Raw genomic sequence first — 72,089 nt, forward strand, 5'->3', positions numbered from 1 at the left:
ATTATATCATTATATGATATCTCAAAAAAGGGGTGACAGATTCCCTTTAAGGGTGCTTTGGGAGTTCCATGACTTGGCTCTGAGTAGGCATCCTGGAATCTCAGCCATGTGTAAAGCCGTCTCTAGGCTGTTTTGGTTGCCCCCGTTGGCTTCTGACATCACTGGATTTGTGTCCTCCAGTGAAACTTGTGCCCGTGCAAAAACCTCCCATAACCAGCCAGGGAATTGGTGGCACTGCCAATTCCAGATAAACCGGGGACTCATCTGTCCATAGATTTTATCACCGTTCTTCCCCCCTCTAATGGCAAAACCGTGATCTGGGTAGTTGTTGATAGGATCAGTAAACAGGCACATTTTGTACCATTGGTGGGTCTTCCTAATGCTGAGACTCTATCAAAACTATTCATTAAGTATGTGGTCCGATTGCATGGTGTGCCTGTCAGTGTGGTATCTAATAGAGGGGTGCAATTTGTGTCAAAATTCTGAAGGAATTTTTGTAAAAGACTGGGTATCAGTCTGACCTTTCCGTTGGCCTATCATCCTGAGACCAACGGTCAGACTGAAAGGACCAGCTAGTCTTTGGAGAAGATATTGTGGTGTTTTGCCACGTCTAGTCAAGATGATTGGTGCTCTTCGGTACCCATGGCAGAATTTGCTTTCAATAATCGTGTCAATCAGTCCACTGGTACTTCCCCGTTCTTTTGCAACTATGGGTTTCACCCTCACTTTGGTGAGTTTTCCAAGCTGTATTCAGGGAGTCCAGGTGCTGATTTGGCCTTTCAGCAGCTGGGGGAGGTCTGGAGGGAGGTTCAGAGAAACATTGGGGAGGCTCAGGGCAAGTATAAATTTTTTGCGGATAAACGACGTTCGGTGGGGCCAACTTTCCAGATGGGGATAAAGTATGGTTATCCACCAAGAATGTAAGGCTGAGGATTCCTTCTGCTAAGTTGCGTCCCAAGTTTATTGGTTTATTGTTTTTTATGAAATTTTAGAGGTGATTAATCCTGTGGCCTTTCGCCTGCCTTCATCATTGCGGATCCCCAATGTTTTCCATAAGGCGCTTCTGAAGCTATCTGTGTTTTCCTCAGGTGAGTCTCCCTCGCACCTGCCACCTGTTGTGGTGGATGGCCAGACCAAGTATGAGGTGGAATGGGTTGTCGATTCTCATATGCTCCGTATGCCTCTTTTCAGTATTTGGTCCATTGGAAGGTTTACGGTCCTGAGGACCGGTCATGAGTGCCGGTACGTTCGGTCCATGCAGATCGGTTGGTCTATGCCTTTCACGCTCGTTATCCAGGTAAACCTGGGTGTCCGGTGGCCCCCCATTGAGAGAGGGGTACTGTCATGATCGATTCCGGGGTTTGTTTCTTCTTAATCTCTCCCCGGACTGGTCATGCGGGAGTTAACCTTCTCTACCTCATTTTGGGTTCTGTGTGACTATTTCAGTCTGCTGTGTCCTGCAGACCAATGTCAGTGATAGTTCGTGCTCTCAGGCTAGAGCAGCTGACCCCTTCATACTGTGTTTTGTCCTTTGCCCGTGTATTCTGATCTCATTACTTCCCTTTCCTGCCACCCTGCTTGCCTTAGTGTTCGCTCCCTGTACTTGGACCTCTTGGTATGTCACCCGGCTTGTCTTCTGACCTGTTTGACTGTCTCACGTCTCTATTATCTCCACTCTCATCTGGTTCTGACTTCTGGCTTGTATTTGACTACTTGTATTGCTGTGACCTCTGGTACTTCGTTCCCTCTTGGTTTTTGACTTGGCTCGTCTGACCTTTCTTTCGCCTCCAGGTGGTGCCTGTGCTTCTGCTCAGTGGTGCTGCGCTGTTTGTGCAATCTCTCTTCCCTCACCAGCACCCCCTGGTGGAGGTTGCGTTGTATTGCACTGCAGCACTATTATAGCTGATTATCCAGGATATTTACTGAACCTGGACCTCAGTAGAGGTCTAAGAGCATGTGCAGACGTTCAGTAAACATTGCCAGTTGGACACTGCATACAAGAAATACTATGCTCACTATGCGTGCAGAGACGCCCCTGGCTCACTAGCGGAGACGGACATATGGTATGTATTTCCGATCACAGCATGTCAATTTCTCTTGCAGAGACGCTAGTCTCCACAAGAGAAATTTCACCCATACAATGTATTGGAGGCTGTGAATCGCACGGTTCCACCAACGGAAACCTTCAAGAAGAACCTGAAGACCCACCTGTTCCGACAAGCCTACAGCCTGCAATGATCCTCGGTCTACTGAACCACAGCATGACCTGCTCTACCCTCTCCTACTGTATCCTCACCCATCCCTGTAGACTGTGAGCCCTCGCGGGCAGGGTCCCCTCTCCTTATGTACTTGTGTGTCCCCTGTCATACACGTGTTTACTATACTTGTCTATATTTCCCCTTTTCACATGTAAATCGCCATGGAATAAATGGCGCTATATAAATGCATAATAATAATAATAAAAACACATGCAAATTCACCTGTGTTCAATAGACATCATCGCTTTTGACCTAACGAACATGCTGCGTCCAGAGCGCTGCCAGTTCGGGATCGTTGGTACATACCCTAACACTGACTGTACCATTATACGTCCAGAAATTGGACTACAAATAATTTTTTGTGAAAATTTAAGATGGATACCAAACTGGCTTTTTTCTTAACCATCCTTCCAAATAGAGTTGAGCGAAACGGGTCGGTCAAATTAATAAGTCACCGACTCGCTAAAGTCGGGTTTCATGAAACGAAACCCGACCATAGTGTGAGGTCGGCCATGAGGTCGGCGACCAGAGCGCCAAAGTTGTGCCAAAATGATGCTTCCAGCGCCCTTTTTCATGCAATGATGGAGGACGCACACTGTGGGCAACGCGATGACATGGGCAGCGGTCACCACCATCTTTGACAAGGGCATGCAAGTGATTGGCTTGCTTTGTGTGGCATCACAGGGGCTATAAAAGGGCGTGCATGCCGACCGCCATCTTACTTCTGCCGATCTTAGCATATGGAGAGGTTGCTGCTGCTGATTCTGAATAAGGGAGAGCGTTAGGCAGGGAAGAAGAAAATAAATGCTTCTACTGGTAGCGATTTTCACTGTACAGCACAACAGATTGTGTGTGGTGACAGGGGAGGATATATTTTTGTGCATCAGCTCTGTTGGTTATTAGGCTGCCTTATAAGGCCTGATAGCTGCATTGCTGTTTGCACACTGCTGTGCAAACTGCTTTTATAAAAGCAAAAATACTTTTCTTCCTCTTTTCTGCACAGTTACCAAGAGTTTATTTTTCCACACTTTTGTGTGCAGCAGTCCTGCTTATTAGAATGCCTGCTGCCATACTTGGACTGAGAGCTTCATTGTCAGCCTCCTAAAATCTCTAGGGAGATTCAAATTGTCCCCAATACTATATACACCTTCTACCTTGTTTTACAGTACCATATAGCTGGTGGTATTTGGGTACATTTTCCCAAAAATGAGGAAGTATGGTGGAAGAGGCCGTGGAAGTGGGAGGGGGTTGCCAGCTGGTACTGGTGGTGGTGGTGCATCTGCTGGTAGTGGCAAAAGCACAATAGCACCTAAGGCAGGAGGTGTTAAGCCTGCATCATCGTCTGGCTCCACAAGGCCTCGAAGGCTCCATTTTCTGGGAGTAGGTAAATCGCTTTTAAAGCCGGAGCTTCAGGAACAAGTTTTGGCTTACATTGCTGACACAACCTCCAGCTCTATCGCCTCCTCTTCTAAAGTTTAAAAAAATAAAAGCACTGATTCATCAGTGGAGGCTCCTGGTCAGGAACAACACCTTTCCTTGTGTCCTTCACCCCTACCAAAAGTGAAGGATGGGGCAGGCCACACTACAGATTACTTCATGGAGCTCTTTTCACATACCATGCCTGGTTTGTCAAGTCAAATCGTGAATTCCCCAGTCCAAGATGAATCTGACATGGAGTGCACTGATGCACAGCCACTGCTAAATTTTTCTGCTGGTACATTCAGTCAGAGCACTACATTGTCCTCGCAGTGTACTGAGCCAGAATCTGACCCAGATGAAACTCAGGTGCCCCTTCCCACATACTGTACCACCTTACACGGTGACAAAGAGAAAGGTCCAGATGAAAGTGCAGGTTCCTTGCGCAGGTGGGGGGGCATACTCATGGGCGACGGCACTGGCACAGGGCCCCTCATAGTACGCAAAAGTGTCTCTGCCGGTGGGAGGGGCCCACCCAGGAGGGCCCACCCCCTCCAACCATCAGACACACCGCCGCACTATGAGAGGTCCTGTGCCACTGCCTTTGCCAACGAGTGGGCCCCCCTGCTTGCTCAGGATCACAGCACTTACAAAGTTGAAATACTTACCTCTCCCTGCTCCACCGCCGTGACGTCTTCCGCGTTTCCTGACAGTGACATTCTGGTCAGAGAGTGCGATGACATCATGTCTGTACGCCCTCTGCCTAAACAGTCCAATTCCAGAGATATGGAAGATGGGGACGACGAGGAGTCCAGAGTACAGGGATTCCCTAGCGAGGAGAGAATTTTTGGGGAGCACTATACTCTGGAGAATGATATATGGGGCCCACCATACACTGGAGCATTCCAAAGGTGGACATCAGACACTGGAGCAGCATTTACAGGGCCCATTATACATTGGAGAATTAGAAATGGGGTCCATTTTGTATGGAGCTTTATTTGGGCCCATAAGACACTGGAGCATCATCCATGGGGCCCATTACAGTCATATGTAAAAGTTTGGGCACACCTATTAATGTTAACCTTTTTTCTTTATAACAATTTTGGTTTTTGCAACAGGTATTTCAGTTTCATATATCTAATAACTGATGGACTCAGTTATATTTCTGGATTCAAATGAGGTTTATTGTACTAACAGAAAATGTGCAATCTGCATTTAAACAAAATTTGACCGGTGCAAAAGTATGGACACCCTTATCATTTTCTTGATTTGAACACTCCTAACTACTTTTTACTGACTTCCTGAAGCACTAAATTGGTTTTGTAACCTCATTGAGCTTTGAACTTCATAGCCAGGTGTATCAAATCATGAGAAAAGGTATTTAAGGTGGCCACTTGCAAGTAGTTCTCCTATTTGATTCTCCTATGAAGAGTGGCATCATGGGCTCCTCAAAACAACTCTCAAATGATCTGAAAACAAAGATTATTCAACATAGCTTTTCAGGGGGAGGATACAAAAAGTTGTCTCAGAGATTTAACCTGTCAGTTTCCACTGTGAGGAACATAGTAAGGAAATGGAAGAACACAGGTACAGTTCTTGTTAAGCCCAGAAGTGGCAGGCCAAGAAAAATATCAGAAAGGCAGAGAAGAAGAATGGTGAGAACAGTCAAGGACAATCCACAGACCACCTCCAAAGACCTGCAGCATCATCTTGCTGCAGATGGTGTCACTGTGCATCGGTCAACAATACAGCGCATGCATAACGCCTTTTTGTATGACCAAACAACTCAATCTTTGTTTCATCAGTCCACAGGACCTTCTTCCAAAATGTAACTGGCTTGTCCAAATGTGCTTTTGCATACCTCAGGCGACTCTGTTTGTGGCGTGCTTGCAGAAACGGCTTCTTTCGCATCACTCTCCCATACAGCTTCTCCTTGTGCAAAGTGCGCTGTATTGTTGAGCGATGCACAGTGACACCATCTGCGGCAAGATGATGCTGCAGGTCTTAGGAGGTGGTCTGTGGATTGTCCTTGACTGTTCTCACCATTCTTCTTCTCTGCCTTTCTGATATTTTTCTTGGCCTGCCACTTCTGGGCTTAACAAGAACTGTACCTGTGTTCTTCCATTTCCTTACTATGTTCCTCACAGTGGAAACTGACAGGTTAAATCTCTGAGACAACTTTTTGTATCCTTCCCCTGAAAAGCTATGTTGAATAATCTTTGTTTTCAGATCATTTGAGAGTTGTTTTGAGGAGCCCATGATGCCACTCTTCATAGGAGAATCAAATAGGAGAACTACTTGCAAGTGGCCACTTTAAATACCTTTTCTCATGATTTGATACACCTGGCTATGAAGTTCAAAGCTCAATGAGGTTACAAAACCAATTTAGTGCTTCAGGAAGTCAGTAAAAAGTAGTTAGGAGTGTTCAAATCAAGAAAATGATAAGGGTGCCCATACTTTTGCACCGTTCAAATTTTGTTTAAATGCAGATTGCACATTTTCTGTTAGTACGATAAACCTCATTTGAATCCAGAAATATAACTGAGTCCATCAGTTATTAGATATATGAAACTGAAATACCTGTTGCAAAAACCAAAATTGTTATAAAGAAAAAAGGTTAACATTAATAGGGGTGCCCAACCTTTTACATATGACTGTATATACTGGAGCATTGTAAATCCGGCAGATTATATATGGAGCATTATTTGGACCAATCGAACACTAGAGCATCATCCGTGAGGCCCATCATATGCTGGAGCTTTCCAAATGGGGGACATCAGACACTGGAGCAGCATTTACAGTGCCCATTATACACTGGAGAATTAGAAATGGGGCCCATTATATATGGAGCATTATTTGGGCCCATAAGACAATGGAGCTTCATCCTTGTGGACCAACATATACTGTAGCATTATGTGGAGCTCATCATATACTGTGTTGAACATTATATGGGACCAATGATTCTGTATGGAGAAATATATGGGCCTCATTACTCTGTATGGCGCACTATGCGGTGGTCATGATACTGTATGGAGCAATATACTGTCCGTTTTTGGAGCTATTGGAGAATTTAAAATGGATATCAGACATGTGATGTAAGAAGTGAAGTATTTTTCATTGTACTATACCGCTATTTCTCTACCGTATCAGAGGATCATGAATTGTGGCATGTGTTAAAGGAGCCCAGTGACACTCTTTGGCCCGGGGCCCACGAAAATCTGGAGCCAGCCCTACCCCCCCCACAACTTTAGCCAAATAACCCCCAGTTTTCTATGCCTAACTATTTTTATAAAGTAAATTAAGGTTGACAAGCTTAAGTAATAAGAATTGATGTTTTTGGCATTAAAATGGGCACTGTAGGTGTGTTTCTTGTCCTCCACTCACTGCCGACTTTTCTTCCCCATTGACTTGCATTGGGTTTCGTGTTTCAGTCGGCCTTTGACTTTTCACGATAATCGGCCGATTGCGTTCGACCCGACTTTTGCGAAAGTCGGGTTTCATGAAACCCGACTAGACCCGAAAAAAGGCAAAGTAGCTCATCTCTAATGACGAGTGTTTCTGGTTCAAGAAATAAACCACATAGCTGCATATGGACACGAAATCATTAAAACAAAAACTTCCTTTGGCAAAGGGACTAATAAAAACATATATTACATCCAAGAAAAATCCCAGAATGATATAAATTCACAATAGGAGAAAATAGTTTGAAAAATATAAGCGGATTATAAATACCAAAAAAAAAAAAAAAAATTTAATATTGTAAGATCAAATCTTGTCTCTTATTTAAACCTTTCTGTGTTCTTGTTTCCAGAGAAAATATCCAGAAAGATTCTCTGTTTAAAAGATTGCGTTTATGATCACCATCTCTATAGGGGCGATAAGCTTTCTCAATAGCACGAAATTTTAATCCGCTTACATCTCCCTTGTGAATTCTGGCAAAATGTTTAGAAGCCGCTGATGAGAAAAACGCTTGGGAATTTGCAGCATCTGATATATGTTGTCTGATCCTAGTTTTTAGCACACAAGTGGTCCAGCCAACATACTGCAATTTACACAAAACATGTTCTACAAGATAAATCACATAATTATCATTACAATTAATGAAATCACAAACAAATGTAGTAAATATAAGAATTGTATACAGATTAGAATTTATCAGTCTTATTAGCATGGTGACACGCAATACATCGTTTTGCCCCACATCCAAAAAAAACCTTACATATTTAACCACTTTTTTTTTCCCTTTATTTGTGTTCTCTCTAAAAAGACTGGGTGATAATGGGGACCCCAAAGTGGGGGCTTTTTTAGCTACAAATCTAACATCATTACCCAGAATTTCTTTTAACCACTTAATCCCATGTGACGTACTATCCCGTCCATGTGCCCTGGGACTTAATTTCCAGGGACGGGATAGTACGTCACAGCGATCAGTGGCGCCCACGTGGTGATCGCCGCTGATCGCGGCCGGGTGACAGCTAATTATCACAGCTGACACCCGGCACAATGTGTCAGGGGCGGTCACGGACCGCCCCCGACATGTTAACCCCTTGCACACCGCAATCAAACACGATCGTGGTGTACCGTGGGTTAAAGTGAAGCATCGGCAGGGAGGGGACTCCTTCCGTGCTTCCTGAGCCCCCAACAGCAGCGCAATGTGCAGCGCTGCTGCGGGGGTCTCTTTCCCTACAGGTCCCCGGGTTCCAAGATGGCGATGGGGACCTTCAGGGGCCTGTAGGGAGCTGACTTCCTCAGTGCCTGCAAAGTGCAGGCAAGGAGGAAGCCTGCAGCACTGCCTGTGACAGATCGCTGATCTGTCACAGTGATCTGTGATGTGACAGATCAGCGATCTGTCACAGGACAGTGATGTCCCCCCTGCGACAACCTAATAAAGTTAAAAAAAAAAGTGTAAAAATAATTTTTAAAAAATCGCTAAATAAATTGGAAAAAAAAATATTCCCCAATAAATTCATTTCTTGGAAATAAAAAAAGAAAAAAACAATAAAAGTACACATATTTGGTATTGCCACGTCCGTAACGACCTGCCCTATAAAACTGTCCCATTAGTTAACCCCTTTAGAGAACCCCTTAAAAAATAAAAATAAAAAACGAAGCAAAAAATAATGATTTATTATCATACCGCTGAACAAAAAGTGCAATAATGCGCGATCAAAAAGATGCATATAAATATCCATGGTACCGCTGTAAACGTCATCTTGTTCCGCAAAAAATGAGCCACCACACAGCATCATCAGCAAAAAAAAATAAAAAAGTTATAGCTCGCAGAATAAAGCGATGCAAAGATAAATATTTTTCATATAAAATAGTTTTCATTGCATAAAACCGCCAAAACATAAAAAAAGACATAAATGAGGTATCACTGTAACCGTACTGACCCGAAGAATAAAACCACTTTATCAATTTAACCGCACACGGAATGGGGTAAAAGCACCCCCCAAAAGAAATTCATGAAACGCTGGTTTTTGTTCATTCTGCGTTGCAAAAATCGTAATAAAAAGCGATCAAAAAATGTCACGTCCCCGAAAATGTTACAAATAAAAATGTCAACTCATCCCGCAAAAAATAAGACCTCATATGACTCGGTGGGTCAAAATATGGAAAAATTATAGCTCTCAATATGTGGTGATGCAGAAACTATTTTTACAATAAAAAGCGTCTTTTAGCGTGTGACAGCTGCCAAACATAAAAACCTGCCATAAATAGTAAATCAAACCCCCCCATTATCACCCCCTTCGTTAGGGAAAAATAATAAAATTAAAAAAATGTATTTATTTACATTTTCCCATTAGGGTTAGGGTTAGGGCTAGGGCTAGGGATAGGGTTAGGGCTAGGGCTAGGGCTAGAGTTCGGGTTGAGATTAGGGTTAGGGGTGTGTTGGGGTTAGGGTTGAGTTAGAATTGGGGGTTTCCACTGTTTGGGCACATCAGGTGCTCTCCAAACGCAACATGGCGTCAGATCTCAATTCCAGCCAATTCTGCCTTGAAAAAGTCAAATGGTGCTCCTTCCCTTCCAAGCTCTGCCATGCGCCCAAACAGTGTTTTTCCCCCACATATGGGGTATCACCCTACTCACGACAAATTGCAAGACAACTTTTGGGGTCCAATTTCTCCTGGTACCCTTAGGAAAATAAAAAATTAGGGGCAAAAATATCATTTTTGTGAAAAAAATGATTTTTTTGTTTTCACGCCCGGGCGTTATAAACTTCTGTGAATCACTTGTGGGTTCAAAGTGCTCACCGCACATCTAGATAAGTTCCGTGGGGGGTCTAGTTTCCAAAATGGGGTCACTTGTGGGGGGTTTCCACTGTTTAGGTGCATCAGGGGCTCTCCAAAAGCAATATGACACCCGCAGACCATTCCATCAAAGTCTGCATTCCAAAACGTCACTACTTCCCTTCCAAGCCCAGACGTGTGCCCATACAGTAGTTTTCTCCCACATATGAGGTATCAGCGTACTCAGGACAAATTGGACAACAACGTTTGGGGTCCAATTTCTCCTGTTACCCTTGGGAAAATAAAAAAATTGGTGACTAAAAGATCATGTTTGTGGAAAAAAAACGATTTTTTTATTTTCACGCCCAGGCATTATAAACTTCTGTGAAGCACTGGGGGGTTCAAAGTTCTCACCACACATCTAGATAAGTTCCTTAGGGGGTCTAGTGCTTCCTTTCCAAGCTCTGCCATGTGCCCAAATGGTGGTTTACCCCCACATGTGGGGTATCAGCGTACTCAGGACAAATTGCACAATAACTTTTATGGTCCTGTTACCCTTGGGAAAATAAAAATTGGGGGTGAAAAGATCATTTTTGTGGAAAAAATATAATTTTTTAATTGTACCGCTGTACGTTATAAACTTCTGTGAAGCCCTTGTGGGTTCAAAGTTCTCACCACATATCTAGAAAAAAAAATTTGGGTTCCAAAATTATGCTGATGTGAAGTAAACATGTGGGAAATGTTACTTATCAAGTTTTTTGTGTGCTGTATCTCTGTGATTTAAGGGCATAACAATTCAAAGTTGGAAAATTGCAAAATTTTCAAAATTTTTGCCAAATTTCTGTTTTTTTCACAAATAAATGCAAGTTATTTGAATGAAATTTTACCACTAACATGAAGTACAATATGTCACGAGAAATCAAGTTCAGAATCACCAGGATCCATGGAAGCGTTTCAGAGTTATTACCTCATAAATGGACAGTGCTCAGAATTGTAAAAATTGGCCCGGTCATGAACGTGCAAACCACCCTTGGTGCTTAAGGGGTTAATTTCATATCTTGATTCAATGTTGGAAGATATTTTTTAATAATACTCACAATATCATTATACTGGGGACTATATTCTGTTGAAAAAGTTATGCCTGAAAAATGGTTTTTATTTTCGTTTTTAAATTTATATAGTAAAGTCTTATGGTCAATATTATCTACTGTATTCTAGCTTTAGCCTTTTTCAAACACCAATCAGGGTATTCTCTGCTAGATAATCTATTGAGAGTATTATTACATTCTTTTTCTTTTCTTGTTTCAATACTGCAGCATACGTGCGTCCCTTTCCAGAGGGAAATGTCATCCGCTCAATGCCGACTTCTATTTCCCATTGACTTGCATTGGGGTCGGGTTTCGGACGAAAGTCCGACTTTTTTTTGCCCTAGTCGGACCAGTTTCATCCGACTCAAATTTTGATTCATGAAACCCGATCTGACCAAAGTCGCTCAACTCTACCAGCGATCCCACCAACGATCCGACATGGATGGAATCGCTGGGACATCGTTAGGCTGATCGCTGGTGAGCTGTCACATAGCTCCTCCAGCGATCAGGACCAGCGAGCAAGCTGGTTTCTAATGTAAACATTGGGTATCCAGGACCCGCGGCTCTTGGATAACTGATGTTTACCTTGGAAACTGGCGTACACGCTCGTTTCCAAGGTAAGCATCGGGTATCTAAGAGCCGCGCGGCTCCAGGATACCTGCTGTTTACCTTGGAAACCAGCGTGCATGCTGGTTTCTAAGGTAAATAGCGGGTATCCAGGAGCCGTGGCTCCTGTATACCCGATGTTTACATTAGAAACCAGCGTCCAACATCGCTGACCGCTGGTCTCTCGCTGCCACACGCAGCGATGCGTGCTGGCCAGCGGGAGACCAGCGATCAAAAAATGTCCCAGGCTGATAGAGCACGATCAGCGATACCCAGCAGGGGGGCCGGTCGCTGATCCCCATCACACACAGCGATCTCGCTGGCAAGATCGCTGTGTGTGACAGGGCCTTAAGACCCTTCCTGGCGCCTTGAAAGGAGATAAACAAGGCATTGTCCTTTTTCCAGGAGTCAGTAACTGCTAGGTACTCTGAAAGACATCTCCTAACATCTAGGGTGTGGAGCTTCATTTCCTTCTGGTTGATTGGATTAGGGAGGAAGGATGGAAGAACTCGTTCCTGTGTTTTATGAAAAGTGGAAGCTACTTTAGGTAAGTATGCTGGATCAGGCCTAAGTATTACTCTATCGGCCTGGAATTGTGTGTACGGAGGGAGCCTAGACAGAGCCTGGATGTCACTCACCCTTCAGGCTGATGTCAGTGCCACCAAGAAGACTACCTTGAGAGAGAGATTTTTGACCGAGCTGATGAGATGGGCTCAAACGGGACCTTCGTCATGTCCGTGAGAACTAGGTTTAAATCCCACGGCATAAACCTATCTCTAATTATAGGCCTGAACCTAGCTGCTGCCTTTATAAACCTACTGACCCAGTAGTTACCGGCGATGTTACAGCTAAAAAGGGCTCCCCGGGCTGACACCTACACTCTAAGGGTACTGGTGGAAAGACCCATGTCTAGACCCTTCTGAAGAAACTCTAGGATCTGGGCTATTGGAATTGCCTCTCCAGCTACAACACCAGAATTCTGTAAGAATTTCTTTCAGATCCTGGCATAGATTCTGGTTTTCATTTTTCTGCTTTTAAGGAGGGTATTTATTAAGTTTGGAGAAAATCCCCTATCCTTCAGTAATGACCGTTCAAAATCCATGCCGTCAGATGAAGGCCAACCACTTGAGGATGGTAGACTGTGCCCTGGGATAGGAGATCTGGAACGTCTGGCAGGACCCACGGATCGGACACAGACATGGCCCTGAGGCTTGAGAACCATGCCCTCCTGGGCCAAAAGGGAGAGACTACTATCACCCTTGCTTTGTCTTTCTTGATTTTCCCCCCACTAGGGATATTAAAGACAAGGGAGGGAAGGTGTAGGCTAGACCGAAGTCCCATTTTGTCAGGAAGGCATCTACTGCCAGCGGGTTTTCTCTGGGATTTAGCAAACAGAACTGTTTCACCTTTCTGTACTTTTTGGTGGTGAAGAGATCTACATCTGGCTGACCCCACCTCTGTACAATCAGGTTGAAAATGGTAGTTTTTAGAGACCATTCTCCTTGCCTTAGAGGGTTGCGGTTTAGAAAATCTGCTGGTGCATTTTCTTTCCCTCTTCTATGCAGAGCTGTTAAAGATAGAAAATGTTCTTCTGCCAGTAAGAACAGGCGCTCTGCTACTTCCATCAGAGGTCTGGAACGAGTGACGCCCTGGTGGTTGATATAAGCCACTGTGACCTGATTGTCGGAGAGAACTAATATGTGATGATCAGGAGCCTTTTAACCGCCTGTTCTACTGCCGTTGACTCCTTCAGGTTAGACGACATCTCTACCTGATGATGTTCCCATAGGCCCTGTACTATAACTTCACCCATATGAGCCCCCCAACCAGTAGAGCTTGCATAAGTTGTGATCACTCGGGTTATATTATACTCCCAGGGCACCCCTCTGGATAAGCTATTCCCGTCAAGCCACCACTCCAAAGATTTTACAGTGGTCCGGGATAAAGTCAGTCGGCCTTCTAAGCAACCCCCAAGGATTCTATCCTGTAACAAGACCTCGCCCTGTAGAGTCCTTGTATGAAACTATGCCCACCCGACTGCAGGGATGCAGGACAAAAGAGATCCCAACAGGGACATCGCTTTCCTGAGGGACATGGTGGGGTTGTTAGAGGCGTTTAGAATTTGATAACGCAGGCGAATCAACTTGTCGAGCGTTAGACAGCATTCTTGATTTTGTGAGTCTTGATTCGGCCTAAAAACTGCTGCACTCTCATGGGCTGTAACCGCGGCTTTGTGGTATTTAGCAGCTACCCTAACAGTTCCAGGGCAGACATCGCTCTTTGTAACTGCTCGAAACAATAGTCCGCTGTTTTGCCTACAATAAGGAAGTCATCAAGGTAGGGAATTACCAGGATATCAGATTCCCGTAGGTGGGCCATGACTTCCACTATGATTTTAGTGAATACATGAGGGGCAGCCGCAAGGCCAAAGGGAAGTGCGCTATATTGGAAATGATGAACTGAACCTTTTAGATGAACTGCTACTCTAAGGAAACGCTGATGAATAGGTACATGGTAATAGGCATCTTTTAGATCTAACACCACCATGAAGCAGTTTTCAATTAATAGCTTTATTGCCGAACTGATTGTTTCCATTTTGAACGGACGTATTATGAGGAATTTATTGAGGGCCTTTAAATTGATTATCGTCCTGAAGCAGGGTTCCCCAACTCCAGTCCTCAAGGCCCACCAAAAGATCATGTTTTCAGGATTTCCTTTGCATTGCACAGGTGAAGCAAGTATCACCTGAGCAATACTAAGCAAATCCTGAAAACATGATCTGTTGGTGGGCCTTGAGGCCTGGAGTTGGGGAACCCTGTTCTGAAAGAACCTCTGGTTTACGCACCAAAAACAGAGGGGAGTGGAAACCTCTACCTCTCTCTGTCTCCGGCACTTCCCCCAGGACTTTTTTGTTACATAGTTCATGTACTTCTGACTCCAGGGCAGCCTGCTTTGATGAAGAATATCTGATGGGAGTGATTCTAAATTTATTCTGAGGTACACAGGAAAATTCTAATCGCAGTCCTGAAACTATTAGACTCAGAATCCATTTGCTGTTGGAGATCAGGGACCAGGCCGGGTAGAAGGCCACTAGTCTACCACCTACCGGTACCACTAGTCATTGGGAGGATTTCTTAGTTTCTCGGGATGAGCCTCAGAACATGAATCATGTACATTTTCTTATTCTTTCATCCCACTTTACTCGGTCCATGGACGACATCCTACGATTAAACCTTTTACTGCTGAAAGGACGCTTGTAGGAAGGGGTTGGCACACTGGGAAATTTCTTCTTATAGTCCCCAGCTTTTCCTAAAAGTTCATCCGGGACTGGGCCAAACAGGTATTCGCTCTCACATGGGAAGGAGCAGAGGCAGGATCTGGCTTGAATATCCCCTGGCCAACATTTCAACCACAGCGCCCTTTGTGCTGCATTTGATAGTCCTGAGGCCCTGGCAGCCATTCTTAGTGAATCTGCTGAAGCATCAGCCAAAAAAGCTGCAGCATTTTGAATTATTGGCAATGTCTTTAAGCTGGATTCTCGTGGAGCTCTGTCTCCTAACTGGGATTTTAGCTGGCTTAGCCAGACCATCATGGATCTGGCAGTGCAAGTAGCAGCTACCGCCGATTTCAGAGCGCCAGCTGACATTTCCCATGTGCCCTTAATGAATTAATCTGCTATTTTTATCCAGCGGATCCTTCAAGGAACCCATGTCCTCAAAGGGTATGGGAGATTTTTTAGAGGCCTTAGCTACAGCAGTGTCGAGCTTCGGGGCCTTATCCCATCTATCTACCAAGGGATCCTCAAAGGGGTATCTTCGTTTGAATGCTGGGGCCAAAGAACCCCTTTTTTCCATCTTTTTCCACTCCCTATCTATCAGACTCTGAATCCTACTATTTAGTGGGACGGATCTGCATTTCCTTGCGTCTAAACCACCAAGCATCAAGTCCTGTACTGAACGTTCCGGTCTCGTGTCTTCTATCCCCATGGTGGACCTGACCGCTTTGACTAATTTGTCCATGCGGTCTAGGGGAAAGCAAAAACGGGTACAATCCTCCTGTGATGAAGATGAGGAAGAAGAAGAAGACTTCAATCCTCCTAGGGACAGTCGAGGAATCTGAGTCTGAGAAACTTGCTACAGTTCCATCTTTCTCATAGAAGACTCCCCCTGTGACAGGGACTTCAAGGAATCTTTCGCCTCCAATCTAACTATTTCCCTCAGGGTTGTGGTGAAGTCAGAGGTTTCTTCCATTACCTGTAGGAGGGGGGGAGTGTAAGGTACTGCATAACCCTAACTAAGGGCTACCGCCCACTTTTGAACCCTACCGTCTGTCGCACACAAGGCTGACACAACTTTTTAGTGTAGACGTCTGGCAGGGGGCAACAGTAGAGGGCACATTCCCTATGTCTCGACTTTCCAGAACACTTCTTCCCCTGGCAGACAGAAAAACATAAGGGGAAGACTGTATCACCGGGCATACTTTCACGAAGATCTCTTACCCAAACAGCAGTAGTTGGTACCAGATCACGTGGGGGCAAGCTGATGCTGCTGATTCCTTTGCTCTGGGGAAACCTTTGTGGCTGGACTGGCCACTCGTTTGTCGCTAGGCCTTCAGCTGGGGGTTTGTGCGAGATCTTTCTGCAGCATTCCCATACTCCTCCTCCTGCTGCTACACGGTAGTCTCAGTCACATCCATTATGGCAATGGATCACAAGTCTCCCTGCAGCATGACAGGCCCTTTTTATGCCTCAGGTCAGCAGGTCTGTAGCCAGGGGTCCCCCCATCCCAGATCCAACCCACCCCCCACCCCATACCCCCTGCTCCCAGCGCTCCCCGTCCCAGCCACCATACCCGTTGTTCGGGCGGTCGCAATCCGGTGGTATTGTTATGGAAATATATATGTATATGTATTTCATTTAGATCTCACTTGCCTGCTATAGGCTATATGCTATATACTTATGTACTCATATATACTCTATATACTCATATGCACACAGATACATATTCACAGCTTGAACTTTGAAATCAGTTATTGGAAATTACCTGCTACCCCCCCATGAGCCAGTCTGGGGAGCTGATGTTATCTCATGATAGCATTGTCTTGTGACATTTGTCCCAGACATACAGAAGAGGAAGTTAGGCCAGATGGTCCAAGCCGATATTGGAGTCTTGCTGACATTGTTAGACAAGGGGCAGTAAATCATCTGTTTCTTAAGTCACCTCAGGTCGGACACTCATATATGTTCATGTATTTAAACTGACCAATTAGGTAAGAAGTTCAGCCTTTATATTAATGAGTAACCACTCTTTGTACAAACTAATAAAACCAAGTATATTCAATAAACTTCCAGAGTTCTGCTGGAATGGATTGCTGCTAAGCAGGTGTGGCGTCTTTCCTTCTTTGAGTGCTCAATAAGACTCTGTCTAATTAGGACAGGCCACAGCATGCACAAGGGTATATCTACCTAATCAATAAAAAATCCATGACAGTATTGTAAAGAAAAAAGCCGGCAGGCATCCGACTTCTGGTTTTTGCGCCCCAAGTCCCGCCCTCCCGCCGCGTCATATCCGTGTCTCCCAGGAAGGCCGCAGGGATGTGCTGTGGGAGCCATAGAGATGCCGACACCAGGGGACTGGAGAAGGAGACGGACGGGGGATACTTACCTCCGGCGCTGGCTCCTAGGAGACGGAGATCCTCCAGACACCGCTCCACCTGCACTGCACACTGCCGTGGAATCCTCCCCGGGCCCACCGTGGCGCTTCAAGGGGCCACGCACCAGTCGAGCTAGGAGACTCCCAGGTACCTGGGTCGACCGGCCGGCCTGGGATCCTAAAGAATCTTCATTTATAGGGATCCTGTCCTCCAGGAACAGGAAACCAACTAATGCGTGGGAGAGGTACCGCCCTTATGTATCTGTAGGTTTCCTGTTCCTGAAGGGCAGATCCCCTCTCTCGGTGGTGCTGTCATGGATACTTCGAATAAAAACGCAACAACAAAAACACTCATTTTTGCTGCATTTTTGGTTCATTTTTAAGTGACAGCAATGGTTAAAAACCGCAGGCCAAAAAAACAGGGAGAATTGACATGCTGCAGATTATTTTCTGCACCAAATTTGCAAGTCAAAAATACTCAATGTGTGCATGACACTTCAGGTTTCTCATTCACTTTGCTGGCATCAGATTTTGCTACAGGTTTTGTCAAAAATCCGCACAGAAAAAATGCAACAAAAAACAAAAACCAAATCTGCAAGGATTGCACACAACATTCAATTTTTAAGAATTTTTTTGATGGTTATATACCTACGAAATGTACCCAAGAAGATGTAATACCATATGGATGATCAATATAAAAGACATACATTTTTAAACAAGTTTTTTAAGGGTTAAATACCAACGGAAAGTGCTCCAGACCACGTTATAGTCTATTGGTGAGAAGCGATATAAAACCGATAAAATTTGGAACAAGTTTTTTGAGGCTTATATACCGCTGAAATCTACACAAGAATATGTAAACGTTTATGTATGAGTAACACAACACTGATAAATTTTTAAACAAGTTTTTCGAGGCTTATATAGCCACAAAATGTACCCAAGAAGATGTAATACCCTATGGATGAGCAATATAATACCAATAAATTTTGAACATTTTTTGAGGGTTATATACCAAGGAAATGCATTCCAGACCATGGAAAAGGCTATGGGTGATCAATATAATAACTATAAAAATTTTGCGGCTTGTATACCAAAGAAATGTACCCCAAAACCCATAATACTGTACAGCTGTGAAATTTAACACAGGAAAATTTTTAAACTTTTTTTGAGTCTTATATATCACAAAAATGTACCCCAGAAAACAGAAAAGTGTGTTGGTAAGAAATGTGAACAAAGAAGCAAAATTTTCAAACGCTTTTTTGTACTGTTATATACTACCAAAATGTAACAGAAAGCATGTAATACTCTATGGATGAGTAATCTAATCCTGAAATATTTTTCTATGCTTTTTTGTAAGTTTTGCATAGCACCATAATGCAACAATAACCGTGTTAAACTGTATGGATGAGTCATTGAATCCATAAAAATATGTTAACAAAATATTTTGAAAGTGTAGTTGATGTACTTATACAGTCATAAAGGTTTTGCAGAAAGTGCAAAACCATACAGAAATTATGAGAAGGATCACCCATAGACCCCTGAAAGGTATCAACTGGTGGACCTCATTAAAATATTGAATATTACAAACACTTTATGTGCTGCTGTCATCTGCTGACATGAAAAAGTGTGGGCTAATCCAGGCTTTGAATGTGAGCCTGTCTGCATTCTCTGTTATTGGGCAAAAGCACCTGTTTGATATGACCCCCCAGCGGCACTAAAATCCCGCTCAGACAAGATGCTAGCAGCAGGACAGCACAACACCGCCAAAGCATAGATGCACAGCTCATGCCAGGTGTCCAGCTTTCAGACACAATAGTTGAAAGTCGTGGAGGAATTAAGGAGAACACTAGTTTGGTTCGCCAGGTATTGCTTGACCATCTTTTAAAAAAAATGTCACTCCTTTGTCAAAAATACCCTGTCACAAGGCCCTGGGCACTGGGCTAGTGTCATGAAATTGGCACAATGCATTTGTCAGTGCACCCCTGCCTCTGCAATGTGTGTCCTTGGCCTCTCTTCCTTGATTGGGCAAGGAAAATTTCCCCCTGCTGATAACATTGTCTGATGGGATTTTTTAACATATATTTTCCACAATGGACTTCTTGTATAGCACCATTTTAGAAAACCTCTCTACCTCTCTACCTCAGGAAGAAGCTATGAAAAGTTCTCTTTGTAGCCTGTGTTTAGCAGGGTGAACAACCAGTACTCTTTTTTTGGCCAAGACAAATGTAATGCGAGGGTCACAGGAAAGGCAGCATTACATAAAGTCAGCCATATGTGCCAAGCACCATACATTAAAAACTTTTTTTTTCAGTTTTAGAGATTATAGAAATGTTCCCAAACAATGTAACACTGTATGGCTGAAAATGTAAGCCAACAAGATTTTTAAAAGCTTTTACTCAGTTTTAGAAATCACATAAATATTCTAAGACCATGTAACACTGTATGGCTGAGAAAAAGAAGCTTACAGAATTTTTAAAAGCTTTTTTTCAATTTTAGTGATCATAGAAATCTTCTCAGATGTTGTAAAGTTGTATGGCTGAGAAATGGAAGCTTACAAAGTTTTAAAATGCTTTTTCACAGTTTTAGAGATCACACTACAGAATAGAGTATGGCTGAGAAACGTAACCCATGAAAATTTTTCTACGATTTTTGGGTGTGTTATATAACACAAGAAAGGACCTCAAAGCACTTGATGGATCAAAATATATTCAATTTTTTCAGCTAGCGCAAAAAAAGGCTGCAGTTATACATTTGCCAATGGACTGCACAGGCCTAATCCCTGGATTCTGTCACTCTTCGTGCTCCGGCAACTCTCTCTTGCTAGGCTAAATGCAGATTGTATGTGATTCATACAGCAAAGCAAACAATTAGCCCTTAGAAGGGCTGTTAGTATGATGTGTCAGCTTCAGCACCAGTGTCAACACTATAGGCCTCTGATTCATTATACTGTGTCGAGCCACGCGGCACCTGTCCTTTTATAATCCCTGATGATATCAAATGGCCAGCCAATCCCAGCAATGCAACAACTAAGATGCCTATGGCAATACAGTGACTCACAGGCAATCCCCGCTTATTGGCTATGTAAAAGGCACTAAAGATGCAGGACGGGGATTCGAACTTGAACTCGAGCACCGCCCATTGCTCGCCGAGTAACAAGCACTGTGATACTCATGCTATGGCTCCCTCACAGAACATGATTGGGTTGATACCAAATTATTTGTGCAATTTTACATCCACAGAGTATCTGTAGTTAGTTATCCAAGGTATTTGAAGCAAACTACCAGTTCTTTCAAAAACTGTGTGCAAGTATACCTATAAGAATCAATGCTGTTTTGAAGGTAATGGGTGGGTCACACCATAAAATGATTTGATTTAGGCTTCTTATTTCTTCATTCACTTTACATTTTTCTAATTGATAAAATAAACTATTAACATTTTTATTCGTAAAAGCATTCCTGCTTTGCAACATTTTTTCCATACCTGCCTACAAATTTTGAACAGTACTGTGTATATATAATATTACTGTAAAGATACATTCCTTACTACTGCCTAGTGCTAGCACACATAGCATATCATGAGTGAAAATATAAATGAATAGTGGCTTGTCTATGCATAAAGCTGAACATTTTATTAGTGTCTCGGATCAGGACCTTTCTTGGGCAGGCTGCCATATTATAATAGATGTCAGACTCTGGTTTTGGCTCCAGATTTGGTAGAATAAATGTGTACTGTAAATAAATGATTAGCTCTTGATTGTTTTAACTGCTGAAGTTGGCTCTACAAGCCGCAACGGCCCTGGAATATGTTAGCTCAGTCTACTTTGGCATAGCGTATTTGATATGTTTTTTCTTCAGTACTAATTATAAATAATAATGTCGATTTTGTAAAGAATAAAGCAGTCATTTGCATCCCTTTTGAATGTCAGCTTGTCTTATTTCAGCCACAGCTGGTAATATACTGAAGATGAATAATAGTAATAATAATTTTTATTTATATAGCACCAACATGTTCCACAGCGCTTTACAGTTTAACAGTTTCAAACATAAGTCATAAGTAACAAGGTTAACAATACAATAATTAAAGCAAAATAAGATGACAATGCTCGTGAGAGCTTACAATCTACAATGAGGTGGGGGAGATACAAAGTACAGGTGTGTATTTACAATGGTGGTCCAGCCATCTTGAGGGAATGGGGGATAGATAGAGATACAGTGCCTTGCAAAAGTATTTGGCCCTCTGGAACTTTTCAACCTTTTCCCACATATTATGCTTCAAACATAAAGATACCAAATGTAAATTTTTGGTGAAGAATCAACAACAAGTAGTTGAATGAAATTTATAGGTTATTTTAAATTTTTGTGGAAATTCAAAAACTGAAAAGTGGGGCGTGCAATATTATTCGGCCCCTTTACTTTCAGTGCAGCAAACTCACTCCAGAAGTTCATTGTCGATCTCTGAATGATCCAATGTTGTCCTAAATGACTAATGATCAGAGATGAGTGACTTTGCCTTTTTTAGGGTCGAGTCAGGTTTCATGAAACCCGACTTTCGCAAAAGTCGGATCGAACGAAATTGGCCAACTATAAGGAAAATTCGGAGGCCAACTGAAACACGAAAACCAGTGCAAGTCAATGGGGAAGCAAAGTCGGCAAGGGAGTGGAAGACAGTAAACACATCTACAGTGCCCATTTCAATGCCAAAAACATCAATTCTTATTACTGCAGCTTCTCAACCTTAATTTACTTCATAATAATAGTTACGCATTGAAAACTGGGGGTTATTTGGCTAAAGTTGCGGGGGGGGGTAGGGCTGGCTCCAGGTTTTCATGTGCCCTGGGCGAAAGAGTGTCAGTGCGCCCCTTTAACACATGCCACAACTCATGATGCAACAAAAAAAGAGAAGTCAGCGCTGCTTGTGGTTAGAACGCATAACATGAGGTGCATATGCACATATTGACCTCTAACTGTATTCAAAATGAGACATTTGGCAAAATATTGATCAATAAATTGAGCCACCCCGCCGCGCCAAGGCAATCTCATGTGGGGGGTCCTACTCTACATTTTTATTATTCACTGTGCCATTACGGCCTCCTAGATATTTAAAAAGCAAGACCATATCAATTGCAATCCGTACCTGAGGCATATCTGCATCACTCCCGTGCTGCCAGATGAAGCAAGTGCAGATAAAGGCCAACCAAGTCTGAACATAGACATCTCAGGTTTGACCTCCACACATTGCCTGACCAGCAAACACAGATGAAGGGCGATGCAGGCTCAGACACAGATGCACAAATTAAACAAAGCCTGGGACAGGGCGGGGCTGCTGTGTGTGTGCACAGCAGCCTAGATCCATCACAATGAACACAGCAAAAATGGCGAACGTAACCCAGCGCGCATGGCAACAGTGGTGGTCAGCCACAAACTAATATGCAACAAAAAAAGAGAAGCCAGCGCTGCTTGTGGTTAGAACACATTGCTGGTCAGGCAATGTGTGGAGGTCAAACCTGAGATGTCTATGTTCAGACCTGGTTGGCCTTTATCTGCACTTGCTTCATCTGGCTGCACGGGAGTGATGCAGATATGCTTCAGGTACGGATTGCATTTGATATGGTCTTGCTTTTAAAACATTTAGGAGGTCGTAATGGCACAGTGAATATTAAAAATGTAGAGTAGGACCCCCCACATGAGATTGCCTTGGCGCGGCTGGGTGGCTCAATTTATTGATCAATATTTTGCCAAATGTCTCATTTTGAATACAGTTAGATGTTAATATGTGCATATGCACCTCATGTTATGCGTTCTAACCACAAGCAGCGCTGGCTTCTCTCTCTTTTTTTGTTGCATATTGGTTTGTGGTTGACCACCACTGTTGCCGTGCGCGCTGGGTTATGTTTGCCATTTTTGCTGTGTTCATTGTGATGGATCTAGGCTGCTGTGCACACACAGCAGCCCCGCCCTGCCCCAGGCTTTATTTAATTTGTGCACCTGTGTCTGAGCCTGCATCGCCCTTCATCTGTGTTTGCTGGTCAGGCAATGTGTGGAGGTCAAACCTGAGATGTCTATGTTCAGACCTGGTTGGCCTTTATCTGCACTTGCTTCATCTGGCTGCACAGGAGTGATGCAGATATTCTTCAGGTACGGATTGCATTTGATATGGTCTTGCTTTTAAAATATTTAGGAGGCTGTAATGGCACAGTGAATAATAAAAATGTAGAGTAGGACCCCCCACATGAGATTGCCTTGGCGCGGCGGGGTGGCTCAATTTATTGATCAATATTTTGCCAAATGTCTCATTTTGAATACAGTTAGATGTTAATATGTGCATATGCACCTCATGTTATGCGCTCTAACCACAAGCAGCGCTGGCTTCTTTCTTTTTTTGTTACAGCTCATGATGCTCCGATACGGCACAGAAATATAGGTATAGTACAATGACAAATACTTCACTGCTTACATGACATGACTGATCTATTTTAAATTGTACAATAGCTCAAAAAAAGGACAGTATATTACTCCATACAGTATTATGGCCACCACATTGTGCTCCATGCAGAATAATGAGCCCCATTTATTTCTCCATACAGAATAATTGTTCACATATAATGTTCCATACAGTATATGAAGAGCTCCACATAATGCTAACGTATATGATGGTCCCTATGGACGATGCTCGAGTGTGTTATGGGCCCAAATTATGCGCCATATATAATGGGCCCCATTTCTAATGCTCCAGTGGATAATGTGCCCCATAGATGCTGCTCCAGTGTCTGATCTGCCCCATTTGGAATGCTCCAGTATTTGATGGGCCTCATGGATGATGCTCCAGTGTATGATGGGCCCTAATAATGCTCCATATATAATGGGCTCCATTTCAAAGGCTCCAGTGTATAATGAGCCCCGTAAATGTTGCTCCAGTGTCTGATGTCCCCCCTTTGGAATGCTCCAGTATATGATGGGCCTCATGGATGATGCTCCAGTGTATGATGGGCCCTAATAATGCTCAGTGTATAATGGGCTTCATTTCAAAGGCTCCAGTGTATAATGAGCCCCGTAAATGCTGCTCCAGTGTCTGATGTCCCCCATTTGGAATGCTCCAGTATATGATGGGCCTCATGGATGATGCTCCAGTGTATGATGGGCCCTAGTAATGCTCCATATATAATGGGCTCCATTTCTAATGCTCCAGTGTATAATGGGCCCCGTAAATGCTGCTCCAGTGTCTGATGTCCCCAATCTGGAATGCTCCAGTATATGATGGGCCTCATGGATGATGCTCCAGTGCATGATGGGCCCTAATAATGCTCCATATATAATGGGCCCCATTTCTAATGCTCCAGTGTATAATGAGCCCCGTAAATGCTGCTCCATTGTCTGATCTGCCCCATTTGGAATGCTCCAGTATATGATAGGCCTCATTTTTAATTAACCCAGGCATGGTATGTGAAAAGAGATCCATGGAGTAATCTAAAGTGTGGGTTGCCGTATCCTTCACTTTTGGTGTGAGTGAAGGACACAAGGAAAGGGGTTGCTCCTGACCAGAAGCCTACACTGACGACTCAGTGCTTGCATTTTTTTAAACTTCAGAAGAGGAGGCGATAGAGCTGGAGGCTGTTTCAGCAATGTAAGCCAAAAACAGTTCCTGATGCTCCGACTTTAAAAGCAGTCTACCTACTCCCAGAAAAGGGAGCCTTACAGGCCTTCCGGAGCTACACCATGACGCAGGCTCAACACCTCCTGCCTTAGCTGCTATTGTGTTTTTGGCACTACCAGCAGATGCACCACCACCAACATCAGTACCAGGTGGCCCCCCATGCCCACGTCCATGTCCTCTTCCACCATACTTACTCATGTTTTGGAAAATGGACCCAAAATACCAGCAGATATATGGTACTGTATCAGAAGCATAAAGCTCTATACAGTCTAGGGATAACAGTAAATCTCTGTATATATTTCATGAGTCATACACAGACGCTCACAGGCTCAGTATGAATTACACAATAAAATAAAAAGTATAAAAAGGGTACAGTATCACCAGATACAAGGTATATATAGTATAGTGTCAACATTATGAATCTCCGTATATATTTCAGGAGACAGACACAAACGCTCTCAGGCCCAGTATGGATTACACAAGAATATGAAAAGCTGTAAATGGGTAATGTAACACAAGCGTACAGCTGTATACAGTGTTGGGGTAATCTTAAAGCTCCAAATATATTTCCGGAGTAACAGACAGACGTTCACAGGCTCATTATGGATTACACCAGAATCTAAATAGCAAAAAAGGTTACGGTATCAGAAGCATACAGCTGTATACAGTGTTGGCCAAATTTGAAATCTCGGTATATATTTCCGGAGTCACCCTCAGACGCTCACTCAGTCTGGGTTTGACCATAATAAAAAACGTTGCAAAAAAGGTACTGGATAACAAGATAGCAAGTATATATATTATAGGGTACAATTGAAATCTCCATATAGATAGTCCCATAGTCACTCTCAGACACTTACTCAGTATGGATTTGACCGTAATACTAAATGTAGAACAAAGATACTGTATAACAAGATGCAAGCTGTATCGAGTATAGGGTAAAAATTGGTATCTCTGATTCACCGTATATATAGAAGGAGTAAACCACACACGCTCACTCACTATGGATGATACCATAATAAAAAATTTTGAACAAAGGTACTGTATCAGCATATACCAGGTGTATCCAGTCAAGGAGTAATTGTAAATTTCCATCTATACTTCCGGAGTCAAACACAGACACTCACAGGCTCACTATGTATTACACCAGAATTTAAAAATTTGAAAAAGGGAAAGGTATTCGAAGCGTACAACAGTATATAGTGTTGTGGTACTTTTAAATCTTCGTATATATTTCAATGTCAGTAAGCCAGTCCAGACTCTCCGCAACTGTAAACTACATGGATACAAGTACAGATGGAAAGTCGAGTGTTAGCAGACATTTGGGAATTACTCATCGCGGGAAAACCTCCCGGTGGATGTTGCAGAGACGATGCAGACCCTCAATTACTGTGTCTGTGGAGACAGCGAAAACTGTTCTTTGTGAAGAAAGGATTGCTTTATCGCAGTAGCGGGGATCACATCACCGTTACTCGTCTCCATCAAATTGTGATCACAGGGAGAGATGTAGACATGGTCCTCACTGCCTATCATGATGTGTCTGGTCATTTTGGAGTGCAAAAGACAGAAGCCACAGGCCGTAGGCGATTCTATTGGATTGGCATGAGAGGAGACATTGAAAAATCGTGGCAGGAATGTCACATGTCTGTGACTATCACAATTGTGAAAGGTGATCATAAAGCACCACTGCATCCACTTGTAAGTTGATGTCCATTACAAATGGTAGCCATTGATCATCTGAAGGTAGAGGCCAGCAGGACAGGACATAGCTACATCTTAGCCATCATTGATCAATACACCAAATTTCTAGTAGCCGTCCCTGTGAAGGATTTAACTGGCCAGATTACACAGCGGTGGAGCAGGGAGAGGTAAGTATTGCAACTTGCAAGTGCTGTAGCCATGACCAAGCAGGGAGGCATACTCGTGGGTGACGGTACTGGCACAGGGCCCTTCATAGTATGCTGGTGTCTGACGGCGATTGGGCCCCCCCACCATCAGAGACACTGTATTGTACTATGAGGGGCCCTGTGCCAGAGCCGTCGGCCATCAGTGGGCCCATCCACCTGTTCAGAGTAACGGCACTTGCCCGGGTGCGCCAGGTGTTGACCCCAGCCCTTGGGGGGGGTGAGCAGCCCAGTTAGAGAGGTTTAAAAAATGGCATATGTTGATGTGTAGGCAGGACATTCAGCTGCTGCAAATGGCGGAATTGGGCAAGTCCGAGGAAGAGGAGGACAAAAGCGAGGCAGTTTTCTGGCAACCTATGTGTTATCAGGGCAAGGTGGGACAAAATCCTTTGAAACCCATGCATGGTTCATTTTAATGAAGGTAAGATCATCAACATTTTGGGTCGACAGATGGGTCTTTTTTCTGTCAGAATTGATCCAGCAGCACTGAAGACTCTTTCAGATAACACACTAGCAGGAGGGCAAGCGAGCTCCTGTAAGGCATAGTGTGCCAATTCAGGCCAGGTGTCCAGTTTAGAGGCCCAATAGTCAAAGGGGAATGACCTGTGAGGGAGAACATCAATATGGGAGGAGAAGTAGTTTGTAACCATAGTTGACAACTGCTGTCTCCTGTCACTTGTATTCAATGCAGTATTAGCAGTCGTGTGAGCGGTACTTGAGAAATCATTCCACAACATGGTCATTAAACCCCTGTCTCCAACGCCACTTCGGCTGTGTGCACCACGAACACCTCTTCCATTGTGCCCACTACGGCTCGTGGGAGAACCAGCACTGCTGCTGTGTGCTGGAAAAGCCTCAAACAAACGGTTTACCAGAGTTGCTTGTTTGTTAGCAAATATCTCTAGGTTCTCCTGTGGCATGATGTTGTGTAATTTGCCTTTGTAGCGTGGATTGAGGATGCTGGCCAGCCAGTAGTCTTCATCCTTCATCATTTTGGCAATGCCGGGGTCCCTTTTTAGGATCCAGAAGGCATAATCGCACATGTGGGCCAATGTTCCAGATGTCAATAATGCACTGCCACTGCTGGGTGGAGGAGCACTTTCTGGCAAATCCACATCCCTACAGTCACACACAAACACTGTACCTGACCTTGGAACGCCAACATTTTCTCTTGCCCCCTGAGAAGCATCCTCCTGCCCAAAATAATCATCCCCCTCCTCCTCCTCTTCCTCTTCTTCCTCCACCTCGTCCAGGACAGTTCCCTGACCAGACAATGACTTCCCTCCTCCTCCTCCTGTTCCTCCTCTGCTGCAGACGCCAGATCCTTAATGTACGTCAAACTTTGCATGAGCAGACGCATAAGTGGGATGCTCATGCTTATGATGGCGTCGTCTGCGTTTACCAGCCATGTGCATTCCTCAAAACACAGAAGGACTTTACAGAGGTCTTTCAGCTTTGACCACTGCACACCTGACAATTCCATGTCTTCCCTCAAACTGCCTCCCCATGTATCCTCCAACAAATCCAAGAAAAGAAAGGAAGGTCCAGCTCCAGAAATTAAAATCCAGGATTTTTATTGAATCATATTTAAAATAAATTCATGGCTGCTTATGATCAAGTGACGCCAACAAAATTACCGCATGGGGATATTCTCCAGGTCTCTGTACGCGTTTCGAGCACAAGTGCTCTTAGACTCATAAGCAGCCATGAATTTATTTTAAATATGATTCAATAAAAATCCTGGATTTTAATTTCTGGAGCTGGACCATCCTTTCTTTTCTTGGATTTACCATACGTTCTGGCAGAGGCGTGTCCATGCTCAGAGCCTTCCAACAGTTCCCATGAACTTATAAGAGGTGAGCTGAAATTTATCTTTCTCAGTATTTATCCTCCAACAAATGTATTACAGCCTGCCTCTGTCCGCACAGCCTCTCAACCATGTGCAGGGTGGAGTTCCACCTTGTTGCAACGTCTATGATTAGGCGGTGCTTGAGGAGGTGGAGCAATCGCTGCAGCTTCTGCATACGAGTGGAGTTGACGTTTGAGCGACGGATGTGCAAGCACAGTCTTCGCACCTTATGGAGCAGGGATGTTAACTCTGGATAATTATTAAGGAGGAACTGCACCACCAGGTTCAAAGTGTGAGCCAGGCAAGGTATGTGTGTGAGTTTTGCACGGGCTATGGCTGCCGCAAAATTATGGCGGTTATCACTGACTACCTTGCCTGGATCAAGATGTAGCGTGCCCAGCCATGGCTCAGTTTGTCGCTGCAAGTAGTCGGCCAGAACCTCCGCGGTGTGTCTGTTGTCGCCCAAAGACATCATCTTTAACACAGCCTGCTGACGCTTACCAATAGCTGTTTGATAGTGGGACACCTCGTGTGCAACACTGCCAGCTGCTGATGGAGTGCTCATACGACTGCGCTCTGTGGACGAGCTTTCGCTTATGGAGGAGGAGGGTCGAAAGCCTACAGCCAACTGTTTCCTATACCGTGGGCTAGGCAGCCCTGTTCCACCACCCCTGTCCCCTGTGGAGCCAGCATCCACCACATTATCCCAGTGCGCAATGATAGACACGTAACGGCCATGGCCATGCCTACTGGACCATGCATCTGTTGTGAGGTGCACCTTTCCACTCACTGATTGCTTGAGTGCATGGACAATGCGGTCTTTCACATGCAGGTGGAGGGCTGGGATGGCTTTTCGAGAAAAGAAGTGCTGACTGGTTAGGTCACAGCGTGGGACTGCGTAGGCCATGAGCTCGCGGAAAGCTTCGCTTTCAACCAAACGGTACGGCATCATCTCTAATGAGATTAGTTTGGCAATGTAGGCGTTCAAACACAGTTTACGCGGATGAGAGGATGAGTACTTTCTTGTCCTACTCAGAATGTCTGAGCTGGACTGGAGAGCTGCATATGGGGGAAGTAGCAGTGGACCGGATGGAGTGAGAGGGGGTTGGTGATGGTATTGGTGGTGATGGCCTAGATTCAGTGTTGTGTTGCAAAACCATTGTGATTCCCTGAGTGCTTTGGCCTTGCGATGACACTTCAACATTTAGTGCTGGTGGTGTGCTTAACGGTGGCGCTGGTCTTACAGTGGGGCAAGCGATGGAGCGTTGCTGGCTACCTTCAGTTGGAGCAGGTGCACATGTGCTACCTGAGGTTTTGTAGTTCGTCCACGCTTGCAAGTGCATGTTGATTAAATGTCTAAGCATGCAACTGGTATTCAAACTTCTGAGTTGTTTACCTCGGCTAAAGGTCCTTCCGCACTTCTTACAGGTAACCTTTGCCTCATCAGTAAGATTTTGGACAAAGAAGTGCCACACTGCACTCTTCCTACTATGGTATATATTTTCTGGCCCTGCACGCTGTGCTAAGTTGACCGTGTGGCCAAGCTGTCCTGCAACTCTTTTAGTTTTTGTTCCACATTTTTGGACAGCTATGGGCCTGCCAGATAACCGCTGCTGCGATGTCAATGCTGCGGATCCTTCTCCTTATCTGAACTATTGCCAGCGCCACCCTCCTCCCCCAATGGATGCCAATACGGGTCAAGAACTGGGTCATCCATCACCTCCTCTTCAAAGTCATCTGCACCTTCCTCTTGACCTTCCTCTGTGTCACCATGTAAGGTGGTATAATATGTGGGAAGGGGCACCTGAGTTTCATCAGGGTCAGATTCTGGCTCAGTAGACTGCGAGGGCAATGCAGTGCTCTGGGTCAATGTACTAGCAAAATCATCTAGCAGTGGCTGTGCATCAGTGCACTCCATGTCAGATTCATCTTGGACTGGGGAATTCAGGATTTGACTGGATAACCCAGCATGGTATGTGAAAAGAGCTCCATAGAGTTATCTGAAGTGTGGGCTGCCGCATCCTTAACTTTTGGTGGGGGTGAAGGACACAAGGAAAGGTGTTTTTCCTGATCAGAACCCTCCACTGACGACTCCATGCTGTCAGGAACACCGCACTGGACTTGCTCACTGAGCCAGTGCGCATGTCCTGAGTACAAACCTGTGCCCAAAGATACCTGTGGAGCGGGGCAGCAGTGGTGACAATGTGTGCTCCAGGCTCACAGGACCTGTGTCTCTGAAGGTAGAAAGCAGTGAAGGACCTACGATCATGTGACTGCAGGGGGCGGGGCTTAGCATCCTGTTGCTGGAGATAAGTGCAGGATTCTACTACAGGGATCCTCAAATCAGACAAACGGGGGTCATACACAGAGAGGGCAGCGCGGTACCAGAGGGACAAGCAGAGAATAGTCAGAACGTAAGCAATGCGTCATACACGGAGATAGCAGCAAAGTACAAGAGGGGCAATCAGAGACTAGTCAGGACATAGGCAATGAGTCAGAAACCAGAGAAACAGATAAACAGTATAGAATCAAGAGACAAACTCACAACAGGGGACAGAACCGGGTCAGAACCATATAAGCAAGCTAGAAGACAATCAGAAGGCACAGGCACACAGGGGACATCACACTCGGCCAAAGGCAAAAGTATAACTGACAGGGATTGGAGTCTCCCAGGGCTATAAGAAGCCCTCCTTGAGCCAAAGAGTGGCTACAATAATTAACCCCCGGCGTGCAGGTCAAGCCTGCACTGAGCCCAAGACATTAACCCCTGATGTGCAGGTCCAAACCTGCACTGGGATGATGACAGTACCCCCCTCTCAACAGGGGGGCCTCTGGACCCCCAGGCTTCCCTGGGTATTTGGCATGGAAATCCCAAACCAGGCAGTCTTCATGTACAGAGTGAGCAGGAACCCATGAGCGATCCTCCGGTCCATATCCCTTCCAGTGGACCAGGTACTGCAAGGAGCGGCACAACCGCCGAGAGTCCACAATATGTCCGACCTCATACTCCAAGTGACCCTCCACCAACACTGGAGGAACAACAAGCTCGGAGTCCTCCTTGACAGACCCCATGGGTTTCAACAGCGATTTATGTAACACATTGGATATTTTTAAGGAGGCAGGTAGACGCAGCCTATATGCCACTGGGTTGACTATTTCCACAATCTCATACGGACCAATGAACTTTGGTCCCAATTTAGCTGATGGTACCTTCAAGTTGATGTTACGTGTGGAAAGCCAAACCTTCTCACCTACCTGAAACATGTGTCCCGAGGCTCTCTTTTTGTCAGCAAAATATTTATACCTCCCCTGGGCCCGAGAGATATTACGCCGAACTTCAGTCCAGAGGTTTTTTAACCGTTGAACGGATCCCTCCACCCCTGGACAACCAGAATCCACCCGTGAAAACTCCCCAAAATGAGGATTAAACCCATAATTGACCAGGAATGGGGACATGTTGGTGGATTGATTCACCCGGTTGTTAAAAGCAAACTCCACCAACTGTAACGCATCACACCAATCCTCCTGTCTGGTGGAGGTCAGACACCTGAGAATCTGTTCCAGGGATTGATTGGTGTGTTCCCTCTGACCATTACGCTCCGGGTGATATGCTGAGGAGAAGGAGAGTGAGATGCCCAATTTCTTACAGAATGCCCTCCAAAATTTGGCCACAAACTGCGCACCTCTGTCAGACACAACATTCAGGGGTACCCCATGCAATCGGACCACATGCAGCACAAACAACCTTGACAATGTTGCTGCTGAGGGTATTGCTGCCAAGGGAATGAAATGGGCTTGTTTCGAAAACCTGTCCACCACCACCCAGATCACGGTATTGCCCCTGGATGGTGGAAGACCGGTAATAAAGTCCATGGAGAGATGAGTCCATGGCCTATCAGGAACCGGTAACGGTATGAGTTCCCCAGCTGGCCGGTTATGCGAGCTTTTGGAACGGGCACAAACTTCACAAGCAGAAATGAATTTCTTGACATCGGACCCAAGTGAAGGCCACCAAAAAAGCCTGACTACTGTCTCTCTAGTGGCCGTGATACCGGGATGAACACTCAGCCTAGACTCATGAAACTCCTGCAGAAGTCTAGGCCGCAATAAATCTGGAACAAACAATTTATCTCCTGGCCTGGCCGCTGGAGCTAGAGACTGGGCCCTCATAATTTCTTGTTCCAATTCTGATGAGACCCCCGTCACTACCACCCCTGAGCGAAGAATGGAGGACGGTGGCTTGGGGGGAGACACCGGGTCAAAACTTCTGGACAGCGCATCCGCTTTAACATTCTTGGACCCTGGTCGAAAAGTAATTGAGAATTGAAAGCGTGAAAAAAAAGTGACCAGCGGGCTTGTCTAGGAGTAAGCCTCTTAGCAGATTCAAGGTATGCCAAATTTTTGTGATCAGTGATAACCGTGATCGGGTGAGCCGCCCCTTCCAAAAAGTGCCTCCATTCTTTGAATGCCAGCCTGACCGCAAGAAGTTCTCTATTGCCTACATCATAGTTTCTCTTGGCAGTTGAGAACTTCTTGGAGAATAAGGCACAGGGTTTGAGATTAGTAAGGGTGACCAGACCCTGGGACAATACTGCCCCCACCCTTACTTCAGAAGCATCCACCTCCACAATAAATGGTTTGGACGAGTCTGGCTGAACCAACACCGGGGCAGGCATGAAACATTTCTTAAGAGCTGAGAAGGACTCCTTAGCGAGTTCTGACCAATTTTTTACAAGATCCATGAGTGGTTTAACCACTTGAGAGAAACCTTTAATGAATCTCCGGTAATAGTTCCCAAATCCCAAGAAACGCTGGAGCCCCTTGAGATCACGAAGCTGAACCCAGTCTGTGATCACCAGCACCTTCTTAGGGTCCATACGAAACCCCTCACAAGATACAATCAGCCCCAAAAAAGACAGTTCCTGTACGAAAAACGAACATTTTTCCAATTTAGCAACCAAGTGGTTCTCCCTGAGTATCTGGAGAACTGTCTGTAGATGTTGCAAGTGAGACTGACTGTCCGGGGAATACACCAAAATGTCATCCAAATAAATGACAACAAAACGGCCTATCAGGTCAGAAAACACAACATTGATAAAGTTTTGGAAAATAGCGGGGGGCATTAGTTAACCCAAACGACATAACCAGGTTTTCAAAGAGTCGCTCTGATGTGAGGAACGCAGTTTTCCACTCGTCCCCTTCCCGAACCCTTATCAGGTTGTAGGCCCCCCGAAGATCTAATTTGGAGAACCATTGGGCCCCAGATAGCTGGTAACATAAGTCTTGGATGAGGGGAAGTGGATAAGTGTTCCTAACCGTTATCTTGTTAAGTTCCTGAAAGTCGAGGCACTGCCGCAAACCACCATCTTTCTTCTTCACAAAGAAGAATCCTGCTGCCACGGGTGACACAGAGGGCCTGATATGCCCTTTGCGGAGACTCTCAGCTATGTACTCCTTCATGGCTTGGCGCTCAGGCCCGGACAAATTGAACAATTGAGCCTTAGGTAACTTGGCTCCGGGTACTAAATCAATGGCACAATCGTAGGGTCTATGTGGTGGCAGCGCCTCAGCCTCGCTTTCGGAAAATACGTCTTCAAAATCCTTCAGGTACTCAGGAATACCTTCCAGACCAACAGACAACATAGATACAGTTTTAACAGCGTTAACAAGAGGCCCCAGATTACAATATTTATCTTTGCATCCCCATTGAGTGATCTTCCCTGTCACCCAATCAATGGTAGGATTATGGCACTGTAGCCAAGGCATCCTCAGTACCAATCCTGCAGGCAAGTTATCTAACACAAGACAAGTTAATTCTTCCACATAATTGGGATCCACTTTCAGAGAAAAAAGTTCAGACCTGAAACAGATACCGTCCCGGGTAAGAGAGGACGAGTTAATTGCCACAAGTTTAACAGGGTCCTGAAGCCTGACTGTCCCTATCTTATTAAGAACTATAATCTGGGCATCAACCAGGTTAACAGCAGAGCCACAGTCAACAAAGGCGGTAGTCTGAACAGGACCATCAGCAAGATCCAGTTCCACCCGAAGCACAATTTTTGCAAGTGAGGAAAAAGGTACCTGAAGGTCTGGGTAGCCTCCTCGATTACTTCCCAGACCTAGTCGTTTTCCCGCCACCTTGGAGGATGACGGACAGGAGGGGCAGTCCTTCTTCCAATGTCCAGATTCCCCACAATAAAAGCACAACTGCTTCTCCTGGCGGAGTCTTCTTTCCTTTTCCTCACAGGTGACAGCGCTCACCTCCATAGCCTCAGGAGGAGTTCGGGTCTCACCTCCACTGGGGAATAAAGAGGTTTCAAGTTGCATCACCCCTCTTGCCCGCAGTCTGCGATCCATACGAACCGCTTGGGTCATGGCATCCTCCAGGGAGTCAGGTGAAGTGCCAGGACATCCTTCAGACGTTCACACAGGCCTCTACGGAACAACCCCTGAAGGGAGGCATCACTCCAAGAAATCTCAGCTGCCCAACGTCTAAATTCAGAACAGAAACACTCGACCGAGTGCTTCCCCTGACAGCACGCATCACCTTGTCCTCAGCCAAATGCACTCTATCGGGCTCATCGTAAATAAGCCCTAAGGCTTCAAAAAACGCATCCACAGTCATTCTTTCTGGGGCAGAAGAGGAAAGAGAAAATGCCCAGGCCTGCGGGGCCCCTCTAAGCAGGGAAATAATCACCCCCACCCTCTGTTTCTCATCCCCAGAGGAGCGGGGTCTCAAGGAGAAAAAGAGCTTACAGCCCTCCTTAAACTCTCTAAATTCATCTTTGTTACCAGCAAACGTATCTGGTAACTTAACCGGAGATTCGGGTGAGACTAAAATGACATCTCTAGTCCCCACCTGCTGAAACCCATTGGAAAGCATCCCCTGAACCAAGTCCGCAACCTGCCATTGGGACTGGGTCAGAGTTTGGGGTTCTAAACTTAGCTTCCGCAGCGACTGAGTCAAGCATTTCACCTGCTCAGATAAAGCATGCATTGGGTCCATGCTGCAGAAGTGAGAGAAAAAAAAGTTCACGGTCAGTTATAATGTCAGGAATACCGTACTGCACTTGCTCACTGAGCCAGTATGCATGTCCTGAGTACAAACCTGTGCCCAAAGATACCTGTGGAGCGAGGCAGCAGTGGTGATGATGCGTGCTCCAGGCTCACAGGACCTGTGTCACTGAAGGTAGAAAGCAGTGAAGGACCTACGATCATGTGACTGCAGGGGGCAAGGCTTAGCGTCCTGCTGCTGGAGATAAGTGCAGGATTCTACTACAGGGATCCTCAAATCAGACATATGGGGATACACAGAGAGGGCAGCGCGGTACCAGAGGGACAAGCAGAGTGTAGTCAGAACGTAAGCACTGAGTCATACACGGAGATAACAGCAAAGTACAAGAGGGGCAATCAGAGACTAGTCAGGACATAGGCAATGAGTCAGAAACCAGAGAAGCAGATAAACAGAACAGAATCAAGAGACAAACTCACAACAGGTGACAGAACCGGGTCAGAACCATATAAGCAAGCTAGAAGACAATCAGAAGGCACAGACACACAGGGGACACCACAACTCGGCCTAAGGCAAAAGTATAACTGACAGGGATTGGAGTCTCCCAGGGCTATAAGAAGCCCTCCTTGAGCCAAAGAGTGGCTACAATAATTAACCCCCAGCGTGCAGGTCAAGCCTGCACTGAGCCCAAGACATTAACCCCTGACGTGCAGGTCAAAACCTACACTGGGATCATGACACATGCTTGCAGGTTTCGAACGTTCAGCAGAGGAGGCAATAGAGCTGGTGGCTGTTTCGGCAATGTACGCCAAAACCTGTTCCTGATGCTCCGGCTTTAAAAGCGGTTTTCCTACTCCAAGAAAAGGGAACCTTACAGGCCTTCTTGGGCCAGACGATGACGCAGGCTCAACGCCTCCTGCTTAGCTGCACGTCCGCGGCCTCTTCCAAAATACTTCCTCATGTTTGTGAAAATATACCAAAAATACCAGCAGAGAGATGGTACTGTATGAGGAGCGTCCAGCTGTGTAAGGTGTATTAAAAAAATTAAATCTACCTATATATTTTGTTAGTCAATGACGCTCTCCCAGTATGTATTTGGCCATAATCCAACAAGCAGATATACAGAACTGTATCAGAAGTGTACAGCTGTATATGTTTTTTGTGTAACTAATAATCTCCGCATATGTATTTACGGAGTGTCACACACACACACACGCTGACTCTATATAGATGTGACTGTAGTGCAAACGGCAGATATACAATACTGTTTAAGAATCGGACAGCTCTATACTGTGTCTGTATGGAAAATTGTCAATCTCTGTCTATTTTTATACGGAGTGACACACGCTGTCTCTGTTTTGACCATAATCAAACATCAGAAATACGAAAATGTTTGAAAAGCGGACATCTCTATATAGTGTAGGTCTGGAAAAATGGAAAATCTCCTCAACTTGGTTTTCCAGAGTCACACACAGCTTGTATTTGTCCGTGATACCAGCCGGTACACGGTAGTTTGTGAGGAGCGTACACCGCTATACGGTGTCTGTATGGAAAATTGTCAATCTCCGTCTATTTTGATACGGAGTGACACACGCTGTCTCTATCTAGTTTTGACCATAATCAAACAGCAGATATACGAAACTGTTTGAAAAGCGGACAGCTCTATAAGGTGTAGGTCTGGAAAAATGGAAAATCTCCTTGGCTTGTTTTTCCAGAGTCACACACAGATAGCTTGTATTTGTCCGTGATACCAGCCAGCACACGGTAGTGTGTGAGGAGCGTACACCGCTATACGGTGTGTGAAAAAATGAACGCTTGGTAACTCACAGAACAAAATAAAAGTTGGAGTGCTTTGAAAAAAGCAGTTTGAACAGCAGTGTGCACACAGCAATGCAGCTGTACACTAACTGTACAGCGAAAAGCACTATCAGCAGAAACAATTTTTTTTTTCTTCTTCCCTGCCTAATGCTCTCCCTTATTCAGAATCAGCAGCAGCACCTCGCCCTATTCTAAGATCGGCCTAAGTAAGATGGCGGTCGGTGGTCACGGCCTTTTATAACCACTGTGACGCCACACAAAACCAGCCAATCACTTCAATGCCCTTCTCTAAGATGGTGGTGGCTGCTGCCTATGTCATCACGTTGCGCACAGTGTGCGTCCTCCATCATTGGCTGAGAAAAGGTGCTGGAAGCATTATTTGAATCGTGACTTTGGCACTCGGCTCGGCGACCTCATGGCCGAGCTCACGCTATGGTCGGGTTTCGATCGGCGAAACCCTTTAGCTGAAGTCGGCAATTTTTTAATTTGACTGATTCTACTAATGATGATAAATATAATCCACCTGTGTGTAATCAAGTCTGCGTATAAATGCACCTGCTCTGTGATAGTCTCACGGTTCTGTTTGAAGCACTGAGAGCATCATGAAGACCAAGGAACACAACAGGCAGGTCCGTGATACTGTTGTGGAGAAGTTTAAAGCCGGATTTGGATACAAAATGATTTCCAAAACTTTAAACATCCCAAGGAGCACTGTGCAAGCAATCATATTGAAATGGAAGGAGTATCATACCACTGCAAATCTACCAAGACCCGGCCGTCCCTCTAAATTTTCATCTCAAACAAGGAGAAGACTGATCAGAGATGCAGCCAAGAGGCCCATGATCACTCTGGATGAACTGCAGAGATCTACAGCTGAGGTAGGACAGTCTGTCCATTGGACAACAATCAGTCATACACTGCACAAATCTGGCCTTTATGGAAGAGTGGCCTGAAGAAAGCCATTTCTCAAAGATATCCATAAAAAGTGTTGTTTAAAGTTTGCAACAAGCCACCTGGGAGACACACAAAACATGTGGTTAGTGATAGAAGCTGGGATGCAGATGTGGAAGTGGGGCTTTTAATGGGGATGTTGAAGTCTCCCAGGATAAGGGTTGGTAGTTTTGAGGACATGAAGTGTGGCAGCCAGGCTGAGAAATGGTCAAGGAATTGGGTGGGTGAGCCAATATATGACCACTACTCTGAGGGAAAGGGGACGGAAGAGCCTGATGGTATGGACCTCAAAAGAAGGGAATGAGAATGAATGAATACGTTTTTATGATGTACAGTGCTCAGTTTTAATGAGTACACTCCAACATATTTGTCAGAAAACCTTTAGTTTCCTTTCAAAATCAACATTTGCTATGGGATGCCATGCTATAAAACACTGCTACAAATGTAAGCCATTGATTGCAATCAAGATTTAGTATTTTGTACACTCAAAATAGTAATTTTCCTAACAAATACACTCAAGACCATGTTGCAAAAATGAGTACACCCCTATTAAAATCTTAGGAGCAAAGCTAAAGTTTAGACAACAAAATTCTAATTAACAGAAATTCAACAACAGGCAGGTCTACTTCATTAAAAAGGTGTCCAGTAGACTCCAGTAGATGGGCGTTACTGAACAAAGAAAACCACTTCCCATTTCATGCTGTCAACAATGGCACCATATGGAAAAGAAATGTCACAAGACCTGAGAAAGAAAATTATTTCTTTAAACTAGAAAGATGAAGGCTACAAAAACATTATCAAAGAATATTCTAGCACTCAGAATACTGTAGCAAAAGTGGTCCAACAATTTATTAAAAATGAAAATGCAACCATGTCACAGAGATGTCCAGGCCAACCAGGCCAACCTCAGAGGTTAATACCTAAGCAGGAGCATACTCCGATGAGAAGGGTTGGAGAAAATCGACATACACTTTCACTACAGTTAGCTAAAGAATTAGAAACCAAACCGAGGTGAGTTTTTCCTGTACGGTGCACGCTGCAGAGGAACGGCATGGATGGGTGTCATTCACAAATGATACCTTTCCAAAAGCCCGTGCACAAAAAAACGCCTACAATTTACCAAGTCACATGATGAAAAATATGACTACTACTGTGACTTTATATTTGGGAGGGATAAAACCAAAATAAATGTTTTTGGAACTGATGGATTCAAAACTGCATTGTATTGCACAGATGAGGAGTACAAAGAAAAATGCATGGTTGTTATAGTGTCCTAAAGGAGTTGCATGAGTGCTGCTGGTGTCGGGGAGCTACATTTCATTGATATTATGAATTTACACATCTACTGCTCTGTATTGAAAGAGAAGATGTTATCACCACTCCATACACTTGGTAGATATGCTAGATATGCACTGTTCCAACATGACAATGGTACAAAACATACATCTAAGACCAATGTTGCATTTCTGAAGAGGAACAAAGTGAAATGGATTCAGTGGCCAAGTATGTCTCCTGATCTGAACCCAAGCCAACACCTATGGGGAATTCTGAAGAGACAATCATTCAGGCTCTAATAGACATCGCTCTTGATAGATGTTGCAATAAGTCGCCTACTTGATCATTCCATGCCTAGAAGAATCAGCGTTGTTCTTAAATACCATGGTGGTTATACAAAATACTAGATGTATCTATTTTTATGTGGGGTGTACTCATTTTTGCATCCACGTATTTGAATAAAACTGAAGATTTTGTAATTAAGCTATTTTATTAACCTTACTTTCATCTTTTGGGTTAAACATGAAACTCAGTCTTGTCAAAATTTTAGAAACTGTTCTTGTGTTCAGTGAGATATTGATTAAAATGTTACTTTTCAGTTATGCTGAGCACTTTACATATTTTGAAGTACAGAAGAAACAAATAAAAGTGGAGACTCAGAGGCTTGACTTAATGTTTAACCCTGTAAGATGGCCGCCGGACGAGTCCTGGAGGGGAGATATGTGTCATTGCGGCTATTAGCTATGGTGATGTGAGCTTGGAAGTATGCTCCAGCACATATTGTGCTGAGAGAGTTATTAGGCCATTCCAGGGTCGGGTTTTATGAGCAGTCATAAGAGATGGGTGGGAATGACAGCTCACATATCCCAATCCCAGGGGCGTGGCTAATAAAATGGAGGCCAATTGCCTCATTCAGGGTCTGTGGCTGGAGGTAAGGAGATCTCCATTGTGTTTGTGCTAAAGACACTGACCTGTGCGGGCAGACCCGCAGCGCTATATGAACTGTTCATTTGTTTTTCTATCCAGAGCATTTTATGCCGTTTAATAAACTTGCTTGGACATCTCATCAATACCGTTTCCCATGCCTTTCTCAACTGCAGCCGAACGAGTACAGATCCCTACACCCCTTAGAACAAAATGATGTTCAGAGCATGTATGCTAGCAATGGTCTCTTCATGTTTGGAGGAGGGCTCAGCAGCTAGCTTCCTCCACTCGCATTAGATATTCACTATGTTCCATAGCCAGAATGTATCTCTACCATCAGCAACCCGAGCTGAGCTCCAATCACTGCTGTTAACCATTAAGTTGTCGCTTTCAATCACTGACAGGGGCCTTTAAATCGAGCAGTTGCCAGCGCACACTGGCTTAAATTAGCCTCCTGCTATGTGATCTCAGAGTCTTTATCAGTTGATATGGCAGCCAAGGACCAGCTGAAGGCCCAGTCACTTCCATTTTGTTTCTCCTGTGAAGCTCAGCCATAGGCTCACTTTAAACTGCGATACATTGGTTTTGTGAAAGGAGATTAAAATCTTTTAAAAGCAGTAAACAATAGCATAAAATATGTTTGAAAAATATTTTTAAAAAATATAAAAATTTGAATCACCCCCTTTACATGCATTAAAAATAAAGAAAAGATCCACTCTTGAAAAATTGAAATTGATAGAATTGTGGTTTTTCACTCATCAAACCTCCATAAGGCTATGTGCCCACAGTAGCGTTTTTAAACGCTCAGGAAACGGGTCTCCTTCCCAGAAAACGCAAGTTTTTTTCCATGCGTTTTTTGCTCAAAAAACACGCGTTTTTGATGCGTTTTTTTCCGCGCATCTTTTGGACTATAGGAAATAGCCAAAAACGTGGACCTAAGCGGAAATTAATGAACATGCTGCGTTTTTTTACCGCTAAGCGTTTCCTTAGCGGTAATAAACACATCCATTGGCACAAAAAGGCCAAAATGCATTAAAATGAATGGGATGCTTCTTTTAAGCGTTTTTGATGTGGTTTGACCCTGAAAAGTGCATCAAAAACACTTAAAAAAAGCAATAAAAAACTATCAAAATGTTTTATTACTCCATTGGCAATGTGAAAAATATTGGAAATATAATTCCATGTCAATCATTTGTATTCTATTTGGCATGGGATTATAAAACCCCTTCAGTGTGCAGTTGTAACAGAACATCTAGCAGCGGAAGGGGTAGACCAGAGTCAAAGGGCTGTGAGTGAGAGCTCACATCTTCAGTATAGAATCTCTGCACACGTAGAATATGCTTAAAGTGAATGTTTATTGATGGTGATAGGTAAAGCGACGGCTGACGTTTCGGCCTGATAACGGCCTTTATCACATAGTCGCTGAAAAAATAGAAAATATATACAATAAGGATCAAATATGAACAAAATATTTACAAACAGGCATATCCGAAAATACATTTGTGGTAAAATATGTACTAATGCATTAGGATCAAGATAAATAAAGGAGGCATCTTAGACAAGCAAAAGGGAGTAACTGGCGGCAGACAAGAAACATATATACACAGAAGATATTGTAAATAGTTAAATAAGATCATATCCCTTTAAGTGGAGTATCAGTAATCACCGGGTAAATAATGTCACAGGTAGTAGGGGGAACCACTGTTTGGGCGCATGGCAAGGCTCAGAAGCGAAGGAGCGCCATTTGACTTTTTGAATGGAACATTAGCTTCAATCATTAGCCGACACCATGTCATGTTTGCAGAGCCTCTGATGTGCCTAAACAGTGGAAACCCCCCACAAGTGACCGCATTTTGGAAACTAGACCACCCAAGGAACTTATTTAGATCTGTGGTGAGCACTTTGAACCCCCAAGTGCTTCACAGAAGTTTATAACGCAGAGCCGTGAAAATAAAAAATCATTTTTTTTCCACAAAAATCATTTTTTTAGCCCCCTATTTTTTATTTTCCCAAGGTTAACAAGAGAAATTAGACCCCCAAAGTTGTTGTGCAATTTTTCCTGAGTACGCTGATACCCCATATGTGGGGGTAAACCACTGTTTGGGCACACGTCGGAGCTCGGAATGGAGGGAGCGCTGTTTGACTTTTTGAACGCAAAATTGGCTGGAATAAATCGTGGCGCCATGTCGCGTTTGGAGACCCCGTGATGTGCCTAAACAGTCAAAACCCCTCAATTATAACTCCAACTCTAACCCCAGCACACCCCTAACCCTAACCCAACCCCAATCATAACCCTAACCACAACCCTAACCCCAACACACCTCCAACCCTAATCCCAACTCTAACCCTAACCACAAGCCTAACTCTAATCCCAACCCTAACCCTTATGCCACCCCTAACCCTAATTCCAACTCAAACCCTAGTTCTAACCATAATTCCAACCCCAACCCTATTTCTAACCCTAACCCTATTTCTAACCCTAATTCTAACCCTAACCCTATTTCTAACCCTAACCCTATATCTAACACTAACCCTAATTCCAACCCTAACCCTAATTCCAACCCTATCCCTAATTCTAACCCTAATGGAAAAATAAAAATATATTTTTTATTTTATTATGTGTTCCTACCTATGGGGGTGATTAACAGGGGGTGTATTTACTTTTTTTCATTTTGATCACTGTGAGAGTTTATCACAGTGATCAAAATGAAAAATGAACGGGCGGCGCCAATGATCCGGGACGGCGGGACCTGGGAGCCACAGCAGGACATTGGAGGTACCAGGGGGGTGAGGGGGGGTCGGAAGGTGGGGGGAGTGGAGGAAAGGGGAGGGGGAGCAGATGATGATGGCAGCGACCGATCGCTGCCATCCATCGGTGTGGGGGGGTCGGGTCTCGGTGTCCAGCCATGTCGGATGCTATTGCAACATCGGCCATGGCTGGTTTGTAATATTTCACCAAATTTCATTGGTGAAATATTACAAATCGCTCTGATTGGCTGTTTCACTTTTAACAGCCAATCAGAGCAATTGTAGGCATGTGGGGGCTAAGCCACACCCCCTGGGTTAACTATGAAGTGTCCTTTGTGTGCGGGTCGGTGACCTTTCAGTCACCCCAGTCACCCGACCCACAGGGGGACAATCAATTCATGATGCCACATAGGCGTCACTGGTTGGATTGGCACCGACTTTCATGACGCCTATGTGGCGTCATTGGTCGGGAAGGGGTTAACTGCTATACACACAGTATTGTGTCAGAACTAATAAACACTGCGTTCCATCTCCAAAACTTTATGCACAGGGTCCTCGCAAGAATTTTGCAAGTTTTTAGTGAGAGGAATGATTGCTGAAACCAGATCACTAATGCTCTATGATCCCACCAGTTGTCACAAATTGTTATTTTATATATATATATATATGACCCAGAAACTTTTTGTTTCCACTTTCAGTTCTGGCTAGGAACTTGCAGCTCTCTGGTGCCTCCCTTACCCTCAGGTCAGTTGGGGAACTGCACCTAGGATAAGTAGTCGCCGGAAAGGCTGCCTTGTCACATACTAGCTATCAGACACTCTGCGGTGAGGGCGCGTGTATATCACCAGTCCCAGGCAGGAAATACACACAGAAACCTCGGATCCATCACTGCCAGGGTTTCCCATTACCACCAGGGATGCTTTGCTGTCACCAGTTCCTTGCTATTATTATTATTATTTATTTATATAGCACCATTGATTCTATGGTGCTGTACATGAGAAGGGGTAACATACAAAGTACAGATATCACTTACAGTAAACAAACTAACAATCACAGATTGATGTAGAGGGGAGAGAGGACCCTGCCCTTTCGGGCTTACATTCTACAGGATTGTGGGGAAGGAGACAGTAGGTTGGGGGGTTGCAGCAGCTCCAGTGATGGTGAGGCGGTAGCTCAAGTAGTGGTGAGGAGGCAGCGGGGATCATTGCAGGCTGTAAGCTTTCCTGAAGAGATGGGTTTTCAGGTTCCGGCTGAAGGATCTGATTGTGGTTGATAGTCGGACGTGTTGGGGCAAAGAATGCCAAAGGATGGGGGCTATTCGGGTGAAGTCTTGGAGGCGGTTGGGTGAGGAGCGAATAAGTGTGGAGAAAAGAAGGAGGTCTTGAGAGGACCGGAGATTACGTGAGGGGGAGACAGGTTATAGGTGGCCTTGTAGGTCAGTATTAGTAATTTGAATTGGATACGCTGAGGGAATGGGAGTCAGTGAAAAGATTTGCAGAGGGGAGAAGTGGAGGAGTAGCGAGGAGAGAGATGAATAAGTCGGGCGGCAGAGTTAAGGATGGATTGGAGACGTGCGAGGGTGTTAGCAGGGAGGCCACAGAAAAGGATGTTGCAATAGTCAAGGTGGGAGATGATGAAGGCATGTACAAGCATTTTAGTAGAATGAGGGTTGAGAAAGGGACAGATTCTGAAAATATTTTTGAGCTGGAGGTGAGAGGAGGTGGAGCAAGCTTGGATGTGTGGTATGAAGGACAGGTCAAGGGTTACTCCGAGGCAGCGGACCTCTGGTACGGGGAAAAGCGTGATGTGGTCAATTGTTATAGATAAGTCGGGTAAGGAAGATCTGTGAGATGGGGGAAAGATGATCAGTTCAGATTTGTCTACTTTTAGTTTGAGGAAGCGAGAGGAGTAGGAGGATATGGCTGATAGGCACTCCGGGATTCTGGACAGCAGAGAGGTGACGTCTGGACCAGAGAGGTAGATCTGGGTATCATCGGCATAAAGGTGGTACTGGAATCCATGGGACTTTATGAGTTGCCCCAGGCCAAGTGTATAGATTGAGAAGAGTAGGGGTCTTAGAACAGAGCCTTGGGGGACTCCAAAAGAGAGAGGGTGGGATGAGGAGGTAGTGTGGGAGTGGAAGACGTTGAATGTGCAGTTGGAAAGGTATGAGGAGATCCAGGATAGGGCGAGGTCTTTGATGCCAATGGAGGAGAGGATCTGTAGTAGGAAGCAGTGGTCAACTGTGTCGAAAGCAGAGGACAGTTCTAGAAGGAGGAGTATAGAGTATTGTCCATTAGCTTTGGCTGTAAGTAAGTCACTGGTAATTTTGGTCAGGGCTGTCTCAGTGGAAAGATGGAGATGGAAACCAGATTGTAGATTGTCAAAGAGCAAGTTAGATGAGAGGTGGGAGGAAAGGTCAGCATGGACATGCTGTTCCAGGAGTTTAGAAGCGAATAGGAGCAGCGATATTGGGTGATAGCTGGACATGGCTGTTGGGTCGAGAGTTGGCTTTTTAAGGATAGGCGTGATCGTGGCATGTTTGAAATCAGAAGGGAAGGTACTGGAAGTAAGTGATAGGTTGAAGAGGTGGGTTAGGGATGGGATAAGAGTGGTGGCAAGGTTGGGGAGGAGATGGGATGGGGTCAAGTGCACAACTGGTGAGGTGTGATTTGGAGAGAAGATGAGCAAGCTCCCCTTCAGTGATGTTGGATAAGGAGGTAATGGGGTTTGGGAATTGGTCTGGTATACAAAGGGGTTGTGGTGGTTGAATAATAAAGACTTGCCGTGTTTGGTCTATCTTGTTTTTGAAGTGTGCGGCGAAGTCCTCAGCAGAGATTAGGAAAGTTGGAGGGGGCAGTGGTGGGCGGAGGAGGGAGTTAAAATTATTGAACAATTGTTTGGGGTTGTGGGATAAGGAAGATACAAGGGATGTAAAGTAGGCCTGTTTAGCAGAGGTGAGGGCAGATTTGAATGCAAGTGTTGCTTGTTTGAGTGCAGTGAAGTCGTCTTGGGAATGCGTTTTCTTTCAGCGCCGTTCAGCAATTCTGGATGCTTGCCGAAGCTTTTTAGTGGTGTTATTGTGCCAGGGTTGTCTATTGATTCGTCGCACTCTGCTATGCATGACAGGGGCGACCGAGTCGATGGCTGATGCAAGAGTGGCATTGTAGAAACTAGTGGCAGTGTCTGTGTCGTGGAGTGAAGATATAGAATACAGTGGTAGGATAGAGTAAGAGAGTATGTGAGTGTCTAGATATGCAAGGTTTCTGCGGGGGTGCGCATGTTGCTGGACATGGGTGACATGTGAGAAGGACAATGATAGAGGGGTAGAGGGAGAGGGGAGGTTGTGAAGTTAGATAGGGAGCAGAGACAGGTGAAGACCAGGTCTAATGTGTTTCCATCTGTGTGGGTGGCTGAGGAGGACCACTGAGTAAATCCAAAAGATGAAGTGAGCAATAGGAGTTTTGAGGCTGTTTACTGGTGAGTGTCAGTGGGGATGTTGAAGTCACCCATGATGATGGTGGGAATGTTAGCAGAGAGAAAGTGAAGGAGCCAGGTAGAGAATTGGACAATGAAGGCAGTGGTTGGGCCTGGAGGTTGGTATATGACAGCCACTTGGAGGTTGTAGGGAGAGTAGATGCAGACTGAGTGGACTTCAAAAGAGGGGAGGACAAGGGAGGGAAGAGGTGGGATTGGGTTGAAGGTGCAATTGGAAGAAAGGAGAAGGCCCACTCCTCCACCATGTCTGTTGCCAGGGTGAGGAGTGTGGGTGAAGTGGAGGCCGCCATAGCATAGTGTAGCAGGGGAGGTGGTGTCATAGGGTGTCAGCCATGTTTCAGTGAGGCCAAGGAAGGAAAAATTGCGGGAGGTAAAGAGGTCATGAATCACATGGAGTTTATTGCAGATGGAGCGGGCATTCCATAGTGATGCCGAGAGAGGGAGCAGGGTGGTGGGCGTCAAGGGCACGGATTTGAGGTTGGAATGATTTCGGGTGTTTATATTGGATTGGGAGAGATAGAAGGGTTAATAATGGGAGGTATGAGCTGTGAGGGTCCAGGGTTGGGAGATATGTCGCCAGCAGTGAGGAGATGCAGAGAGAGGCAGAGCAGGTGGAAGGAGGAGAGTGGGAGATTTGTTTTGTGTGTTATTAGGAGAGATCTGAAGTTGAGGAGCAGGTCAGTGAATGAGGTCAGGTGGGGGCGAAAGAGGAAAGGAGAGTTTATTACTTGGTTAGAAGGTGCTGGGGTCTGTGGATAGTAGCGAAGGAGAGTCAAGAGTAATGAAGGCAAAACCATTAGAGCATATTTCAGCATGGTAAGAGTAAGTGTGGAGCTAACAGAAAGAAATTTTGTATATTTTAACAGAGGTTAGGCGTACCTTCTGGTCACTTCTGGCCACTTCTGGCATATTTCTATTGTTATTCTTAAAATAGACATCCTTGCAAAAGACAGCCCAAGGTCTAGACAGCCCTGTGCCTCTGAATTTATGATATTGATTGAATTTTGATACTAAAGCTTATATTGGGTCAGGAACCAACCCACAGATTTGTCGCAGAGTACGTGTCGATTCGATCATATAGCAAAGAAAGCAAAGCTAGTAAATTTATAAGTTTACTCCAGAAAATATAGGCAGTGTTTACAAAAGTACAAAATATATTACCAAAGAAGACAAAATACAATGTATACAGATAGCTATAAAATAAAAGGGATTAAAATATGAAACTTACTACATCTCAGTCACTGGTATGACGTGTTAATGAGGGGAGGGGAGTTCCCAAAGAAAAGATTCAGTTCACAGCATGGATGTTTGCTGTCATCCCCAGGTCTGAACACCCTACAAAATGGTTGTTACTGTTTTATAGTTTGCCCATAAACTTAGGGACACCTCCCTCGCTGACCTCACTTGGTGGGCTGTGTTAGAGGATGTATGCCCCTTTTGAAAAGTTATTAAAAACTTCTACTTGCCATATCTCTGGCTGAGTGCTCACAGAGTGACAACAGAGGCATTATATTTTCTCTTATGAAATTATATTTATTTTGCGACCAAATATGCCATGTCTGCGGGCTACTGGGACGAAGAAACTCTTTCTCCAGTTTCTGAGGACCCTGGAAGCCGCAAAACGCTGCCAAGCGTAGCTTTAATTATACCAATTTTTTAAAATATATTTTTCCTGTGTTCCGGATTGTGTGTTAATAAATTTGACCTGGAATAGACAAAAGAAATCTTTTTTTTAAAAAAAACAGGCTTAACTGGCCTGATGCAGTAACAGTGACCATGTGCTGAGGGAAGGGGGGAGAGGATAGAATTTCACAGAAGCAGAGGGGGGCTGCTGCTGCGAAAATGGGGGTGGGGCAGCCGGAGCACTGTATGAGCACTGTATGTGAAGTGATGCTTGCAAGAGAGACCAAAAGTAGTAAAAAAGGATTTTGGTGGTATGTAAAAATCAAAGGAAAATAAAAGATGCTATAGGATTTCTACAGGATGAAAAGGGTGAAGTGGTCAAAAATGACGTTGAGAAGGACGAACTTTTAACCCCTTCACCACCTTGGATTTTTCGTTTTTGAGCTTCGGTTTTTGGCTCCTCTCCTTTCCAGAACCATAACTTTTTATTTTTCCATGAATATGGTCATGTGAGGGCTTGTTTTTTGCCAGACAAGTTGTACTTTTGAATTACACCATTGGTTTTGACAGAGTATACTGGAAAATTGGAAAAAATCAAAGTGCGGTGAAATTGCTAAAGAAGTGCAATTCTACAATTGTTTTTTGTTTTGCTATTTTACCATGTTCACTAAATGCTAAAACTGACCAGCCATTATGATTATCCAGGTCATTATGAATTCGTAGATAGCAAACATTCATAGGTTCTTTTTTATTTAAGTGCTGAAAAAAAAATTCAAAGTTTCTTAAAAAAAAAAAAAATAGTCATTTCCGAGACCTGTAGCGTCTCAATATTTTGTGACCTAGGGCTGGGTGAGGGCTTATTTCTTGTGCACCATCTGACATTTTTATTGATATCATTTTGGTATAGATATGATAATTTGATCGCCTGTTATTGCAATTTAATGCAATGTTGCGGAGACCAAAAAAATATAATTCTAGCGCATTTTGACATTTTTCTTGTTACGCCGTTTAACGATCGGATAAGTTATTTTTATATATTGACAGACCAGGCGACATCTATATATTCTACGTGTATATATTGTAGGTGATCTACAGTGGGGGAAATAAGTATTTGATCCCTTGCTGATTTTGTAAGTTTGCCACTGACAAAGACATGAACAGTCTATAATAGCTGTCTACAAATATCTAAAGGGCTGTCACATTGTAGAAGGATCAACTTTATTCTCATTTGCACAAGGAAAGACTAGAAGCAATGGGATGAAACTGAATGGGAGGAGACACAGATTAGATATTAGAAAAAACTTTTTGACAGTTAGAGTGATCAATGAGTGGAACAGGCTGCCACGAGAAGTGGTGAGTTCTCCTTCAATGGAAGTCTTCAAACAGAGGCTGGACAGACATCTGACTGGGATGATTTAGCGAATCCTGCTTTGAGCAGGGGGTTGGACCAGATGGCCCAGGAGGTCCCTTCCAACTCTACGATTCTATGATTCTATGATTCTATGATTCTATAATTTTAAGGGTAGGTTAATTTTAACATAGAGAGACAGAATATCAAAAATAAAATCCAGAAAATCACATTGTATAAATTAGGGCTCATACTCACTTGCGAGAGACTTGCATGATTCTCGTGCGAGTCTCTTGCATGAAAACATGGCACTGCCTCCAACACTCAGACCGGAGCGTGCGGCTGCTTAGAAATACATGTAGCCACATGCTCTGGTCCGAGTGCCGGTGGCAGTGCCAGGTTTTCATGTGAGAGACTCGCACAAGAATTGTGCGAGTCTCTCGCAAGTGAGTATGAGTCCTAATATAAATTTATTTGCATTTTGCAGTGAGAAATAAGTATTTGATTCTCTACCAACCATTAAGAGTTCTGGCTCCTACAGACCAGTTAGATGCTCCTAATCAACTCGTTACCTGCATTAAAGACAGCTGTCATACTTATTCACCTTTATAAAAAACTCCTGTCCAAAGACTCAATTATTCAGTCAGACTTTAACCTTTACAACATGGGCAAGACCAAAGAGCTTTATATGGATGTCCGGGACAAGATCATAGACCTGAACAAAGCTGAAATGGGCTACAAAAACAATAAGTAAGAAATTGGGTGAGGAGACAACTGTTGGTGCAATAATAAGAAAATGGAAGAAATACAAAATGACAGTAAACCTACATCGATCTGGGGCACCGAGGAAAATCTCACCTCATAGAGTATCCTTGATCATGAAGAAGGTGAGAGATCAGCCTAAAAGTACATGGGGGGAACTTTTTAATGATCTCAAGGCAGACGACACCACAGTCACCAAGAAAACCATTGGTAACACATTACGTCGTAAAGGTTTAAAATATTGCAGTGCTGGCAAGGTCCCCCTGCTCAAGAAGGCACATGTGCAGACCCATCTGAAGTTTGCCAATGAACACCTGGATGATTCTGTGAGTGATTGGGAGAAGGTGCTGTGGTCAGATGAGACAAAATTGATCTCTTTGGCATTAACTCTACTTGCCGTGTTTGGAGGAAGAGAAATGCTGCCTATGACCCAAAGAACACCGTCCCCACTGTCAAGCATGGAGGTGGAAACATTATGGTTTGGGGGTGTTTATCTGCTAAAGGCACAGGACTACTTCACTGCATCAATGGGAGAATGGATGGAGCCATGTGCCGTAAAATCCTGAGTGACAACCTCCTTCCCTCTGCCAGGACATTAAAAATGGGTCGTGGATGGGTCTTCCAGCAAAACAATGACCCAAAACATACAGACAAGGCCACAATGGAGTGGCTCAAAAAGAAGCACATTAAGGTCATGGAGTAGCATAGCCAGTTTCCAGACCTTAATCTAATAGAAAACTTATGGAGTTGAAGCTCCAAGTTGCCAGCGACAGCCTCAAAATCTTAATGATTTAGACTGGTTTCATATTAGCATTTTTTTTTGCGCAGTGCATCGTGCGCATCCGTGCGCATGCGTCATGTGTACCTATGTTTAACATGGTGTATGCATGGTCTTGCATTTGCATGCATTCATCTGCGTTTTTGTGCGCATGCGCTTTTTCAATGTGTGCGTCTAGACACGCCGGACACAACCTGTTGCATTTTTGGGTCCTCCCATAGGCGTCCAAAAAACGCATGCGTACGCTTGCGCACGGAATGTGTCAAAACAACGCATTACAGTCTATGGGAACGTAGATGTGCGCATGGACATCCCTGCGTTTGCGTATGCATGCTTTTTAAGAGTAAACATGGCTAGAAACTGGTTAAAACGCATGCACATAAAAACACAAACGCATGTGCATTTTTGCATGCGTTTCTACTTGCGCATGATGCGCTGCGCACAAAGACGCAAATGTGAAACTAGCCTTGGAGATGATCTGCAAAGATGAGTGGACCAAAATTCCTCCTGACATGTGCAAACCTCATCATCAACTACAAAAAAATGTCTGACTGCCGTGCTGCTGTCGGCATTCATAGCAAGTGCAAGTGAGCATTTTAGCTACATAGAGCAAGGCTGAAGCCCTGCTCTTGTGTAGCACAAGCAATCGGATGATCACAGCTTCTAGTCTCCCATGGAGACATTTAAAGCTATAAAAAGTAAAAAAAAAATGTTTTTAAAAAAATATGAAAGTTCAAATCATCCCCCATTCACCCCATTCAAAATAAAACAATAAATAAAAAAAGAATAGACAAATATAATACATAAATAGATAAATAGACAGATAGAAGAAAAGGAGGCAATTAAACAGCCGCATATAAAAAAATCACAGCAGGCCCCGGCAGGATAGAATAGATGGATTACATAGAGTACATACACATACTGTAGAATAGATAAATATATAAACGTCAGTGACATATACAATTAGTACAACGTGTGTGCAGATTACTGCACATGTATTTAATTAAAAGATGATTTTTCGGGGAAAAATGGCGTGGGCTCCCAGGTAATTTTCTTAACCAGCAGAGGTAAAGCTGATGTCTGGGGGCACATATTTATAGCCTGTGAAGGGGGTAATACCCCTGAAGCTTCCCAGGCTATTAATATCAGCTCACAGCTGTATACATAGCCTTTACTGGCTAATAAAATGGGCTACCCCCCAAAATGTGATGCTAGGTCAACCTATAATTAATAACCAGCAAAGACTATGCAGAGAGCTATGGGCTGATATTGATAGCCTAGGAAGGGGCCATGGATATTGGTCCCCCCAGGCTAAAGCTTCAGCTCATAGCTGCCCCACACTGTAGGAATGGAGAATGTGCTGTCCATCTAAAGTTATGATTATGTGCTTTATGGATTGTGTTATGTTACCAGTCTTTGTGTTCAGTTTTGCATTTGGTCTGCTGCCACCTGCTGTCCTTTTTCTGTATAGCAGACTGCAGCTAATTAATTTAGTACATTCATTCCATTTCCAGGTCAGGTGACTCCTTCTCTTACTGCCGATGGCAATTATTAGTTTCATTTTCTCCTGGGAGAGACACGCTTACCAGGCTGTGAAAGGCATCAGTTTTTTTACCACAATTTGCTCAATGTGCTGAACCATCTTGCTACCAACTTGCTGCACATCTTGCTGCACACACATTGCTGTACCACCTTGGTCATTACACCTGCATTTCTGGAGAAGTACTGCATTACCAATCATACGCTGTATGTCCAGATTTCCAATAAACAAGTCTGGAATTCACAATATCTGGTGTGTATCATCTCTCCGGATGCATGAACAGCAAAACAGCAACAATGGTCCTGTCTGCTCTGCATTGAGGAAACGGAAGGTAGGAATCCCTCCCAGCCCCAATCAACTACACCTCTATTCGCCTCATGTGGGGTCAGAACAGTCAAAAAACTGCCTTGAAGCCCGGCAAAAAATCACCCTTATATCCTAGCCCGTCTGCCCGCTCACATACTGCAGCCTGCTCTGCTAAGAAACTCTGCTGCGTCACCCCAGACCGCATTGTGCATAGAGACTGTCTGTATATTATACAATATTGCTGCAGATTGTCGGACTGCAAAACCCCACAATTATCTAAAAACACATTGGGGATCTTGTCAGGATGTCTTAACTAAGCTGCACTGCGATTTCCAGTCCCCATTTCAAAAGTTCAGTTTCTTAAAGAGACAGTGCACCTTAAATCAAAATGGCCGAAAAAGACCCTGCACAGTCTCTCACTGCTGAAACAGAGCAAATACTACCTGATACTGTTCATTATGAAGAGGGTAAAACAGAGCCAGCTTCAGAAACGGACCAAAACGCTCTGTCAAGCCAACCATAAAGGCTGTCGAAAATTGTCACAATATGAAGGATGAGTTCAATGACAACCTGGACGACCTATGGGAACGAGTCACCTCCCTCATGTAAAGCATCAAACAGCACAAAAATGGCGCAGCGAGTCTATAGGACACTATAAAACGGCTAGACACGGCCCACGGAAGATACAAGAGACTGTCCGCAAGGTACGTTGCATTCCTAAAAGACTCTAATATTGATGAAGCCTCATCAGAATTAAGCAAAGTGGATTCCACAGAAAGAGAAAGGGACGCCGCTGTGCAAGACACTTATCTGCAAGAAGCTGGATCTCACAGGTCAGGCTCATCCAGACACTCTGCGCGGTCATACAAATCATCCTGCTCAAGAACTTCAGCCCTCAGCGACAGAGTCCTAGAGGCCCGTTTAAATGCAGAGCGATCCAAACTAAGATGCTCCTACACAGAAAAGAAAATGAAAGCAGAGGCAGAAGTCAAGAAAGCAAAAGCAGAGGCCCAAACAAATATCCTTCAAACAGAAGCAGAGGCCCAAGCAAAGATCCTTCAAACAGAAGCAGAGGCTCAGGCAAAGATTCTTCAAACCGAAGTGGAGGAAAAAATCGCATTAGCTGAAGTGAAAATACTTGAGCAAGCATTGAATCAAACCCTTGACCCGATTTGCCTACCACCACTGGAAGAAGAGGACCCAGCTGTCCGTACCAGTGATTACGTGCAGAAGCAGATATCTGCAGCACACACCTTCTCCAGCGACGTTCAACCCAACAATGTGGAAACGTCCAAGTCAGCCCAACTTACGGTGCCAGTGTTACCCACAGCATCTGCAGAGACCCAAGACTAACACCATGATGTGTCTCTTCAGGTGCAGCAATCACCACAAGACGACCACAAGATGCACTCCAGTCCATCTCCACAGTTCAAGCCGCAGTCATCGAAATCTCCAGAGGTTAAACCACAGCTCAACCCTGCAGCAACATCATTCTACCCGGGAACAAATCACCCTTCCACACCACACAGCTTATATGCCCGAGAGGCAACACAAGCTAACATGGTAACAAGGAGTGAAGGATCGGCTATGCCCGAGTTAGCCAGGTTTATCGTGAGCAAAGATCTAATCAGCACCAGCCTCTCAAAGTTTGACAACTGTGCAGAGAACTACAGAGCCTGGAAAGCCACCTTCAAGGCCACCATTGCTGACCTCAATCGATCTGCAGAACGGGAGCTCGACCTCATGGTAAAATGGTTGGGTCCTGACTCCACAAACCGTATCAAGAGTCTTCGGACCGTCTACGTGGGGCAAGCTGAAGCAGGTCTCGCTGCTGCCTGGCTGAGACTCGAAAGAACCTATGGCAGTGCTGAAGCCATAGAAAAGTCCCTATTCAAGAGACTGCAGAATGCTCCAAGGATCAACCTTAAGGATGCCCACAAGCTTCTGGACTTACGCGATCTGCTTATGGAACTGGAACTCGCAAAAAGAGACCCTCGTCTGTCTGGATTATGCTACCTGGACACTGCCCATGGGGTGAACCCAATCGTCTCAAAGCTGCCGCATAGTCTGCAAGAGAAGTGGGCAGTATGCATTTCCAGGTACAAAAGATCACATGATTTCACCTTTCCTTCGTTCGATCAGTTCTGCAACTTTGTTTACGAACAGGCCCAAGGGAGGAACGACCCTAGCCTAGACTTCCTGGAGTCTAACACTGCAGCTCCAGCAACACCCTCATCAAGGTATTAAAGCGTCTCACATAGACGCAAGGACTTGAGGAGCAGTATAAGTGTCAGAAAGACTAACCTGCCACCACCTGCAGTAACTGCTGATAAACAGTACACTATTCCATCGAGAGATAAATCGTTCAATCGTGTGTGTCCCATTCACAAAAAAATCGCACTCACTGAATAAATGTAGAGACTTCAGGTCCAAAACCATGTAGGAGCGCAAGAAAATCCTCAGCGAACATGGGGTATGTTTCAAGTGCTGCGCCTCATTAGAACAAATGGCCAAGGAATATAGATTTGCCATTAAGTGTGAAGAGTGTCATAGTGACAAACACCCATCAGCTTTGCATCCAACCTCAGCCACTAGCGATCCAGCACTCGCAGTTACCTCTAGTCCGGCTACAAGCCATGGCGGGGAGCCACAGAATAATGCCAAGTCTACCACAGCTGTCTCCTGCTCATGCTCAGAGGTATGTGGGGAGAGCCAAAGTGATAAATGCTGTGCCAGGATATGCCTAATCAGAGTTTATCCAGAAGGGCAACCAGAGAAGGCAGTAAAAATGTATGCCATCACTGACGATCAGAGCAATCGATCCCTAGCTGGACCTAAGTTCTTTGAAGCCTTTGGAATCAAGGGACCAGCAATGCCATATACTCTGAATACTTGCTCAGGCCGCATAGAGACTAGCGGCAGAAGGGCACAAGGTTTCATTGCTTCTCCTGTCAACGGAGGCGTAGAAATACCCTTACCTACGCTAATTGAATGCGATCAAATACCCGACCAAAGGGATGAGATTCCTACCCCAGAAGCTGCGTTCCACCAACCACACCTAAGGCACCTAGTCAGTGTTATCCCACCTATGGACCCAGATGCTGAAATCCTTCTTCTGCTCGGCAGAGACAATTTAGGGTACATAAGGTCCGCCAACAGTGCAATGGTCCCGACTATGCCCCCTACGCACAGAGACTCAACTTGGGGTGGGTAATCATAGGAAATGTGTGCTTGGACCGAATAAGAGTCGATTCCTTTAAGACCTATGTACGCAGAGACGGACGAGCTACTTTCTGCAAACCATGCCCTCATCACTTCGAGGTGAAAGAGAAGCCTCCAGATCCCGTACAGCTGCCTGATGTCATTCCTTCTCCCTATGCAGATGACTTGGGAAGATCGGTGTTTCATACAACTAAGGATGACAACAAAGGAATTTGTCAGGATAATGGACAATGAGTTCTTTAAGGATGAGACCAATCACTGGGTTTTTCTCCTACCCTTCCGAGCTACCAGGGTAAGACTCCCGAACAATCGTGAACAAGCCTTGTCCAGATTCAACTCTCTCCAGCGCACATTTAGCAACAAACCGGAGATGAAAGAACACATTGTCACCTTCATGAGCAAGATATTCTGGAATAACCATGCGGAGCCAGCGCCTCCCTTAAACGAGGAGTGCTGGTACCTACCCTCATTCAGAGTATATCACCCACGAAATCCTAAGCTAATTAGAGTTGTCTTTGATTCAAGCGCCAAACATCAAGGTGTATCTCTCAACGATGTCCTCTTCACGGGTCCTAACCTTACAAACAACCTAGTAGCAGTGTTGATGAGGTTCCGGAAAGAGCCCATCGCCATCACTGCCGACATTGAACAGGTGTTCCACTGTTTCATAGTCAGAGAGGACCACAGGAATTTCCTCAGGTTCCTATGGTACAAGGACAATGACCCCAGCAAAGAGATGGTGGAGTATCGCATGAAGGCGTACGTATTCGGGAACAGCCCTTCCTCAGCAGTGGCAACCTATGGCCTGCGGAGAACCGCACAAGAAGGAGAGGCCGACTATGGAACAGATTCCAGAGACTTTGTAGAGAAAGACTTCTATGTGGATGATGAACTAAAATGTCTACCCACAGAAGAAGCGGCTATCGATCTACTCAAGAGGACCCAAGGTCCTAAGTTTCTGTTGGAACAGAAGGGAAGTGAACATGTCCAAGAAGTCTTCAACATCCAGGATCCAGATGGCAATCCAGAAGTCCGCTCCGAGGTCAGTGCTTTGGCGACGAACACTTAACCAACCTCTAGCCTTGGTTGCCAGCGCTTCGAACGCTTCTCCAATTTGGTGAAACTCATCAAGACTATAGCAAGGTTAGTCCACATTGTGAGATCGTATCACAACTCACTTGGAGACAAACACTGTCACGGCTGGCACATCTGCCATAAACCACTATCTGCTGAGGACATTTCTCACTGTGAGTCTCTTATAATATGTTACGTCCAGCAGAGCGTATTCAGTACTTAATGGGAATGCCTACACCACAAACAGCAGATTCCTCTGAAAAGCCCCATTGCCCATTTGAATCCAGTAATGGACGGCTCCGGTTTGCTGAGAGTCGGTGGTTGTTTAAGTCAAGCCAAGATTGCGGCTTCAGAGCAACATCCTTGCATCATTCCCAGTAAACATCATATCACTGATCTGCTGATCCGGCACTTTCATGAAAAAACCGAGCACCAAGGCAAGCAGAACACAGAAGGCAAGTTACGGTCTGCAGGGCTTTTGATCATAAGTATGAAAAGACGTGTAGCAGGATCACTACATTGCTGTGTGCAATGTCAGAAAACCAGAGGAAAACAGGTACATCAACAAATGGCCGACCTGCCCTCTGACAGACTGAGTGCTCAACCGCCTTTCACCTACGTTGGCCTAGATGTCTTTGGGCCATGGAATGGTATCTGCACGCAGAACTCGAGGTGGCCATGCCAACAGCAAATGTTGGGCCGTACTATTCACTTGCATGAGTGTCCGTGCCGTCCACATGGAGGTAATAGAGTCTATGGATACATACAGCCTGATCAACGCTCTCTGGCAGTTTCTAGCGATCAGAGGACCGGTGAAACAGTTGAGGTCTTACCACGGAAGCAACTTCATCGGTGCATGTCGAGAGCTGGATATTGACATCAAGCCAATTCAGGATCAACTGGCAGAAAGAGGTTGCACCTGGATCTTCAATCCTCCGCATAGATCTTACATGGGAGGTTCCTGGGAAAGGAAAATCAGGATCTCACGCAACATCCTGAATTCTATGTTTATGGACGTGAACTCTTCAAGGCTTACGCATGAGACCTTGGTTACTCTTCTGGCCGAAGTTTCTGCCATAATCAACTCAAGACCACTTGTCTCAGTGTCCATGGATCCCGAAAAACCGACCTTTCTTATGCCAGCTCTTCTCACCCAAAAGATCGAGAACCCGCTAACAGTTAGTGGAGAGTTTACTCACGCAAACACCTACCAGAAACAGTGGAACCGTGTGTAGTACCTCGCTGACTACTTCTGGAACCGATGGAGAAAGGAATATCTCGTGACTCTCCAAGGAAGAAGAAAATGGCGACAGAATAAACCGAACTTGAAAGAAGGAGATGTGGTACTAATGAAAGAACAACAAGCCCGATGGATCGACTGGCCTATGGGAATCGTTACAAAGACTTTCCCTAGTGAAGACGGTAATGTCCAGAAGGTGGAGCTGAAGGTCCTTGGGAAAGGCGAGCCTAAGACATTTCAGAGGCCAATCCACGAGCTCGTATTGATACTACCAATTGTGGACATTCCGGTAGGATGAACCATGAACAGAACACTGCCCTACTACTTCGTCCATTGGATTACCGTTGGGTCGGAGACAGTTTGGCCTAGTGCGGCTTCTCCGATCCAAAGATGGGTATCATTGAATTGTCTCAGGAACTGACTGTCATCTACCTCGTTTTGAAGTTGTTATTGTTGCATGAATATTTGTTCTTCCTTTCTATAATAATAATAATAATAAATTTTATTTCTATAGCGCCGACATATTCCGCAGCACTTTACATTTCAGAGGGGATTTGTACAGACAATAGACATTACAGCATAACAATAATCACATACAGTAGATTATAACAAATACCAAGAGGAGTGAGGGCCCTGCTCGCAAGCTTACAGTCTATGAGGAAAGAGGTAGACACGAAAGGTGGGTGGTAACAGTTGCCCTGATTGTATGGACCAGCCATAATGTTAAGTGTGTAACAGTACAGACACAGAGGGCTAATGGATGCATAAAGCATGTGGGAACATGATGCTGGGAACCTGGTTATGGTAAAACTTTTGGCTGTGCCACACAGGGATAGATTAGGTTAATGTGTTGAGGCGATAGGCCAGTCTGAATAAATGCGTTTTCAGGACACGCTTAAAATTGTGGGGACTGGGGACTAATCGTATTGACCTGGGAAGTGCATTCCAAAGAATTGGCGCGGCACGTGTAAAGTCTTGGAGACGGGAGTGGGAGGTTCTGACTATTGAGGATACTAACCTCAGGTCATCAGCAGAACGGAGGGCGCGGGTAGGGTGGTATACTGAAACAAGGGAGGAGATGTAGGGTGGTGCTGAGCCATGGAGGGCTTTGTGGGTGAGGGTAATAAGTTTATACTGAATTCTGGAGTGGATGGGTAGCCAGTGTAATGACTGGCACAAGGTAGAGGCATCGGTGTAACGATTGGTGAGGAATATGATCCTGGCTGCAGCATTCAAGACAGATTGGAGAGGGGAGAGTTTTGTAAGAGGGAGACCGATTAGAAGAGAGTTACAATAGTCGAGACGAGAATGAATAAGAGAAACAGTAAGAGTTTTTGCAGAGTCAAAAGTAAGAAAAGGTCGAATTCTAGAAATGTTTTTGAGGTGCAGATGACAAGAGCGAGCCAGTGATCGAATGTGGGGGGCAAAGGAAAGCTCGGAATCAAGTATGACCCCAAGACAGCGGGCATGTTGCTGGGGAGTAATAGTGGAACCACAGACGGAAATGGCAATGTCGGGTGTAGGTACATTAGTAGCGGGAGGAAACACAAGGAGTTCAGTCTTTGATAGGTTCAGTTTCAGATATAGTGAGGACATGATATTAGACACAGCGTTTAGACAATCGCCAGTGTTTTCTAGAAAGGCTGGCGTGATGTCAGGAGAAGAAGCGTATAATTGGGTGTCATCAGCATAGAGATGGTACTGGAAACCAAATCTACTGATTGTTTGACCAATAGGGGCAGTGTACAAGGAGAAGAGGAGGGGGCCTAGAACCGATCCTTGAGGAACCCCAACAGTAAGAGGAAGGTGAGAGGAGGAGGAACCGGCAAAAGAAACAGTAAAGGAGCGGTCGGAGAGATAGGAGGAGAACCAGGAGAGAACGGTGTCCTTGAGGCCAATGGAACGGAGCATAGTGAGGAGGAGCTGATGATCCACAGTGTCGAATGCTGCAGAGAGATCCAAGAGAATTAGCATGGAGTAATGACCATTTGATTTAGCTGTTAGCAGATCATTAGAGACTTTAGTGAGGGCAGTTTCAGTGGAGTGTAAAGAGCGGAAACCGGATTGGAGAGGGTCGAGAACAGAGTTTTCTGAGAGATAGCGGATAAGACGGGAGTGGACCAGGCGTTCCAGGAGTTTAGAGATATAGGGAAGATTAGAGACAGGTCTATAGTTAGCGGCACAATTTTGGTCGAGGGATGGTTTTTTAAGTAGTGGATGTATGATGGCATGCTTAAATGAGGAGGGAAAAATACCAGAAGAGAGAGAGAGGTTAAATATTTTAGTTAGGTGAGGGGTGACAGCAGGGGAAAGGGACTGGAGGAGATGTGACGGAAATGGGTCACTGGTGCAAGTAGTTGGGCGAGAAGATGCAAGGAGCCTGCTTACTTCTTCTTCTGTGACTGGTTCAAAATCAGAGAGTGAGTTTCTAGGTTTTTGAACTTTATATAAACAAAAAAACATTAATATAGTGAAATCCCTTATGGAATTTCAGACAGGGAGTGTGCTGTTCTATCTAAAGTTATGATTATGTGCTTTATGGATTGTGTAATGTTACCGGTCTTTGTGTTCAGTTTTGTATTTGGTCTGCTGCCACCTGCTGTCCTTTTTCTGTATAGCAGACTGCAGCTAATTAATTTAGTACATTCATTCCATTTCCAGGTCAGGTGACTCCTTCTCTTCCTGCCGGTGGCCATTATTAGTTTCATTTTCTCCTGGGAGAGACACGCTTACCAGGCTGTGAAAGGCATCAGCTTTTTTACCACAATTTGCTCAATTTGCTGAATCATCTTGCTACCAACTTGCTGCACACACATTGCTGTACCACCTTGGTCCTTACACCTGCATTTCTGGAGAAGTACTGCATTACCAATCATACGCTGTGTGTCCAGATTTCCAATGAACAGCAAAACAGCAACAATGGTCCTGTCTGCTCTGCATTGAGGAAACGGAAGGTAGGAATCTCTCCCAGCCCCAATCAACTACACCTCCATTCGCCTCATGTGGGGACAGAACAGAGAAAGCGCAAATAGGGTCTTATCTGATAAACAGGGTACGAACAGTATTAGGTTTCCACTCATCTGATATAGGAGAGGTATAGCGCATGGAATTGTCAGTCAGCTGCCGCACATCCACAGGTCAAATCAGTGACCGGAGAAACATATGATTTAATGGAACTTTTAGTGGAGTTTATGCACTGCTTAACATGACACACAATCACTCGTACATCATGAGATCGCTGCTTTATTCATATTCCAACACGTTTCAAAGTGAAAATCACTTCTTCCTCAGGGGATATAATTTGTATACAATTTTTTAAATAATTAAGAAAATATGGCATTGGGACCCCCTATTCTTGATAACCAGCCTTGCTGATGCTGACATCTGAGGGTTGCAGCCCTCAGCTGTGAGTTTTACCTGGTTGGTTATCAATGAATACTCCCATCAGTCGCTCCTGCTCTCACTGTTATTAGCGGCAGCATGTGTCTGTTAATGGAAGCAGTGGTCCCATCAGCTGACACCAGTGCCCAGAGGTAAACTTTATACCTCCGATCACAGCTGCTGGCTCACGCTGTCTTTTGACAGTGATGATTTTACTGCCGATCAGACGCAGTGTTTGCCGCGCACATGCACATGACAGTGTGGCAAACACTGGATGTTAGGGCCCCTCATTCAAGCAACAGACTGTGAGGACACATCCTGCTGTCCTTGACTTTTCTGCAGCAAATATACAAAATATGATACCTGCAGCATTTTTTTTATTACCACCCATTGAAGTCAATGGGTGAAAAAACGCTGGAAAAAAAGCTGAAAAAACACTGGAAGAAGTGCCATGCTCTATGTCCAAAAAAAACATGCAAAAGCATAAAATACTGATGACAAAAGAATCAATGTGTGTGCAAGAGATTTCTGAAATCTCATAGGCTTTGTTGGTACTATAAAAATGAGCTGAAAATTAGCATAAAAACGCAGCAAAAACGCCCAGTGTAAACAGAGCCTAAGACCAGTTTGATAAACAGATTACATTTCTCTATTATCACATCTGTCTAAATACTGTGGCCTGTAAATATTAAGTTATTAAATGGAAATGTCATTCAATCAAATTGCAGATTGAATCTAGACACACTCTCTTGATTACCAAATGATCCATGAAAGACAACAAATTACTTTGTTGTTTCTCAATTTGATTGATTTGTAAATCTACTAACAGATTTTTAGTGATGTCTCAACAGTCACATTATTGATTAGGAGAAAATCTGATCAACTTTTAAGCAGAACTAAATCTATGTATAAATATACTTCTGCATTAAATGCAGAATAAAGTTTTTTAACTGTAACTCTTTTATGACTTCGATAAACAGAACAAACTGCACATCTTAGGATGGCCCTATCATGCAGTGATTTTTTTTTTTATTATACCAAATCAAAACGTTTTCTTCGTTATTTCACATTTTTCATTTAGTGTAGTTGTCTCAACTAAAAAATTGGAACTGAAATTAAATTGTGCATGTCAATAAAATTTGAAATAGGTCAAATTTATCTAATATCTTACTTAACTTTAGGGTCCAATTATACGTCCCCTCTGTAATTTGAAGTATCTAACTCATGTTTTTTCGCACATGGCTTAAAAATAACAGAAATATTTATGAGTTGGAGCACAAAAATAAGTTGGATTCATATAGGGCAGAAAAGAAGTTGGGGTCAAGGAATCATTTTTTTTCAGCATTAAAGGGAACCTGTCACCACCCCAGGGTGTTTTTAACAGAGGGCGCCTGCGTTGTTCCAAAAGCTCTCGGGCATGCGCAGTGCGCGTTGCCCGGGAACTGACATAAGGCTATCCCGCCTGCGTGTTTCTGAGTCCCCTAATCCCGCCCCACAGTGTGTTATGAAGTATTCATACTACGGGGCTCGGAATCGGGGGACTCCAAAACACGCAGGTGCGATAGCCTGTTGTCAGTTCCCGGGCATGCGCAGAGAACCTTTGGAACAACGCAGGCACCCTTCGGCATGTAAAGCAAACAGCAATACAGGAGGGAGCGGGGCAGAGACGCTACACTGTGATGATGGACAGCTGGGAGGGGGCTTAAACAGAGGGACACACCATACCTCTGTGACTGAATCCAGGTATGAGGACCTAGTTATAAAAGTCAATATTTCGCCGTTAATGGGGGTCAGAAACAGAAGAGCCACCTTCACAGAATGCAGCCTTAGTGCTGCTGGAGGTGGCTCTTTTAGTTACAAACGCCCTGGGGGGGGTGAGAGGTTCCCTTTAAACACAACCTATATGGCACAACATGTGAGGACCAGGCAGGACATGATGATGGTAAGGATGGTCAGCATTTATTTATTTTTATAGTGGATGCTTTTGATGTACAGATTCCACGTAAGAGTGATCTAAGTAGTTTCATGCCAACATGCATGATTCATTCACAATTCACATAAATATCAAAGCAAAACTGATACTTGATTGCAAATGACAAAACAAATCTGTTATTTGAATAAATGGGAATTCAATTTATATTGAATATAATGAAATCTCCATTTTTAGACAGATAAGTGTATATTTTTTTAACTGCACATGTAAAAAAAAATCTAACAAATCAATATCTACAGAACATGTAGCAAAATAGCAATACAGGGCTTAGTAGTCAACAGATCAATATGCCTGGTAGATCAGCAGCATTTACTTTAAGAAGAGCTTGTGTCATCTTGCTATGTGAAACGATCCACAAATTGGTATACTAATAAATCATAGGTAACAAGGGAAAACAGAATGGGAAATATAAAAAGTGTTGTTTTTGCATTAACGCTTAGGTAAGAGACAGAATTGCTACTGCCCTTAAGTGTATTGAGTATTCCTGTATACAAATTAGACATGTGACTATAGAGTGCGGCATAACATCCAGTGAGAAAGTTTTGCATGGATCTAGTTTCAGTATAAATCCACAATAAAATAGGAAAAATCTACTGATCTGAGGAAACTCATAGCATGGTCATCGGTGCTATCCAGGGAATAGTATAACAAAAGCCCGCCAACCTTGTGTCTTTTTTCCATGCAACAGTGTTGCGAGTATAATAATGGGCTTAAAAAAAAGCCTGCTGCCATTTCACACACTACTGAAGACTTAGAGAACAAGCCAATGATGTCAGGCACAACCAAGCGGGCTTCCTCATAAAACCCTGCAGGTATCACATCACATGTTCTAGTGCAGCCATATAGGGAAGCTATCACAGTTAGCATAAAAGATGAGGGCCAGCCATGGAGCGCCATTTTATGCTTGTACAGTGTAGGGATCGGAGGTTACAGTGCTCACCTAATTTCACATACATGCATAAAAGTAATCTCCATCACTGACCAATACCACTCCTTACCATGAGTTTACACATAGCCAGAAAGGTCGAGGTCACTTGGACATTAATAAAGCTGCTTTGGCATTACAAAGCTCAAAATGGATTCTATAAACTCCTAGGAGATCTCAGAGTGCTATATTTGTATTTTTTTGAATTTCAAACTCTCCACTCCTCTCCAGCAGAGATGAGGAAACTTGTTCAGAGAACGTTCGCCAATCTCAAAGTCTGCATGAACCTTGCACATTCGCATTCATGTTCGGATTCCTGAGCATTTTCCTCAAAATCGGCAAAATTCGGCCAAAGTTGGTTAAATTAACAAGTTTCCACTAAGACTGTGTGCACACTGCGGCTCTGATCAGCAGTAACATTACTGCCGGTAAGATCGTTACCATCGGTCAGAGCGCTGCGGGGTCACGGCGTAAGATGTCAGTGTAACCTCGCAGTTGTGACTGTGACCTGCGGTAAAAAGATTACCGCAGGTCACACGCATCGGCTGATTAGAGATTACTCCAATCAACATACGCTTGCTGTCGCTGATAACGGCTGGAGCAGGCCTCTCCGGCCCCTCTGCATCACCTGTCCGGGCATTAACGCATCTTTCAGATCACCGCAACTTGTGCTTTGATAAGCTTGGGAGGATTCTGCAGAAGCGCATTAAAGGTTGAGGCGTCATAACATCACAGCATGCAGCGTGACATTATTTGCATGTGCAGAACCCTGGAGATTTCAGAATGAGCGGTGATGATCTAAAGAGGAGGACCGGTCACAACTGAATTAATGGGTGAGAGAGAGAGGCAGGATGGGTGAGTGGTGTGGGGAGTATTAGGATATTTTTACTTTTTATATCTTAAGTTTATTATGCTCCGGGGACTTGAGAAACCCTAGAGAATTATAAGGTACATTAAATTCCCAGGAAAATCCACAAATTCACATTTTGCCTGATCTGCTCAATTCTAATGCCAACGGATTGAGTATGATATCACTCATGTCACCATCTATTTCTAGCCTTGCACAAATGTATAGGCATGGGAGGGAATGGAATAGTGTAAAGTTTAATACGCTTAAAACAAATCTAATTTTCTAAACATTAAGGTTAAATAAATTTCAATTTTGTATTATACAAGACTATTAAAGTCTATAATAAAGTCTATAATAAAGTCTATTAATAGTCTAAAATAGTGCTTGTCAAACTGCAAATCAGGCCTCACTTGTAAGATACCCTTGAGTTGGCTCAGTTCAGACATCTCAACTAACCCATGGTTTAGCAAAATTGTTTCCGCCTTTCATGCTTATTTAAATATTATAGTGCATTCCGGAAGCAACAAAAAGGAGATACATTTTTTTTTTATTTGTAATGAACTTCAACCAACAGTGAGGCCTAAATCCCCCTTACACGGGTTAGACCAATTGACTAAAGTATAAGAGAGCTCCAGACAATTGACTATAGGGGGGAGTTAAGGATCCAGTATGTCTAATTTCGGAATGCCGATTCTATTGTTCTCCTTGAGACAAGCCACCGTCAGACATGTCTGCTAGCGATTTTCTCAGATGAGAGCCCCTGTTTATCCGAGATAGCTGCCATCTTTCCTCCAACAGCCATCTATTGTGTATGGCAGAGCATGAGAATCACCATGCTTTGGTTACTGAGACCAAAGTAGGAGATGGATAAGAAGCCCTAATCTAAAATATAGGTGGTCTGTCACCAAGTCATCCTGCAGTATAATTTTAGCATTTTAAATTAGCACTTTAAATTAGCACCAAGGACTGTGACAAGAACAAGGGGGCATTCTCTTCGTTTTGAGGAAAGACAATTTCTGCACCAGCATAGAAGAGGGTTCTTCATGGTAAGAGCAGTGAGGCTCTGGAATTCTCTTCCTGAGGAAGTGGTGATGGCCAACTCACTGAATGAATTTAAGAAAGGAATGGATGCTTTTCTTGTGAGTAACAGTATAGAAGGTTACGAATAACAGAATATTATAGGTAGATGGTTGACCCAGCTTAGGGGAAGGAATTTTTTTCCCTATGGAGAATATTGGCTTCTACTCTGTGGGTTTTTTGCCTTCCCCAGGATCAACAATGCAGAACAGCTGCACTAAAAATAGGCTGAACTAGATGGACATAAGGTCTTCCTTCAGCCTTCAAAACTATGTTACTCTTTGAACACTGTAAAATTGAAATGTATTACTACTTGTTCTAAAAAAGTATATAAACTTCCTATAATTATATATTTATGAATATATATGGTTTGTATATGTGTGGAAACTTCAAAGGATCTGTTGATACTGTTATTAAAGAGGCAAAGCCATGAACATCTGGAAAATGAGGTTTCTAAGTGAAATATACAGAAGCCACAGATTACAGCCCTTGAGATTCTATCTGCATTACTGTTCATACTTAACACTAGGAATAAATCAAGCCATGGAAACATTTTCTAAGTCTTCTTGTTGAAGCTTTCATTGTGGAGATAAGAGACTGTGTTATAAATTAGCCATTGACCTTTGTTTACAGTCCCGATTTGCCATTCTCTACTGATTTAATGATGCTTCGTGGGCCACTCAGCCAGTACTAGTCAATAAGCTATTAGTACCATCATCACAACACAACAGTGGGATGAATACTGGGACTGGTTCCATTATCTAAGAATTAGTAGTCTGATTGTACAAGCTGCCACTATAAGCCATATCTATTAAAGCCAGCACAAAGACATCATATGGCTCTGGAAATTGATGGTACAAGTAGCGAATGCATTTAGAAGCCAACCTGATTTCATGAACGTCTTATGCTTTTCAAGGGCAATTCTCTATAAAACAGCTCTGTATAGAATTACTAGAGGACTATAATAGAGAGAAATGGTGATTGCTGGCGATTTCACTTGCGTGTACAAGAGGAAGACCTTTCAGATTTCCAGTGATCTCCTAATGCCACAGACATATTGGCCTGCATTTTTCGTTATCATTAACATTATACAGCATTCTTTTTCTGGCACAGATGAACAAAGAAGGTGGTCATCGGGTTAAGCCATATTACACAAAATACCATGTTTCAGGGTCTAGTAGCAATAGTAGTTGATTGTATAATTTGCATTGCAGAAGGTAAGATTGTGAGATATTGTAATAGGCAGAAAAAAATCTGTCATCATATGTGGGATAATTGCTGCTCAATTTGTGTAATTTTTGCTGTAATTTGAAAATCTGTGTAGCGTACTAAACACATTGATACACCATTAATAATCACAGCGAAAGGCAACAGCATTGGCTTTAATGATACACTGTAATATTGAGGATTTTTTTTTACCATTCATTTCAAGGAGCATAATCTACGTTAAATCTGATTAACTTTATTATTGTAAAGCAATGACTATGACCAAAGGCGCTGTATAGGCCAGAAATGCGTAAGTCTGAACCAATAACGAAGATATTTTTTATTTCTTTTTAACCCCTTAAGCCGCAAGGGTGGTTTGCACGTTCATGACCGGGCCAATTTTTACAATTCTGACCACTGTCCCTTTATGAGGTTATAACTCTGAAACGTTTCCATGGATCCCGGTAATTCTGACATTATTTTCTCATGACATATTGTACTTCATGTTAGTAGTAAAATTTCATTCATATAACTTGCGTTTATTTGTGAAAAAAATGGAAATTTGGCGAAAATTTTGAAAATTTCGCAATTTTCCAAATTTGAATTTTTATGCCCTTAAATCACAGAGATACGGCACACAAAAAACTTAATAAATAACATTTCCCACATGTTTACTTTACATCAGCACAATTTTGGAACCAAAATTTTTTTTTGTTAGGAAGTTATAAGGGTTAAAAATTGACCAGCGATTTCTCATTTTTTCAACGCCATTTTATTTTTACAGACCACATCACATTTGAAGCCACTTTAAGGGGTCTACATGATAGAAAATACCCAAAAGTGACACCATTCTAAAAACTGCACCCCTTAAGGTGCTCAAAACCACATTCAAAAAGTTTATTAACCCTTTAGGTGCGTCACAGGAATATTTTGAATATTTAAAAAAAATGAACATTTAACTTTTTTTCACAAAAAAATACTTCAGGTTCAATTTTTTTTTATTTTACCAAGGGTAACAGGAGAAATTGGACTGCAAAAGTTATTGTGCAATTTGTCCTGAGTACGCTGATACCTGATATGTGGGGGGGAACCACTGGTTCGGCACATGGCGGATCTCAGAAGGGAAGGAGCGCCGACTTTTTCAATGCAAAATTGGCATGAATTCAGATCGGACGCCATGTCGCGTTTGGAGAGCCCCTGATGTACCTAAACAGTGGAAACCCCCCACAAGTGACCCCATTTTGGAAACTAGACCCCCCAAGGAACTTATCTAGATATGTGGTGAGAACTTTGAACCCACAAGGGCTTCACAGAAGTTTATAACGTACAGCGGTACAATTAAAAAATCATATTTTTTCCACAAAAATGATCTTTTCACCCCCAATTTTTATTTTTCCAAGGATAACAGGACTCTAAAAGTTATTGTGCAATTTGTCCTGAGTATGCTGATACCCCATATGTGGGTGTAAATGACTATTTGGGTGCATGGCAGAGCTCGGAAGGGAAGCAGCGCCATTTGACGTTTTGGCTGGAATTGAGATCGGACACCATGTCGCGATTGAAAAACCCCTGATGTACCAAAACAGTGGAAACCCCCACACATGACACCATTTTGGAAACTACACCCCCCAAGGAACTTATCTAGATGTGTGGTGAGAGTTTTGAACCCCCAAGGGCTTCACAGAAGTTTATAACTTACAGCCGTACAATTAATTAATCATATTTTGTCCACAAAAATGATCTTGTCACCCTCAATTCTTATTTTTCCAAGGGTAACAGGACCCTAAAAGATATTGTGCAATTTGTCCTGAGTGCGCTGATATCCCACATGTGGGGGTAAACCACTATTTGGGCGCATGGCAGAGCTTGGAAGGGAAGCAGCGCCATTTGACGTTTTTGGCTGGAATTGAGATCGGACACCATGTCACGTTTGGAAAGCCCCTGATGTACCAAAACAGTAGAAACCCCCCACAAATGACACTATTTTGGAAACTAGACCCCCCAAGGAACTTATCTAGATGTGTGGTGAGCACTTTGAACCCCCCAGTGCTTCACAGAAGTTTATAACGCCCGGGCGAGAAAATAAAAAAATTTTATTTTTTCCACAAACATGATCTTTTAGTCACCAATTTTTTTATTTTCCCAAGGGTACAAGGAGAAATTGGACCCCAAAAGTTGTTGTCCAATTTGTCCTGAGTACGCTGATACCCCATATGTGGGAGAAAACTACTGTATGGGCACACATCTGGGCTCGGAAGGGAAGTAGTGACTTTTTGGAATGCAGACTTTGATGGAATGGTCTGCGGGTGTCATGTTGCTTTTGGAGAGTCCCTGATGTACCTAAACAGTGGAAACCCCCCACAAGTGACCCCATTTTGGAAACTAGACCCCCTAAGGAACTTATCTAGATGTGTGTTGAGCACTTTGAACCCCCCAGTGCTTCACAGAAGTTTATAACGACCGGGCGTGAAAATAAAAATATCGTATTTTTTCAACAAACATCATCTTTTAGTCCCCATTTTTTTATTTTCCCAAGGGTACAAAGAGAAATTGGACCCCAAAAGTTGTTGTCCAATTTGTCCTGAGTACGCTGACACCCCATATGTGGGAGAAAACTACTGTATGGGCACACGTAGGGGCTTGGAAGGGAAGTAGTGATGTTTTGGAATGCAGACTTTGATGGAATGGTCTGAAGGTGTCATGTTGCCTTTGGAGAGCCCCTAATGTACCTAAGCAGTGGAAACCCCCCACAAATGACCCCATTTTGGAAACTAGACCCCCTAAGGAACTTATCTAGATGTGTGGTGAGCACTTTGAACTCCCAAGGGCTTCACAGAAGTTTATAATGCCCAGGCATGAAAATAAAAAAATCGTATTTTTTCCACAAACATGATCAATTAGTCTCCAATTTTTTTATTTTCCCAATGGTAACAGGAGAAATTGGACCCTAAAAGTTGTTGTCCAATTTGTCCTGAGTACGCTGATACCTCATATGTGGGAGAAAACTACTGTATGGGCACACGTCGGGGATCGGAAGGGAAGTAGTGACGTTTTGGAATGCAGACTTTGATGGATTGGTCTGCGGGTTTCATGTGCATTTGGAGAGCCCCTGATGTACCTAAACTATTGAAACTCCCCACAAGTGACCCCATTTTGGAAACTAGACCCCCCCACAGAACTTATCTAGATGTGTGGTGAGCACTTTGAACCCCCAAGTGCTTCACAGAAGTTTATAACGCCTGGGTGTGAAAATAAAAAAATCATTTTTTTCCACAAAAATATTTTTGCCCCCAATTTTTTATTTTCCTAAGGGTAACAGGAGAAATTAGACCCCAAAAGTTGTTTTTCAATTTGTCCTGACTATGCTGATAACCTATATGTGGGGGTAAAACACTGTTTGGGCGCATGGCAGAGCTTGGAAGGGAAGGAGCACCAATTGACTTTTTCATTGCAGAATTGGCTGGAATTGAGATCAGATGCCATGTTGCATTTGGAGAGCACCTGATGTGCCCAAACAGTGGATACCCCCCAATTATAACTCCAACCCTAACCCCAACACACCCCTAACCCTAATCTCAGCCCTAACCCTAACCCTAACCCTAGCCCTAACCCTAACCCTAACCCTAATGGGAAAATGGAAATAAATATTTTTATTATTTTTCCCCAACTAAGAGGGTGATAACGGGGGTTTGATTTACTATTTATGGTGGGTTTTATGTTTGGCAGCTGTCACACGCTAGAAGACGCTTTTTATTGTAAAAACAGTTTTTGCTTCACCACTAGAGTTGAGCGAAACGGGTCGAACAATTTCAAAAGTCACCGACTTTTGGCAAAGTCGGGTTTCATGAAACGAAACCCGACCCTAGGATGAGGTCGGCCACGAGGTCGG

This window comes from Dendrobates tinctorius, unplaced genomic scaffold, assembly GCF_039654945.1.
Source record: "Dendrobates tinctorius isolate UK_male_01 unplaced genomic scaffold, ASM3965494v1 ptg000003l, whole genome shotgun sequence".
In the NCBI taxonomy this organism is placed as follows: domain Eukaryota; kingdom Metazoa; phylum Chordata; class Amphibia; order Anura; family Dendrobatidae; genus Dendrobates; species Dendrobates tinctorius.